We start from the raw sequence: 72,089 nt of genomic DNA on the forward strand, positions 1-72,089 counted from the left end.
CATCGCCGAGGGGTAAGTTTATTTCATACCTCAAGGCTAAGAAGATGATCCAGAAGGGTTATATCTATCATTTGGTTCGTGTGCACGATACTGCAGCAGAGATACCTACCCTTCAGTCTGTTTCGGTCGTCAGTGAGTTTCCAGATGTATTTCCTGACGAGCTTCCTGGCCTTCCGCCTGAGCGGGAGATTGATTTCACTATAGAGTTGATGCCGGATACGCAGCCTATATCTATTCCTCCGTACAGGATGGCACCGGCTGAGTTGAAGGAATTGAAGGAGCAGCTGAAAGATTTGTTGGATAAGGGTTTTATCAGACCCAGCACATCACCCTGGGGAGCGCCGGTATTGTTTGTCAGAAAGAAAGATGGGTCATTGCGGTTGTGTATCGACTACCGGCAGCTGAATAAGGTGACTATTAAGAATAAATATCCCCTCCCCCGGATTGATGATTTGTTTGACCAGCTGCAGGGTGCTAGACATTTTTCAAAGATAGATCTGCGCTCAGGTTATCATCAGGTGCGAGTACGGGAGTCAGATATCCCGAAGACTGCTTTCAGGACCCGGTACGGGCATTATGAGTTCAGAGTTATGTCTTTTGGGCTGACTAATGCTCCAGCAGTATTTATGGATCTGATGAACCGGGTATTTCGGCCTTTTCTGGATATGTTTGTTATTGTGTTTATCGATGATATTCTGATTTACTCGCGATCAGCCGAAGAGCATTCAGATCACTTAAGGACGGTACTTGGCATTCTCCGTCAGCAGAAGTTATATGCCAAATTCTCTAAATGTGAATTCTGGTTGACTTCTGTGGCATTCTTGGGCCATATTGTCGGCGCAGACGGTATTCGGGTCGACACGCAGAAGATTGAGGCTGTGCAGAATTGGCCCAGGCCTACTACACCGACAGAGGTGCGCAGTTTTCTGGAATTGGCTGGGTATTATCGCAGGTTCGTGGAGGATTTTTCTTCTATTGCAGCACCACTGACGAGGCTTACCCAGAAAGCAGCAAAATTCCAGTGGACAGATGCCTGCGAGCGCAGCTTTCAGATGCTGAAGGAGAGATTGATTACAACACCAGTTTTGGCTCTTCCAGAGGGATCTGATGGGTATGTTGTCTATTGTGACGCCTCTGGTATTGGGATAGGATGTGTATTGATGCAGCACGGTTGAGTCATAGCCTATGCTTCCCGGCAGCTCAGACCGCACGAGAAGAACTATCCCACTCATGATCTTGAGTTGGCCGCGGTGATTCATGCTTTGAAGATTTGGCGGCATTATTTATATGGGGTCCATGTTGATATCTATACGGACCATAAGAGCCTCCAGTATATTTTTAAGCAGAAGGAGCCAAATTTGCGGCAGCTGAGATGGCTTGAGCTACTAAAGGATTACGACGTTGATATTCTGTACCACCCGGGGAAAGCCAATGTGGTAGCTGATGCGCTTAGCCGCAAGTCCGTAGGCAGTCTGGCTGATGTCCCATCTGATAAGAGAGATTTGGTTCGTGATATTCATCAGCTGGCCAGCCTCGGAGTTCGTTTGGTGGATTCTGGAGATTCTGGGATTTCTGTTCGTCCAATTGCTGAGTCATCTATTATTCAGGAGGTAAAGCAGCGCCAGTTTGAGGATCCTCTTTTGATCCAGTACAGAGATGTGGCCCTTAATAAAGCAAAGACTCAGTTTGAAATCTCGCCTGAAGGAGTATTATTGTACGACGACAGATTCTGTGTACCGGACGTTGCGGGCTTACGGCGGCAGATTATGGGCGAGGCGCATAATGCACGGTATTCTGTTCATCCTGGTTCCACTAAGATGTATCGTGATCTCAGGTGTTTGTATTGGTGGGACGGCATGAAGAAAGATATTACCGAGTTTGTTAGTTAGTGCCCGAACTGCCAGCAAGTTAAGATCGAGCATCAGAAGCCCGGTGGATTGCTACAGGAGATGGAAATCCCAACCTGGAAATGGGAGATGATTAATATGGACTTCATTGTTGGGTTGCCGCGTACTCTACGCAGGTACGACTCTATTTGGGTTATTGTGGACAGGCTGACGAAATCAGCCCATTTCCTTCCGGTCCGGACTACTTATTCGGCTGAGGACTATGCCAGATTATACATCAGAGAGATAGTCAGACTTCACGGGGTCCCTGTATCTATTATTACTGACCGAGGTGCCCAGTTTACAGCTAATTTCTGGAGGTCATTTCAGGAGGGATTAGGGACTCAGGTGAGCCTCAGTACAACTTTCCATCCTCAGACCGACGGGCAGGCCGAGCGCACTATTCAGATGCTCGAGGATATGTTGCGGGCCTGCGTTATTGATTTCAGGGGCAGCTGGGATGATCACTTGCCGCTTATAGAGTTTGCTTACAATAACAGTTATCACTCCAGCATTCAGATGGCCCCGTACGAGGCCCTTTATGGGAGGAGATGCAGATCTCCTATTGGCTGGTTTGACGTGGGCGAGACTAAGTTGATTGGGCCAGACGCGATCCAGGAGGCTGTAGATAAGGTGAAGCTTATTCGGGAGCGACTATTAGCTGCTCATGGTCGACAGAAAGCTTATGCTGATAGACGACGTCGACCGTTAGAGTTCCAGATTGGTGACTGGGTATTCCTGAAGGTGTCGCCCATGAAGGGCGTTATGAGATTTGGTAAGAAGGGTAAGTTGAGTCTGCGGTACATCGGGCCATACCAGATTGTTCGGAGGATAGGCGCAGTCGCCTACGAGCTAGACTTGCCATCCGATTTGGAGTCCGTACACCCGGTGTTCCATGTGTCTATGCTGCGGAAGTGTATTGGTGATCCTTCCAGGATATTCCCAGTAGATGATCTTCAGGTGACGGAGCAGTTGTCTTATGACGAGCAGCCTGTATCTATTCTGGATCGTCAGGTGAGGAGATTCCGCACTAAGGAGGTGCCTTCTGTCAAAGTTCTGTGGCGCAACAGTAACCGGGAAGAGATGACTTGGGAGGCGGAGGATGAGATGAAGAAGAGATACCCCCATTTATTCCCTACGCCTCCGGTAATCTAGACTTTTGTATGTGTTGTACCAATGAACGGATGGACCATGTGTACTATGTATATATATAAAATGGTTTTCCCGTCATGTTTGTGAGTCTTCATAAGATTTATTTAACATTCGGGGACGAATGTTCTTAAGGGGGGGAGAATGTTATGTCCCGTGTTTTCGTATAATTGGAAATCGAGAAATAATTACGACTTGTGGGTTATAAGGACATATTTTGATTTTAGTGAATATGACTATATTGGTTATGGAATCTTTAATGTTAAGACATCGGGGAAGGCCGAGGGTAAACTTGGAATTTCGGAAATTAGTTTCGGGAATTACAAAACGGGGCATTTTGTGAATTGGGCCAAGAAAAATATAATACAAAAATTTGAAGCCCAATGTGAAGGGTAGCCGGCCATAACCATGGCCCAAACCCATTCCTTTAATGTCATGTGCAAGGCACATGACCAAGGATATGGATATATATCATGTTACACTTGCACTTATCAAGAAAATAGATCAAAATTCAAGAACACCCCTAAAAGAGGCATTCGGCCGAAGTGGAGAAAGAAAGGAAAGGAAAATTTCCAAGCCTTGTTTGTGATCCAAAAATCCTAATTTCTACATAGTTGTGAAGTACTCAAGACCCTCTTCAACGGGGTATAATTAGTTTGGCACAAGAACCTCGTTTACGACAAGTCGGAAATTTAAGAAAAGGTAAGAATTTTGCCCCTTTAATGTTATAGAATTGATGTGATTATGTTAAGGATTGTGAATAGACGAGAATTCCGTGACTTTGATGTAAATAGAAAGCCTTGGGTGTGTGTGTATATGGTGTGTTGGCCGTGAGCCATAGGGAGGAGAAAGTGAGGTGAATTGATCTTGTTTAGTTTGTGTAATGTGTTGTTGTGATCCTTGTGTCGTAAATGATTGGTTGATGAATTAAATTGACGTTGGAAAATGATTTTGGATATTATCGGAAAGCGTATACCTTAGGTATCATTATGTATATCATTGTATATTTAGGGTGCTAGAGACTTTAAATATGAATTTATAATGATGTTAATGAATTCGGAATGAAACGACGTGAGTTAGAATGTTCGTCGTGAATTTTTGATGTTTTGAAGAATTATGGAAAGTAATGGATTTTGGGGCAATTTCGTGTATGGCTTGGATTGTAGTTAGGATGTGATTGTATAAGTTTGAATGCGGAAATGAATACAAGTATGTAGATGTAGAATTGGAGTTTTGAAAGTTTGAATGAAAGTTGCCAACTTAGGTAATAAAGTAGAACTTTGAAGCTAGAATGGTTTGATTGTGGCTTGTGTTGTTTGTTGATGTGTGGGCTGTTGTGGTTGATGTATTTTGAGCCGAGCTAAGCCTCGGGGATGTTAGATTTATAGGGGAAATGCTGCCGAAATTTCGGTAGGCAAAAATGAAGTTAAAGGCATTTTAAGCCTAAGAATCTCAATCTGGTAACTTTGACCATTTGCAGATTTCAGACGAAACGGGACTGGACTTTTGGGAGAGCATACGACGTCTGTGAGGTATGTAAAGCTTCCCACTCCTTTATTTGGCATATCTTAGTATGTTAGGCGAATATGAGAACTTCCGGAGCATTTCTGCTCCTCGAAACCCGATCCACAGAAAAGTTACTATTCATTCAATTCAATTGAAGCCTAAGGGCTCTATTTTGGCTAGAATGCCACCACTCGTCCGAAACCTATCAAAATGTGGTCGGGTAACCTAGGAATGATTATGTATGACCTTGGCATATAAATGTTCGTAAAAATATGTTCGCCACCTCACCTTGACTCGAGGTGGGCCCGCTACCCCGAAACGCCCTATCTGTCCCTTTGGGCTATCTTTGTGAATAGAGTTGGATGTGCTACTTCTGATTTTTGGAACTCCCTCCTACGGGGTATGTTTTGAACATTACGATGCGCCAAGTTATGTTTTGAGCTATACGTACTATTTTGGAAACGTTTTGTGAAATGAAACCTTATATCGACTAAGTATTCGACTATTTTGTATTATGATATGACTTATGGGTTTACTCCGTTTTGAAAGACTATTTTGAAGTACGATTTGCATTGGTTTGCTCACGACTCCGCTCGTGCCTTATTATGACTTCGTTCACCGGTTCCCGGGCCGGTTTTGATTCGTGCGCCTTATGATAATTCGGCCGTATACTGTGTCATGGTTCCCGAGGCTTCGCCATAGGGCTGGGTTCCGTTTGGAGTTATGCTGTGATATGGCTCGTGATGCGATACGCTCACCTATGATTATGTTTGTGTTTGGAGATGTACGGAGATTTGAAACCTTCTGGTGTTATGCTGTGTGTGGCGCCAGCGTCGGAGTGGCGACCACGTTCCTAAGCTTTTGCATGATTTCGTTTGCATTATATATACGTATATGATTTCGATACAGATTTTGACATACCAATTTGTACTCCACTTTGACATCTGATTCGCTTTCGGTTTTGATCCATATTTCTGTACTCCGTGCTTTACATACTCAGTACATATTTCGTACTGACCCCCTCTTTTCGGGGGCTGCGTTTTATGCCCGCAGGTGCAGATATCGGTGATCCTCCGCAGTAGGCTTCACTTCTTGCTATTCCGGAGTACTCCTATTTGATCCGGAGTCCACCTTTGGTACAGACTCCTTTTGCTTTGTATATATTTGGTATATCTGACTATTTGGGTACGGCGGGGCCCTGTCTCGCCATATGTCTTTGTTTTGAATTCGTAGAGGCCTGTAGTCATATATGTGGGGCGAGGGTCCTGTATATGTTGGTTTGATTTCGTTTTCTGGTCTTGAAGCGGTCTGTTTGTTATGATGGCCCCAAATGGCCCTTACGATTATGTTTGCACTTTTGACCGGCGATGTCTGTTCCGCCGCTCAGTTTGTATTTGATATGGTATTTTGATTTGGCGCGACCGCTTAAGACATACTTTGATATAAATTATGTTTGATATGATTTCGTAAGATTCGGAAATAAGTTTGGATTTGATAATGAATGTGTGATTCGGTCTGGGTACCCAGGTAGGGTGCCAGTCGCGGCCCACGGGGCTGGGTCGTGACAGGGTATTTGGCACCTACTCAGTCTGGCGCATATTTGAATGCTAGTATACCTTCTGGTAGGCAAGGTCTGAAGAATAACAACCAAAGCAGGTTCTCCCAAGGTAGTAGTCGGTCCGCTGTATGGGAGGATCATATCTGTCATCACTGTGGTATTAGGGGGCATCTTAAGAGGGACTGCAAAAAGTGGCTACGTGAGATGGCTGCTATGAATACCCAAAAGAATGATTCGCCTACTTCTGCATCTGCTAAAAATCAACCTGCTAGTAATGCTAACAATTATAATTAGATTGCTCGTAACAACAGCAAGGGAAAGAAAGTTGCTAATACTTCTGGTGGAGGGACAACTCGACTTTATGGGCTGACTCGTAGAGAGGCAGCTGAGGCTTTTGATGCTGTGGTTACAGGTATCCTTACCATCTGTTCTCATAATGCTTACTCATTGATTGATCCGGGTTCAAATTTATCCTATGTGACCCCTTATTTTGCTCTTGATTTAGGAATGAAACCCGAACCTTTGTGTGAACCTTTTGCTATTGATACACCTTCTGGTGTTCCTATTATTGCTTCTAGAGTGTATAAAACTTGTGTTGTTATGATTAAGGGACGTGAGACCGTGGCTGATTTGTATGAACTTGAAATGGTAGATTTTGATGTAATTATAGGGATGGAGTGGTTGTCTGCGTGTTATGCTAATGTGGATTGTCGCCATAAGTTAGTTCGTTTCGCCTTTCCCGATGAGCCTGTTATTGTGTGGGAGGGTGAAATTGCTAAGCCAAAGAGTAGAATTATTTCCTATCTTAAGGCTCATAAGATGATTACTAAGGGGTGTATTTACCATTTGGTTGCTGTCAGTGATACAAAAGTCGTAGTACCCGAATTTGCATCTGTTCCCATAGTCAGTGATTATCCCAAATTATTTCCCAAAGATCTTCCTAGTATTCCTCCTGATAGAGTTATTGATTTTGGGATTGATGCTAACCCCGACACCCAACCTATTTCTATTCCACCTTATCGTATGGCTCTAGCGGAACTAAGGGAATTAAAGCATCAATTGAAGGACTTGTTGGATAAGGGTTTCATCCCACCAAGTTCCTCACCTTGGGGTGCTCCAGTCTTGTTTGTTAGGAAGAAGGATGGTTCCCTTAGAATGTGTGTTGACTATCGTCAACTTAATAAAGTGACCATTAAGAATAAGTATCCCTTGCCTAGGATAGATAATTTGTTTGACCAGTTTCAGGGTGCTAAGTTCTTTTCAAAGATTGACCTGAGGTCTGGGTATCATTAATTGAAGATAACGGAGGAGGATATCCTGAAAACTGCTTTCCATACGCGTTATGGGCACTTTGAGTTTCTAGTCATGTCCTTTGGGTTGACTAATGCGACTGTTGCATTCATGAATTTAATGAACCGTGTGTTTAAGCCGTATCTAGACCGCTTCATTATTGTGTTTATTGATGACGTTTTGGTATACTCTAAGAATCGTGAGGATCATGCTAATCATTTGAGGATAACTTTGACAACATTTGAGGAGAACGAGCTGTATGCAAAATTGTCTAAGTGTGAATTTTGGCTTGATTCTGTGGCTTTCTTGGGTTATGTGGTGACTGGTGACGACATTAAAGTAGACCCTCAGAAAATTTCAGCGGTGAAGGATTGGCCTAGACCCACTAATGCGACTGAAATTCGTAGTTTCTTGGGTTTGGTAAATTATTACCGAAAGTTTATGGAAGGCTTTTCGTCAACAGCCTCTCCACTGACTAAATTGACACAGAAGATTGCTAAGTTTCAGTGGTCCGAAGCTTGTGAAAAGAGTTTCCAGGAGCGTAAGACAAGGTTGACTTCGGCTCCTATTTTGACGTTACCTTCTGGGTCTGGTGGATATGTGGTGTATTGTGATGCTTCTAGAATTGGTTTGGGTTGTGTGTTAATGCAGAACGGTAAGGTGATTGCTTATGCTTCGCGTCAGTTGAAGAAGCATGAGAGGAATTATCCGACTCATGAATTGGAGTTGGATGATGCGGTATTTGCTTTGAAAATTTGGCGTCATTATCTGTATGGTGAGCATTGTGATGTTTTTACTGATCACAAGAGTTTGCAATATATCTTCAAGCAGCGAGAGTTGAACCTCAGGCAGAGAAGGTGGTTGGATTTGTTAAAAGACTACGACTTGAATATTCTGTATCATCCTGGTAAGGCTAATGTGGTTGCTGATGCTTTGAGTAGGAAATCTATGGGCACGTTGGCTTATTTGCATGCTCATGACAAGCCCATGGGGAAAGAGATTCGAAGTCTTGCCAGTCTTGGGGTTAGGCTTGATGAAACTGAAGATGGAGAGTTAGTGGGAATCACTCTATCACAGTCTGACATTGTAGAAAGGATTAAATCCAAGCAATATGATGTTGAACTTTTGGCAATGCTGAGAGATGGAGTGGAAAGGGGTGAGTACACTTCCTTTACTGTGGGTACTGGTGATAGTGTTCTGTGGTTGCAAGGACGATTGTGTGTTCCTGATGTTGATGGTCTTCGACAAGAATTAATGATGGAAGCTCATAGTTCCAAGTATTCGGTTAATCCGGGATCCACCAAAATGTATAAGGATTTGAAACCACACTACTGGTGGAAGAGCATGAAGGTTGATATTTCTAACTTTGTGGCTAAGTGTTTGAACTGTCAACAAGTGAAGGCTTAACACCAAAGGCCTGGAGGCTTGGCTCAAAATATTGAGATTCAGCAGTGAAAGTGGGAGGAGATCAACATGGATTTCATTGTGGGGCTACCCTGCACAAAATCCAAGTTATACTCGATTTGGGTTATCGTGGATAGACTCACAAAGTCTGCCCATTTTCTCCCAGTGAAGACGTCATATACCGCGGCGGAGTATGCCAAGTTATATCTAAAAGAGATAGTTAGATTGCATGGTGTTCTGACATTGATTATATCTGAAAGAGGTACGCAATTTACTGCTCATTTTTGGACATCCTTTCAGGAAGGGTTAGGATCTAGAGTGAAATTGAGCACTGCCTTTCATCCTCAAATTGACGGGCAGGCGGAGGGCAATATTCAGACTTTGGAAGATATGCTACGAGCCTGTACAATCAATTTTGGAGGAAGTTGGGATGAACACCTACCTTGGTGGAATTCACTTACAACAATAGCTATCAAGTGAGTATTCATATGACTCCTTATGAAGCTCTTTATGGGAGGCGTTGTCGGTCTCCAATTGGTTGGTTTAAACCCACGGAAGTAGAGTTGTTGGGCCCTGATTCAGTTTATGAGGTAATCGAGAAGGTAAATCTTATTGTGCAGCGACTGAAGACCGTACAGAGTAGACAAAAGTCTTATACGGACATGAGGCGTAGGGAATTGGAATTTGTTGTTGGTAACAAGGTTTTCTTGAAAGTGTCACCTATGAAGGGGGTAATGCGTTTTGGCAGAAAGGGCAAGCTTGGCCCTCGCTATATTGGTCCTTACAAGATTACGAAAAGGGTTGGGAAGGTAGCGTACGAGTTGGGATTACCAGCTGAGATGTCCGTGGTTCATCCGGTGTTTCACATTTCGATGCTGAGATTGTACAAACCTGATCCTACCCATGTGTTGAATCATGAACAGATTGAAATTAATGAGGCATTGTCTTATGAAGAAGAGCAGTTTAGATTTCAGATCGTCAAGTTAGAAGGTTGAGAACAAAGGATGTAGCGTCGGTTAAAGTGTTATGGAAAAATCATAACACAGAGGAAGCTACTTGGGAAGAGGAGGAGGATATGAAGAAAAGATATCCTCACTTGTTCCCTACTACAGGTATGTGTTAAACCTTTCGGATGTATTTTCCTGTAAAAGTTTAAAGTGAAGTATAAGTCTCACAATTGTGTTTAGGCTTGAATGATGCATTCGTTATATGTTTAGTCATATGTTATCTCTGAGGATGTTTCACCTTGCTAGAAGAACTCTTGAAATTCTGAAATTTGAGGTTTAGTAAAGAATCCTTGGCCATGACTTTCATTTGGGGACGAATGATCTTAAGCGGGGGATATGTAACATCCCGTAAATCCGAGTTAGGTGTGAACGTGTAAAAATCTAGTATTACGATGATATTATACCTATACGAATCCATTCTTGATGAATTCGGGTGGTAGATGGTCGTTTTGAAGTCAAACCAACAATTGAAGTTCTTAAGGGCTCTTAAATTCGCCTAAGTTTTGGTAGGTCTGTCTTCTGGGCGATTTTCATGAACATGTGTTGCGAATTTGGAAATACTTCGTTGATTAAAGTTGTAGATATTTGCAATAACTTTCCAATGGTAGGTCGCCCGGCCTGAGAAAGGTTATGTACAAAAAGTTATGTCCATTTTACTGAAGGGCACAAAAGTTGGAGATTTCGCCCAAAGTACGCCCAGAAAGTACGAGACATCATTTTGGATGTACTTCTTCCGTTCCTCACTGGTTTTTGTAGCCTAAGTACGGGCTACAGTACAGGATGTACTTGTAGGCCGTATTTTCACTGTTTCTGGCAGAAAATTTGGGTTTAAAATGGGTATGGTATTATTTTGTTCTCATTTTTTTTCATCCTTCCAAACCCTAAGCACGAAAATCATCCCTCCAAGTCTTCAAATCAAAGGTAAGAACACCCTTAATATTCATAATCTATTCTAACATCAAACCCATGATTCTTACCATGATTCTTGTGATCAAAACCTAGGGTTTGCAGCATAATTCTTCCTAAAGTGATTCAAGCTAGGGTTTGGGTGTTCTTCATTAGGAAAGTGATTTTTTAAACTTTGTTTAACATATTAAGGTATGTCTCTTTTAAAAATCATTTTTGACTATAAGGATGATTTGTATGTCTCTCTTTTTGAAAACTTAATTTGAATGAAAATCGCTTTTGAACCTATTGTTGGAAGTATAAATTTTATTCAAGATTCTTTAATGAATGAAAGGAAAAGTGATCTTTTCATGTTTCTTTAACCCTAATTCATGTCTAAATGGTGGTTAATGTGTGTGAGGGGACAAACCCACGTTAAACCTAGATTGTAACAAACCCTATATATGTATAAGATATTATGAACGTTTTCCTCTATGAGAGATGCTTAATAATGATGGTTAAGAATTGGTAATGACATTCTCATTGATGAATTGGGACATGAAAATCTTTTGTAAAGAAGTTATATGTTTTCAAAATGTTGATTGAAATGACTTATTCTTTCGATATGGCATAATGAACTTTAATGTTATTGATGATGTGGCTACCTTACAAATTCATTATGAATTGGCCTCTATGCTTATGAAAACTAGTTGTTTTGTTTTGCCTTGCTATTCTGGAGGAAGAGTAGCCACTATGGATCCTAGTGTATTAATTGCCTTGCCATTCGGGGGGAAGAGTGGCCACTTCCGGGTTCGGTACCTGGGGTGTATTAATGGCCTTGCTATTCGGGAGGAAGAGTAGCCACCGTGAATCCATATTCTGGTGTATTGCGCAGTGCTGTTGATATTGAGTTGGGCCTATATGGGAGATCGTGATATCCATCTTTATTATAGAACTGGTATTTATGCCTGATCGATTTAAAGCATAATGGAAACAGGGATTTTGAAATGGCTTGTAAACTGTTTAACAAATGATATTAAGAATCACAAGGTGGAATAACTGTTTTTATACTATCTTTTCTGGACTGATTTCTTTATGTATTATTATAATTTATTTTCATATTACTTGTTGTCCCTGAGACGCTCACTGAGTACGAAGTACTCAGGCATACAATTGTTGTTTTTGATGGTATGTTAGTGTCACAACCCAGCTAGGGGCCGTGACGGGTACCCGGGGCTGACCACCGAGCACCGCTCATTCTACTACTCATCATACTCATTAAACCTCTTTTTTTTTCGTTCATAAACTCATAATCATAAGAAAATCATTTCCATTGCAGAACATAAATACGTTTATATACATAAGCCCTTTTGCTATCAAAAGATAATGTACACATACCTACGTATATATAGTAGTGAACTTGTGAGACCATATAACCCACACATACGTATCTACGAGCCTCTACTAGAGTACTAGGCATATGGACGGGACAAGACCCCGTCGTGCCCACAATACTTATACATATATATTGTCACGACCCAACCCCGTAGGCCGCGACTAGTGTCCGTGCTGGACACCCAAACGTACCCAATAACCCAAACCAACATATTATCAAAATATATTAATATAAAGGTTAGTTGGCACTACTAAATATCACAGATGAACAGATTTTGCACGTAGAGGCCGATAAGGCCATCACCGATCATAACAACCCAAAACATATACAGAACCCACACAAGTATGTCTACAGACCTCTACAGAACATAACATAATCATAAGATAGGACAGGGCCCCGTCGTACCCCTGAATAGCGTACATATATACAATAGTAGAAGATTGTACCAAAATATAGGCTCCGGATAAAGGAGCGCTCCAAAATAGCAGAATAAAGTCCTAAGCGGGCGGATCAGCAAACCTGTCGTCTGTACCTGCGCGGCATGAAAACGCAGCCCCCGAAGAAAGGGGGTCAGTACGAAATATGTACTGAATATGTAAAGCCTGAATCACAGAATCAAAATCGTAACCGGTACAGAACGTACAGAAAAGTGAGTGTAAAATCCAAAGTATCAAATGCATATTTTCAAAACATACAGAGTGTATACAAAAACATATGCCATATCATATCCGGCCCCTGCCAAGGGACTCGGCAGACAAAACGTGGCCACCCTCCCGACGCTGGTGCCACAATACAGAAGGATCAGAATAGGGGTATAACCCCGTAATGTAGCATATCATATCAGATGGCCATAACAGATCATATCATATCATATCAGAATATGTGTACATGGCACAGCATACTCCACAACCCATGTACATGTATACCTGCCCCCTCACATCGAGGCACGGCGAACAATGCAGAGGAATACGCTTGACAACATATCCTGGCCCGGGCTCAGTGTGGGAAACATTGAGGCATCCACGAATGGAGTAGTGAGAAACTAAATGCAATAAAAATACCATATATATTTCCAGAGACTCAATGAAGCATATCGAATGACAGATCAAATCAATGAAATCGAACGGAGTCATAGTAAGTGAAATTTGAATGTCAAAATGGGTTACGGAAGCATAATCTTTCTGAGATCGTTCCCAAGTTTCAAAACAATTCATAAGGCTTAATGAAATATTAAAACAATTTTTATTTAGTAGTTAAAAGAGTAGTTAGAATATTTCTTAAAAAAAAATGCTCGAAGACAAGTCATAAACACAAAAGGGTAAAATCCGAAATAGTGGGCCCACCTCGGGACAAACGAAGCGGTGGGCTCAAATTACGTATTTTAAGCTTATAAAGTCACCTACGGAGGTTCTAGGGACATTCCATAACTTTCTAGACAATTTGCGGAAGTTTGCACAATTCTTTCAATAAAGCATACTTATAGGGTTCAATTCAATTGAATGAAAAAGGGGTATTTTCAAATGCAGATTCTGATGAGCAGAATACTTTCCGAGGCTCAAATCCGATCCTAGTACACCTAGGACATGCCAAAAGAAGAATCGGGATAGCCTTACATACCTTATATGCTCTTTACGCCTTTCCAAATTCAATTCCCGTTTCGCCCAAAATCTGCAATTGGTCACATTTACCAATTCTCAATTTCCAATCTTTAAGTATTCAATCTTTATTCATAATTGCCTACAGAAATTTGGGCAGCATCTCCCCTATACATATAGCATCCCCGAGAATTTAACTCGGCCAAAACAATCAACAATCAACAACAACCCAACAACAACATCAACAACAACAACAATCACTATAAACACAATATAACTTAACTAGCTATCTTTCCAACATAATGTCATAACCTTCATTTCAACTTCAATTTCCAAACTAATCTCAATGGTTTCACATTCATCATTAATCTAGATCATCACAATATAATTTGGAAATATTTCATATCATTTCTACGAAATATTCACAAGATATACAAAATATACAAACTTTTCACCAAAACATAATTCACCCAAAACTTCAAATCTTCAACCTACATATTCATAACATATTTCCATCTTCCAATTTCATCAACCATAATCATAATTCACATCTTAACAACTTCATTTCCATAATATCACAAAATCATTCTAAAGTGACATAATCTTCTACATTCCAACTTCAACCAAAATTCATTCAACTTTCATTCCCAATATAATTTTCACCATAACCACAACTAGAATACAACATAAAATTCAACTCATATATGTATACAACATATATACACTCATGGCTACATATATATATACATACCCACTTTGCAAACTTCCTTATTTCCATAATTTCTACTCATTTCCACATACCACAACATAAACAAACCTTCATAACATAAGAAAAAGGAATTGATTCTTACCTTTTCCTACAACTCCTTCACTTGAACAAGTTGTCAACTTGAAGAAATAAGTGCTCCTTCTTCCAAAACAATTACACCAAGTTGTAAAGGACCCTTAAATTAGTAGGAATACCACAAGAAAATAATTTTTGGAGGAAGATTTGGAGGGGTGAATTTTCTATGGCCAAACCCGAAATGGCCCTTTTTTTTGCTCTTGTTTTGTTTGTTCTTTCTCCTTCTAAGTTTCTTGAATCATCTAAGGGATAATGATCCCTTTATAATTAATTTGCCACATGGAAATTAATTAATTTGGTGGGCTTGGACCAGGTATGGCCGGCCACCCTCTCACCTTGGGCCTAAATTTTTCTTTTCATTTTTTTTGGGCCAACTCGGTTGGTCCCGAGTTGGGCCTAGCCCACTGACCTTTCGACCTTAAAACGTCCATATCTCCTTGTACCGACGTCACCTGGGAACCCACGACCTATGGATGGAAAGCTAATTCAATTATCTACAACTTCTATTTCTTGGTAGTTTTCCAAATTCGAAACTTATAATACAGTTTTTTCCCCCCAAAGTTAGGTCACCCGAAAACGTTTTCTTAAAACTATTCGTTTGGAGGACTTCCACTTTGATTTGGCCCAAGGGTCCTTCTTGAGTTGTGTTTAACTTCACATATGTGATTTATATAATTTGTCACATGTCCCAAAAAAAATCTTGACGTGTGGGCCCCACCTCAACTTACAATTAACCCGACGTTCAAAAATACGGGATGTAACATATATATACACAAAAGTATAACCCGATTAGCACCTCCAGAATAATGGTGTGCTTCTGCAAATCTGCTGGTAGCTCCTGAAGGTCTGCGCCGTCCCCCTGTCTACCTGTGGGCATGAACACAACGTCCAAAGATAACGGACGTCAATACGAATATTGTATTGAGTATATAAGGCATGAATGAAACAAACATAACAGTGAAATCATACGTCATGAGGTGAAGGAAAAACCTGCGCGACCTTTGAGGGTGAATACATTTCATACATATATTGCATATACATGATCGTCGTACATGAACCATCATAGCATATACATCATCATGTCATATAATACATCATCGTAGTGCGGTAGCTTCTCATACACATAAAACATTATCCGTATTCGGCCACGTAGGGCTCGACAATATCCGTATTCGGCCACCTGGTGGCTCGATAGTATCCGTATTCGGCCACGTAGTGGCTCGACAGTATCACATACGTATCTTCCATATTCGGCCACATAGTGGCTCGACCATGTCACATGCATCACACAAGGATCATTATATGTCATCATCATCATTGTCATCGTATACATCTCGTAAGCTTATCGTAACCTTTCATTAATGCACTCATTAAATTCAAAGACAATTTATGAAAGTCACATCGTATTCGTAGCATGAATTTCATATAATTATCGTATGATAGTCTTTATAATCTTTAGGCTTAAGCAAAACATTACCACTATCGTTTATATAGCATATCTCTTACCTTTATCTCATATGAAATCCTCTATGAACATAGACTCATAACTTTGCGGAACATTGGTCAGAGGACATGCATTAAGGCTTATGGACAATCTATAACAATGTCGGGGTGACAAAAGGTCGAGAACCCCCGAGTCCATTATGGAGCATTCATAAGCATTATGCCTCACCTTGAAGGAATTAGCATATAAGGTGAGTGTAGTCGATGGAAAATATCAATGGAGCATAATATGGATCATTAGCCTTGTAGAACTATGATATTGTAGGCCTTAGTATCTTTAGACTTAGACTCATCCTCGTCATTACAGCATTCGTAACATGCCTCTTATCTTATCCCATATGGCTATTTATGAACATAGGCTCTTAGTTTTCCGGAAAGTAGGAATGTCCTGGAGAGGTAAGAACAAATACTATCATAGGAATCATATAAGGATCATTAACTTCGTAGGAATATCATATCATGAGCTTTATGACTTCTAGACTTCGATTCATTATCAACATCGTCATACTTGTAACGTGTCTCTTTTCTTTATCTTGTGATGCTCTTTATAATCGTAGACTCATAGTTTCTGATACGTAGGGAAAATCATGAAGAAGGAAGGAATATCATATCATGGGATTCATGCCTTAGAAAGAATGGACTAGCCTTACATACCTTTTTCGTTTAAGCAATCTAGCGTTCGCTTTTTCCCTTTCGATGTCACGCCTCTACCTTCAAAAGAGGATCCGTACTAACATTAGTCAATCAACCATAAGAACGCACTACTATTTCTAGAGAAAATTGGGTAGCACTTCCTTTGTTTATACTACTTTTTCCCGTATTCCATATCAACTCCCAACACTCACAATATAGCAATCAACAATTATTATTCGTATACAATGACCATGATCCACCATTTCTCTATGTTTTCCCACATTTATGGTTTTGGGTTCGCTATCGTATTTTCCCATGTATCACACTTATCTCATGGTCTACATGTCATTTACAATGTATTCATACTCACAACACACTAACATTCATGATTCAATTCAACTACCATTCAATCATGACACTATTCACTCTTGAATGACCCATTTGCTATGCTTTTTCTACAATTCGGGTATCTTAACCTTCCGCTACCTTAAAAAACATGAAATAGCCATGAAACTTATCTTGGATTATGGTTGAACAAGTCTTGAATGAAGTTTCTCTTCTTAGCACCAAAACCCTATCTCACCTCCTTTGGTTTTCTTGAGGAAGATGAACTTTTCTTGAGTTTCATACACTTTGATTCATGGATTATGTGTTTTTGATCTTGATCTCCCTTAAATTCTTGTGGATGACATGTTTGGAATGTTCTAGAGTTCTCCTGAGTTGTGTAGATGAGAAATGAAATAAAATGAGCTTAGGGTCCCTTTTTAATAACTCAAAATCTGATTTTTAATGAACAACAGTCGGGGTGTACAGTGGTCGTAAATCACAGTTTACGGACCGTATACTAGTTTACGGGCCGTATAACGTGGTCGTATTTAAGCATATCAAAAACAGAAAGGTTTGCTAGAGGTCATGATGGTTTACGGCCACAGTTTACGGGCCGTATTTCAGTTTACGGTCCGTAAACTGGGTCGTATTTTACCACTTAAACTTTGGACAGAAAGTTGAAATTTTTGGAACGTTGGAGGACGATGGCAGTATACGGTCCGTAAATCACTTTACGGGACGTATTCTGTTTTACGACCACTGGCTGAATTGAAATTCTACAACTTTATTATTTCCAAAAATTCATGAATCGACATTCCCTACTTAGTAAAACATCGTACACTCATACTCTTCGTTGGTCTATTCATTGTACGTTCACGGAGAAATTTCCGAGGTGTAACATTCTTCCCCCTTTTTGAACATTCGTCCTCGAATGTTAAACTATTCAGGATTCTACGAAATTTCGCCATATATTTTCCTTTGACTCGGAGTATCATAACCACACTATTCTTGCTTACCTCTTATTCCTCTTTTTGAGTACTCACTTGGTTTCATCGGCGACGCATAAGCACTTGCAAGTCGTATAATCGTTCTTGCGTGATTCGTGTACATACATTTCTATACGTATACGAGTATCCACATCCGTATTTGTATTCGTAATCGTACTCATTTACCCATCATTAGACTTATTTCTGCACAACTCTCACTCTTTGTTTTAGAGTCTATATCTGTCACATCTTAGAGTCCATCATTTCAATGTCTACACTTATATTATCTTTACTCGCTTCCCCCCTTTTAGGGTTTTACTTGTACCATTCTCAAATCCGTTGCCTCACCTTCAAATCTTTAATTCATATATCCCTTACTATACTATATCTCATTTATGATGTTTCCCATAATTTACAACTACGATAATTCATGTGGGAGGTCTTAACATACACATCTTGCAGTTTTGTAATCGAGTGATACAATCGGCATAGCAATCCGAACAAGAAGGTATTTACTTAGCTCATTTGGTAGTTATAAGTCAGTGTGTAAATCCGCTCCAATTCACAACCTTTTGGACCCTTTACTTCATGCACTTTTACTCTTTCTAACTTGGTATAGCATATTCGTAGGAGGTGCATCTTCCTTTAACCATAACACAACTACTTCTTAAGCATGCGTATTTCGTATATTTCCTGTTCTCTCTATTCTCATTATTATTCCTTTACATACCTTCCTCCTCAATTTATCTCACCAATGTATTCACATTCACTATAACCCTTCATATTCGTATCTCTGTCTCCGGGTGCTCTTACTTTATTGTGCTAATAAACTTATCGTATCTTTCTCATGCCTATCCCTCCAATCAATACTTCCATATCACACTCTATGGGAGTTACCCTTCCTCTTCTATGTCACGTTTTAGTGCTACCAACCTCCTTATTTTATTCTAGCATCTCTCTTTACCGCATCAATGTCGCTCTTATAACTGCCATTACTTTCAATTCAATAGTATCTAACTCAACTCTAGTAGTTGTTAACGATACTCCTAACTTAATCGCATTATGCCATTACTCTTTTGCACAACATACTTTTCCAGTTAGGACATATTGCAAGCTTATATCTTATCTCCTTTAGATTCTAGAAAAATTTCGGCAGAGTTTCCTCTATATTTCTTACTATCTCAAAACCTGCACGCAGCAAATACCAACAATGCCTCACAGGGCCAATATATATATAAATATACGACATATCTCAGCCACACAGGGCTTCCAATTTCAAGTAAAAGCAAAAAGATGTCGAAACTTACCTCATATATCGTACTTCGAGATGTACCTGATCCTGTAGCCATCTGCCCTGTTACCTCTTCCTATTTACTTTCTCTTTCATCCTTCAGCTTTACATTTCAATCATATCTCAACATTCTTACTTTATTCGACGCATATCTTTGTTCTGGTTTATTCAATTTGCTTAGTTCACAACTTATAACTGAACTTATCATCAAGAGGCACATTTAATCAATTTCTCTATCATATGAACACTGACTCACTTTCTGACAATCAATTCATCATCATAATATTACATATTTCGATAACGTAGCCTCGACGAAGGGGCTTACCTCCGTAACCTTCATTGTCATCAATCATTTTCCTCTATCATTACCATTCTCCTGCTGCAATCTGGGGTTAATATAAGGAATCTCATTTCCTACGGCTTAGCTCTATCGCACGATCTTAGAGATGAAAGAAAAGTAACCATCCTAAATTCCTTGTAGCCTCCTGTTTATAGATGTGGCGCACAACAAATCATAAACAAGACTCTACTAGACACGGCTCGTAGACACTTCCTAGGACTGAACTGCTCTGATACCACTTTTGTCACGACCCAGCTAGGGTCCGTGACGGGTACCCGGGGCTGACCACCGAGCACCGCTCGTTCTACTACTCATCATACTCATTAAACCTCTTTCTTTTTCGTTCATAAACTCATAATCATAGGAAAATCATTTCCATTGCAGAACATAAATACGTTTATATACATAAGCCCTTTTGCTATCAAAAGATAATGTACACATACCTACATATATATAGTAGTGACCTTGTGAGACCATCTACTAGAGTACTAGACATATGGACGGGACAAGACCCCGTCGTGCCCACAATACCTATACATATATATACACATAAAAGTATAACCCGATTAGCACCTCCGGAATAATGGAGTGCTTCTGCAAATCTGCTGGTAGCTCCTAAAGGTTTGCGCCGTCCCCCTGTCTACCTGTGGGTATGAACACAGCGTCCAAAGAAAACAGACGTCAGTACGAATATTGTACTGAGTATGTAAGGCATGAATGAAACAAACATAATAGAGAAATCATAAGTCATGAGGTGAAGGCAAAACCTGCATGACCTTTGAGGGTGAATACATTTCATTCATATATCGCATATACATAATCGTCGTACATGAACCATCATAGCGTATACATCATCATGTCATATAATACATCATCGTAGTGCGGTAGCTTCTCATACACATAAAACATTATCCGTATTCGGCCACGTAGGGCTCGACAATATCCGTATTCGGCCACATGGTGGCTCAACAGTATCCGTATTTGGCCACGTAGTGGCTCGATAATATCACATACGTATCTTTCATATTCGGCCACATAGTGGCTCGACCATGTCACATGCATCACACAAGGATCATTAAATCTCATCGTCATCATTGTCATCGTATACATCTCGTAAGCTTTTCGTAACCTTTCATTAAGGCACACATTAAATTCAAAGACAATTTATGAAAGTCACATCGTATTCGTAGTATGAATTTCATATAATTATCGTATGATAGTATTTATAATATTTAGGCTTAAGCAAAACATTACCACTATCGTTTATATAGCATATCTCTTACCTTTATATCATATGAAATCCTCTATGAACATAGACTCATAACTTTGCGGAACATTGGTCATAGGACATGCATTAAGGCTTATGGACAATCTATAACAATGTCGGGGTGACATAAGGTCGAGAACCCCCGAGTCCATTATGGAGCATTCATAAGCATTATGCCTCACCTTGAAAGAATTAGCATATAAGGTGAGTGTAGTCGATGGACAATATCAATGGAGCGTAATATGGATCATTAGCCTTGTAGAACTATGATATTGTAGGCCTTAGTATCTTTAGACTTAGACTCATCATCGTCATTACCGCATTCGTAACATGCCTCTTATCTTATCCCATATGGCTATTCATGAACATAAGCTCTTAGTTTTCCGGAAAGTAGGAAAGTCATAGAGAAGTAAGAAAAATACTATCATAGGAATCATATAAGGATCATTAACTTCGTAGGAATATCATATCATGAGCTTTATGACTTCTATACTTAGATTCATTATCAACATCGTCATACTTGTAACGTGTCTCTTTTGTTTATCTTGTGATGCTCTTTATAATCGTAGACTCATAGTTTCTGATACGTAGGGAAAATCATGAAGAAGGAAGGAATATCATATCATGGGATTCATGCCTTAGAAAGAAGGGACTAGCCTTACATACCTTTTTCGTTTAAGCAATCTAGCGTTCGCTTTTTCCCCTTCGATATCACGCCTCTACCTTCAAAAGAGGATCCGCACTAACATTAGTCAATCAACCATAAGAACGCACTACTATTTCTAGAGAAAATTGGGCAGCACTTCCTTTGTTTATAATACTTTTTCCCGTATTCCATATCAACTCCCAACACTCACAATATAGCAATCAACAATTATTATTCGTATACAATGACCATGATCCACCATTTCTCTATGTTTTCCCACATTTATGGTTTTGGGTTCGCTATCGTATTTTCCCATGTATCACACTTATCTCATGGTCTACATGTCATTTACAACGTATTCATACTCACAACACACTAACATTCATGATTCAATTCAACTACCATTCAATCATGACACTATTCACTATTGAATGACCCATTTGCTATGCTTTTTCTACAATTCGGGTATCTTAACCTTCCAATACCTTAAACAACATAAAATGGCCACAAAACTTACCTTGGATGATGTTTGAACAAGTCTTGAATGAAGTTTCTCTTCTTAGCACCAAAACCCTATCTCACCTCCTTTGGTTTTCTTGAGGAAGATGAACTTTTCTTGAGTTTCATACACTTTGATTCATGGATTATGTGTTTTTGATCTTGATCTCCCTTAAATTCTTGTGGATGAAATGTTTGGAATGTTCTAGAGTTCTCCTGAGTTGTGTAGATGAGAAATTAAATAAAATGAGCTTAGGGTCCCTTTTTAATAACTCAAAATCTGATTTTTAATGAACAACAGTCGGGGTGTACAGTGGTCGTAAACCACAGTTTACGGACCGTATACTAGTTTACGGGCCGTATAACGTGGTCGTATTTAAGCATATCAAAAACAGAAAGGTTTGCTAGAGGTCATGATGGTTTACGGGTCGTATTTCAGTTTACGGTCCGTAAACTGGGTCGTATTTTACCACTTAAACTTTGGACAGAAAGTTGAAATTTTTGGAACGTTGGAGGACGATGGCAGTATACGGTCCGTAAATCACTTTACGGGTCGTATTCTATTTTACGACCACTGGCTGAATTAAAATTCTACAACTTTATTATTTCCAAAAATTCATGAATCGTCATTCCCTACTTAGTAAAACATCGTACACTCATACTCTTCGTTGGTCTATTCATTGTATGTTCACGGAGAAATTAGCTCATTTGGTATTTATAAGTCAATGTATAAATCCGCTCCAATTCACAACCTTTTGGACCCTTTACTTCATGCACTTTTACTCTTTCTAACTTGGTATAGGATATTCGTAGGAGGTGCATCTTCCTTTAACCATAACACAACTACTTCTTAAGCATGCGTATTTCGTATATTTCCTGTTCTCTCTATTCTCATTCTTATTCCTTTACCTACCTTCCTCCTCAATTTATCTCACCAATGTATTCACATTCACTATAACCCTTCCTATTCGTATCTCTGTCTCCGGGTGCTGTTACTTTATTGTGCTAATAAACTTATCGTATCTTTCTCATGCCTATCCCTCCAATCAATACTTCCGTATCACACTCTATGGGAGTTACCCTTCCTCTTCTATATCATGTTTTAGTGCTACCAACCTCCTTATTTTATTCTAGCATCTCTCTTTACCGCATCAATGTCGCTCTTATAACTGCCATTACTTTCAATTCAATAGTATCTAACTCAACTCTAGTAGTTGTTAACGATACTCCTAACTTAATCGCATTATGCCATTACTCTTTTGCACAACATACTTTTCCTGTTAGGACATATTGCAAGCTTATATCTTATCTCCTTTAGATTCTAGAAACATATCGGCAGAGTTTCCTCTATATTTCTTACTATCTCAAAACCTGCACGCAGCAAATACCAACAATGCCTCACAGGGCCAATATATATATATATATAAATATACGACATATCTCAGCCACACAGGGCTCCCAATTTCAAGTAAAAGCAAAAGGATGTCGAAACTTACCTCATATATCGTACTTCAAGATGTACCTGGTCCTGTAGCCATCTGCCCTGTAACCTCTTCCTATTTACTTTCTCTTTCATCCTTCAGCTTTACATTTCAATCATATCTCAACATTCTTACTTTATTCGACGCATATCTTTGTTCTGGTTTATTCAATTTTCTTAGTTCACAACTTATAACTGAACTTATCATCAAGAGGCACATTTAATCAATTTCTCTATCATATGAACACTGACTCACTTTCTGACAATCAATTCATCATCATAGTATTACATATTTCGATAACGTAGCCTCGACGAAGGGGCTTACCTCCGTAACCTTCATTGTCATCAATCACTTTCCTCTATCATTACCATTCTCCTGCTGCAATCTGGGGTTAATATAAGGAATCTCATTTCCTACGGCTTAGCTCTATCGCACGATCTTATAGATGAAAGAAAAGTAACCATCCTAAATGCCTTGTAGCCTCCTGTTTATAGATGTGGCGCGCAACACATCATAAATAAGACTCTACTAGACACGCTTCGTAGACACTTCCTAGGACTGAACTGCTCTGATACCACTTCTGTCACGACCCAGCTAGGGGTCGTGACGGGTACCCGGGGCTGACCACCGAGCACCGCTCGTTCTACTACTCATTATACTCATTAAACCTCTTTCTTTTTCGTTCATAAACTCATAATCATAAGAAAATCATTTCCATTGCAGAACATAAATACGTTTATATACATAAGCCCTTTTGCTATCAAAAGATAATGTACACATACCTACGTATATATAGTAGTGACCTTGTGAGACCATATAACCCACACATACGTATCTACGAGCCTCTACTAGAGTACTAGACATATGGACGGGACAAGACCCCGTCGTGCGCACAATACTTATACATATATATACACACAAAAGTATAACCCGAATAGCACCTCCGGAATAATGGAGTGCTTCTGCAAATCTGCTGGTAGCTCCTAAAGGTCTGCGCCGTCCCCCTGTCTACCTGTGGGCATGAACACAGCGTCCAAAGAAAACGGACGTCAGTACGAATATTATACTGAGTATGTAAGGCATGAATGAAACAAACATAATAGAGAAATCATAAGTCATGAGGTGAAGGCAAAACCTGCGCGACCTTTGAGGGTGAATACATTTCATTCATATATCGCATATACATAATCATCGTACATGAACCATCATAGCGTATACATCATCATGTCATATAATACATCATAGCAGTGCGGGAGCTTCTCATACACATAAAACATTATCCGTATTCGGCCACGTAGGGCTCGACAATATCCGTATTCGGCCACATGGAGGCTCGACAGTATCCGTATTCAGCCACGTAGTGGCTCGACAATATCACATACGTATCTTCCATATTCGGCCACATAGTGGCTCGACCATGTCACATGCATCACACAACGATCATTATATGTCATCATCATCATTGTCATCGTATACATCTCGTAAGCTTTTCGTAACCTTTCATTAATGCACACATTAAATTCAAAAACAATTTATGAAAGTCACATCTTATTCGTAGTATGAATTTCATATAATTATCGTATGATAGTATTTATAATATTAAGGCTTAAGAAAAACATTACCACTATCGTTTATATTGCATATCTCTTACCTTTATCTCATATGAAATCCTCTATGAACATAGACTCATAACTTTGCGGAACATTGGTCATAGGACATGCATTAAGGCTTATGGATAATCTATAACAATGTCGGGGTGACATAAGGTCGAGAACCCCCGAGTCCATTATGGAGCATTCATAAGCATTATGCCTCACCTTGAAGGAATTAGCATATAAGGTGAGTGTAGTCGATGGACAATATCAATGGAGCGTAATATGGATCATTAGCCTTGTAGAACTATGATATTGTAGGCCTTAGTATCTTTAGACTTAGACTGATCATCGTCATTACCGCATTTGTAACATGCTTCTTATCTTATCCTATATGGCTATTCATGAACATAGGCTCTTAGTTTTCCGGAAAGTAGGAAAGTCATGGAAAAGTAAGAAAACTACTATCATAGGAATCATATAAGGATCATTAACTTCGTAGGAATATCATATCATGAGGTTTATGACTTCTATACTTAGATTCATTATCAACATCGTCATATTTGTAACGTGTCTCTTTTGTTTATCTTGTGATGCTCTTTATAATCGTAGACTCATAGTTTCTGATACGTAGGGAAAATCATGAAGAAGGAAGGAATATCATATCATGGGATTCATGCCTTAGAAAGAAGGGACTAGCCTTACATACCTTTTTCATTTAAGCAACCTAGCGTTCGCTTTTTCCCCTTCGATATCACGCCTCTACCTTCAAAAGAGGATCCGCACTAACATTAGTCAATCAACCATAAGAACGCACTACTATTTCTAGAGAAAATTGGGCAGCACTTCCTTTGTTTATAATACTTTTTCCCGTATTCCATATCAACTCCCAACACTCACAATATAGCAATCAACAATTATTATTCGTATACAATGACCATGATCCACCATTTCTCTATGTTTTCCCACATTTATGGTTTTGGGTTCGCTATCGTATTTTCCTATGTATCACACTTATCTCATGGTCTACATGTCATTTACAACATATTCATACTCACAACACACTAACATTCATGATTCAATTCAACTACCATTCAATCATGACACTATTCACTCTTGAATGACCCATTTGCTATGCTTTTTCTACAATTCGGGTATCTTAACCTTCCAACACCTTAAACAACATGAAATGGCCATGAAAATTACCTTGGATGATGGTTGAACAAGTCTTGAATGAAGTTTCTCTTCTTAGCACCAAAACCCTATCTCACCTCCTTTGGTTTTCTTGAGGAAGATGAACTTTTCTTGAGTTTCATACACTTTGATTCATGGATTATGTGTTGTTGGTCTTGATCTCCCTTAAATTCTTGTGGATGAAATGTTTGGAATGTTCTAGAGTTCTCCTGAGTTGTGTAGATGAGAAATGAAATAAAATGAGCTTAGGGTCCCTTTTTAATAACTCAAAATCTGATTTTTAAAGAATAACAGTCGGGGTGCACAGTGGTTGTAAACCACAATTTACAGACCGTATACTAGTTTACGGGCCGTATGACGTGGTCGTATTTAAGCATATAAAAAACAGAAAGGTTTGCTAGAGGTCATGATGGTTTACGGCCACAGTTTACGGGCCGTATTTCAGTTTACAGTCCGTAAACTGGGTTGTATTTTACCATTTAAACTTTGGACAGAAAGTTGAAATTTTTGGAACGTTGGAGGACGATGGCAGTATACGGTCCGTAAATCACTTTACGGGTCGTATTAAGTTTTACGACCACTGGCTGAATTGAAATTCTACAACTTTCTTATTTCCAAAAATTCATGAATCGTCATTCCCTATTTAGTAAAACATCGTACACTCATACTCTTCGTTGGTCTATTCATTGTACGTTCACGGAGAAATTTTCGAGGTGTAACAGTTAGGTAATGGAGAAGAGAAGGTTCTTGATACTTCAGGCGCTTAGGAAGGACTTGCTGTTGCTGCTGATTTGGTGAGTCCACACGTTCATTCGTGGGACACCCTATTTTGTCGTTCATATATTATTAGTTTTTGGGCTGCGTCCCGACGAGTCAAACTATTATCTCTTTATCCTAGGAGCTCCATATTATACATTCTTGTGGGTAGTTGTTGAGTTATTGATTAACTCTCAGGCACGTTGTTATGTTTGATAAATATTGATTACTAAAGACTTCCGCTGAATTAATTCATATATGCCTGATTTGTTTACCTGTATATTATAAACTGTTGGAGGCGAAGGTTGAACCTGGCGGGTTCAATTATTATTATTGTGTTGTTTAGGTTCTTCAGATATTGTTCATGACGTCGGATGTCGGTCACGTCTAGGGTGGGTTTTGGGGCGTGACACATAATGACATCAAAATCGATCATGTCTAACTCAATCAAGTCTGCTATGGTGTGACGATTACACACTATAATTGCACAACCCCGATATACTCGCCTAACTATGACTGGGTCACCAACAGGCGTAGACACCTCAAAAGGTTTAATAGACTCAGGCTCTATCCCGAATTTACTAGCAACAAATGGAGTAATATAAGTAAAGTAGATCCGGAGTCAATCAATGCGTATACATCATAGGAGGAAACTAATATTATACCTGTAACAACGTCAGGAGACGCCACGATCCTGTCTACCAGCTAGTACATAAATGCGGTTCTGAGGACTGCTCGAGCTAGATGCTCCACCTCTTCCTCTACCTCGTCCTACTAGTGCCTTAGAGCTATGCCCTGGAGGGCGTACAATTGAAGAGGAACTAGCTACGGACCCTGTACGCTGAGTAATACCTACACCACTTCTTGACGGATACTCACTCATCACGTGGCCAGGCCGGCCACAGGCGTAACAGGCATCCAACCCAAATTGACACTGCCTTGAGTGTGGTCTACCAAACTGGGCACACTGTAGAAAAGGTGGCCTCATCTGGTCTGACTCTGGTCTATACTGAGAACCTGATGCCCTGGAACTCTGGCCCACTCCAGAATAAGAAGAGCGATCAAACCCCTGAGCTGAAAACTGCGGAGGTGCACTTCCTGCTAAATGAAAGGGATACCAGGAATGCTGCTGTCTCTGTCTTCCCCTGGACTCACCAGCCATATCTAAAGATCTAGTCCTCTTATTACATCCCCGATCATGCTCACGCCTCATTCTTCACTGGCGCTTAGGGTCCTCTAAATTCTGCGCATATGCCTGTATGCGGGAAATATCCATGCCCCGCTGTAATGCAGCTGTCGTGCATTGATCAATTAGATGTGGCCCTAGACTAGCCATAAAATGATGGACTCTATTCTCCATATCAGCCACCATGGCCGGGTATACCTAGCCAATGAATCGAAGTGCACACAATACTCCTTGACACTCATACTGACCTGTTCAATACGCAAACATCTATCTGGTCAGGCTTGTCGATATTTTAGTGATAAATAATGGCGAATAAAGGTGTCTGAAAACTCCTACCACACGGCGGGAGGGGCATTCTCTCCCCTAGATAGCTCTCATGTCCGATACCACTGCACTGCGATGTTACGTAGCCTGTAAAAAGCCAACTCCACTGACTCAACCTCATCAGCGTGCATAACCCTCAAGGTCCTCTGCATGCCATCAATAAAGTCCTGAGGGTCCATATTTTGCTTCAACACTGAGAACTCTGGAGGGAGTAAATCGAGGAAAGTCTTAGCCCTAGCACTGCCAGCTCGATCTTCCTAGTCAACGCTAACTCCCTGCCGCTGAGCCTGGGTGGCTACCAATCTGGTCAATAGCTGTACAACATCCTGCACATCCTGGCTCGGGGCATCTGGTTGAGGAATTGGGGGCACTGGGGCAGGTGCTGGAGGCGAAGTATGTGTAGTCCGGGATGGAATTTGACTCTGGGACTCACCCTGAGCCCTAGTAGCTTGCTGAACACGGCTAGTGGCTTCACCAGCCACTCTCTTGCCCTTTTGGGTGGCTATAGCTTTCTTGCGGGGCATCGGTGAAATCAGAACAAATCATTAGAAAGGAGCTTCTTATCTCACAGCTCTATCGCACGATCTAAGATAGAAAGAATGGAAACATCCTAAATGTCCTGTAGCCTCCTTCTTATAAGTGTGGTGCACGACACACCCATAAATAAGACTCTACTAGACACGCTTTGTAGACAACCCTAGGAAGGAACTGCTCTGATACCACTTTTGTCACGACCCATCCGCTGAGTCGTGACGAGTGCCTGGCCACTACTGACCAAACACCCATACTCTCGTACCTGTACCTTACTAGACAAGTAGGTGGCCCATAAGACTCATAGCTGAACCATGCTAATTGAAATTAGGATAACTTTAAGAACCATCAATTATCTGTGCATATAAGCATATAACAGTGCAAGCCGACATGGCTGCTACATACTATACAACAAAAGAGTGGAAGCTGACAAGGCTACATCAAGTCTAACTGTACTCGACTGTCTACAGGTCTCTACTGGAGTATCAACTGTATAAAGGATGGGACGGGACCTTGCCGTACCCACATACATATACATCAAACATAACATACCAAAATAGATAGCTGCTCTGGAACAAGTGGAGTGCACCAAAATAGCTGAGAAGAGGCTCTACTGATCCCGGAACCTTTAGACGCTTTCTTAATACTTGTAAAGAGTATTCATTAACCTTATAAGGGTTTCATGACCACTCCGAGCTTACTTTAGCTTACTCACAACGCACATGACGTGAAAAGTTTCTAGGTGTAGCAGAAAGGATAGCCATGGATTTCGTGGTGGGACTTCCGAAGATGCTAGGGAAGTTTGACTCTATCTCGGTTATTGTTGATAGGTTGACTAAAGTCTGCCCACTTTATTCCGATGAAGATAACTTATGATGCGGAGAAATTGGCTAAAGTCTACCTTCGTGAGGTGCTTGGACTTCACAGGGTTTCTATCTTTATCGTGTCCGACAGGGGAACCACGTTCACATCCAGGTTTTAGGAGTGTTTGCATGAGGAGTTAGGCATGACGTTAGATCTTAGCACAGCCTTCCACCCTCAGACTGACGGGCAGTCTGAGCGGACTATTCAGGTTCTTGAGGATATACTTCGTACATGCGTGATAGATTTTGGTGGGCATTGGGATCAATTCTTTCCTTTGGCCGAGTTTGCCTACAATAATAGCTATCACTCGAGTATTGATATGGAAGGAGGTGTAGGTCTCTTATTGGATAGTTTGATGCGTTCGAGGTGACGCCGTGGGGTACCGACCTTCTGAGAGTCCCTAGAGAAGGTAAAGGTGATTCAAGCCAAGCTTCTGGCAGCGCAGAGTAGGAAAAAGGAGCATGAGGACCGCTAAGTCTGAAATCTTGAGTTTGAGGAAGGAGAGCAAGTGTTTTTGAAGGTCTCACCCATGAAGGGTGTGATGAGGTTTGGGAAGAAGGGTAAGTTTAGCTCGAGGTATATTAGGCCATTAGAGATCCTTAAACATGTGGGAGAAGTGGCTTATAAGTTATCTTTACCTCCAGGTCTATCAGGCATTCATCTGGTGTTCCATGTGTCGATTTTGAAAAGGTACCACGGTGATGGTTCCTATATAATCCGTTGGGATTAGATTTTGCTAGATGAGAATTTATCGTATGAGGAAGAGCCCGTTGCTATCTTAGATAGAGATGTTCGCAAGTTGAGGTCCAAGGAAATAGCCTCTATGAAAGTTCAGTGGAAGAATCGTCCGGTGGAAGAAGCTACTTGGGTAACAGAATCTGACATACGTAGCAAGTACCCTCAACTTTTCGCTGAGACAGGTAACTCCTCCCTAGATTTCTCATCTTTGTCCGTTCGGGGACGAACGGAGTTTTAAATTATAGCTGGTGTAACGACTCTTCCGGTTATTATGGGAAATGTAGGATCACCCCACCAAATATAACCTTTCTAAGGGGAGAACGAACCAGTAGAAACTCAATCGTGTGAGCTTATGAGCTGAAACTTGACTTGTTTGTGGTTGTTACTTGATTTCCTTGAGTCCGTCGGGGGGTGATGTAGAAAATTAGAACTCCATTGGGAATTCCGAGGCACGGATTCGTAGGGAGTCTTTATGTTTATGTACAAGTTTGTTTTGTGTTTTTGAGGCCTCAAATGAAATGTTAGGTGATAGGGGGAAAAACTGGAAAAAAGTCGAGCTCACTTCCTAAAATGGACCGCTGCGGTCGTGGAAGTACCGATGCCAGCGACCATCCATGTCCTCAGTGGCCACTGTGGCGGGCAGTGGACTGCTATGGCGGCATCGCTCTAGCGATGGAAAGACCGACATATCGATCAAGCGAATTCCCTTAGGTCCGCTATAGCGATCAGGACCGTTGTAGCAGCGTTATGACCGCTACAGCAGTCGACGGAAAACAGTGGCCTGAATTTTTTATACTTAGTCTCATATTCTCTATTCACAAAACACCAACACACTTCCTAACAAGCACCTAGGGTGAAATTCCAAGCTAGGGCAAGAAACTCTTGATAGGTAAGTTCTGTCTATTCCATTCTATCATTCCATTCTCCCTCATGATTGTTATCCCTTTCGTGGGTCTTTAATGGTGAAAGTGAAACAGAAACCCTAGAATATTAATAAACCTTCTAAACTTGATGGGTTATGGTTATTATCACTTAGTTATCATCTAAAGGCTTGGGTTAGTTTCTCTTAATCATGAATTGAACACTTTGAGTCATAAACTAAGTGAATGGAGACCTAGAGTTCGATGAAAATGGTGTCTTGACCATGAAAACTGCTTGTAATGGGAGTATTGATAGAATGTTGTTGTAAATTGGTGATTAATGATTAATAAGGTCCTTTATAGGTTGCTTAACACCTAGAAAATCATCCGCCCCTTGGAATGGGGTAAAGGGAAGGGTATTCTTGCATTGGTACTTGTTACACCTCAGAAATTTGGGTTGTCGTACTGTGAGTAGACTAGAGTAAGCATAAGGTGAGCATGGACCATAAGAAGGATATTTGGTAGCTTTCAAGTGTATGCAATAATAATTTAGAGTCATAAGAATTGGTGAGATTAAGTTCGTCAGAGGAAAGTGAAGTATAAGTTGTGTTTGGGAAATGTTCTATAATTATCGAGCCAACGACTATTTAGGAAGGTCTTGAGGATGAGTCATAAGGTTCCTTGAATTGTTAATGAAGTGTTAGACAAGTGTTAAGAAGGTTCCATAAGGATCGGATATCAAACGAATCGATGAGAGCATTTTCGGAAAAAGGGTGAGTTATACGACCAACTATATGGTCCGTATAACTTTATACGATCCGTATAATAGTCACAGATTGGACCAGTCTTTGATGGACTTATACGGACCGCATAAAAATATACGGACCGTATAAGTGTCCGTATAAAACCATGTCGGGTCAGATTTTTGCAATATATATATATATATATGTATATATATATATATACATATTAGACCCACTACTGGAAAATAGTCTTATGGCAACGCCGAGAAAACCGTTGCTATAGATATCAGAACCGTTGCAAGATATTTATAGCAACGGTTTAAGGTGCGTTCCATCTGCTCGCGTGCCCATATATCTATGGCAACAGTTTCAGCAACGGTTGGTAAAACACGTTGCTATAGCCATATCTACAGCAACGGTTGCTCCTCTTTCTGATGCAACGAGTTTTGTGTGTTAGTTGGAACGGTTTCCAACTGTCCCCATAATAGACCTTTAAGCAACGACTTTTGAAGCTATTGCAACGGTTTCGTAGAGGTTATTGCAACATGCTTTTTCCTTTATTGCAACGGTTCTCATGACCTATTGCAACGGTTTATCTGAAATAGTGGCCCTGGTTATATATATATATACACGCATTACAAATTCAATAAATCAGAAAGCACAATTTTTCATAATCCAAAATATCCAACATTCATCATAATCCAAAATGTCCAACATTAATTCATAGTCCAAAATATATACCCAACATTCCTAATCCAACATACCCGTAAAAGCAAAATGTTCAACCCAAAATGCATAGTTAAGTTTTACATTTCAAGATTTAGGATAAGTTTCAACATGTTCGATAGCAAAAAGATTCTTAGAACATGTACAAGCTTCATAAAAGATCTTCTCAAGTAAGATCAACGTGTTCATTGTCTCCTTCCCTTTCTTCATTTTCGACACCTACAAAAGAGAATGAATAATGTCACTACCCTTCAAACGCACATGCACATAATACAAAGATACAACTTATTATAAACGGATACCAATTTTATACTACAATTTAAATACAGAAAAAATCAATATCAACCAAAACGGAGAAAGAGAGACAAGTCGTACAATATGCTTAAAATTACACAAACAACTCGAGGAATTAAAAAATTATACGAAGACCTTCACTGATACATTTTGAAAATAATCAGGCTAACTGGTCTAGTTTTTCACATCAGAAATGCAGTGAGTTGATGATGACTACAGTATGTGATGACACCTGCATCATGTTTTTGAGGGAATTCTGGTGGATGTTGTTTTCTAATAATGAAGGGATGGAGCAAATTTTGATGCTGGTTATTGGTATAAAGGAAGTGAGTAGATGGAAAAATAAGGAAATCAGAAATATTGGTGATTCAGGTATGGTACAGGCAGGGACATGGTTTGGGTCTGCAGTGACTAACTTGTATACTCATGATCCTAGTCTAATGGGATATGAAGAGGTACATCATAGTATGCTACTTAATTAGTTGCACAAAGGCTGGACAGCTTGTGCAAATAAGGTGGTTGTTGATGGATGGCTGCTGTGATGGTATCAGAAGCGTGTATAACTTTGTATTATTGCTATTGCACCGCAAGAGGTCCGGACAAAAATGCAAGATATACCAGAGACAACATACAAGGACACAAGACAAGGCCATGCATGCAAGACTCTTACTGGTTTTTTCAAAGAAAAGACTGCAGCAACCGGTAGCAGTTCAGCACTATTGCTGGTTTTTTGCATTGCTGCATATTTGTGCACCAAAGGGACCAGACTTGGGACACATACAAAATTTCAGCAGGTGCAGCAAATTAACAGCAAAATTGCACTTCAAAGAAACAATTTTCTTAGCAAGATTGGTCAAAAACTGGTTTATTATTCAGAATAGTAGGCTGGACAGCTTGTGCAAATAAGGTGGTTGTTGGTGGATGGCTGTTGTGATGGTATCAGAAGCATGTATAACTTTGTATTATTGGTATTGCACCTCAACAGGTCCGGACAACAATGCAAGATATACCAGAGACAACATACAAGGACACAAGACAAGGCCATACATTCAAGATTCCTGCTAGTTTTTCCAAAGAAAGACTGCAGCAACTGGTAGCAGTTCAGCCCTATTGCTGGTTTTTTGCATTGCTGCCAATTTGTGCACCAAAGGGACCAGACTTGGGACACATACAAAATTTCAGCTGGTCCAGCACATTAACAGAAAAATTGCACTTCAAAGAAACAATTTTATTAGCAAGATTGGTCAAAAACTAGCTTATTATTTAGAACAGTTGATGTAATTCTATTTCCACCACCTACTGGAATGTATGGATTTCTGTAGTTATACAAGTTCACTTTATCATTCTAATTAGGCTAGATCTGTTTCCTCCAGTAATTTAGCATTTTTGACAGAAAAGATCTGTTATTTTTTTCCTTTTTTTTTTTCAATATAACCCTTAAGCCCCAGGTTTTAAATATTTGTATGGAAAAGTGGAATTTTGAACCCAAGACCTTAATGACTTTGATAAAATGGAGCAAATAGCTTATCTAAGCTAAGTTTGCATCATAAACTAAGGTGGTAAAGTGAAGCCTATGCTAGAAATTAGCCAACCTTAATCAAGTCATAAGACTGTCATCTTATTCTAGAAATGTTCGGCAAATAAGATGAACTAGGATTTATCACCAGAAAAGATGTTTCTATTAAACCAAGCATGATAGATTTACCATGTCCACTTAAAAAAAGAGGTTCTGTTGGTTGAGATGTGATGTTATAAAAGCTAGAATAAATTAGTTTAATTCAAGTTAAAATATGGCAAACAAGTTGCAGCAAGTTAAAGACTAGTAATGTTCTTTGCAGGATTATCCCCAGCTTTTAGCTTTAAGAATTTGCTACCCTATACTCTATAAGGCACAAATACAACATGCTAAGGGGTGACTTACCAAGGGTTTGGTGGACGAAAATGACCTGCAGCAATGCTGGTTATCCTAGATGGGTATTTGTGCTCTATCTCATAATCCAAGGCAAGCTTTATACTAGTGATAGATTGCTAAAGTGAGGCATGATCAATGACCAAACATGTCTAATGTGTGAAGCTACTGAGGAATCCATTCAACATTTTTTTTTTAATGTCCTATATCTTCTTATATCTGGTGCAAAATTCTTAAATTGCAAGGTTATACTAGACATGCAATGAGATGGCATGATGAACTACAATGTGCTGTGAACTTTGCTACAAACAAAAGCTCTAAGGCAAAGATATATAGGATGGCAATGGCTGCCACTGTCCCCTACATATGGGAAAACAGAAACAACAAAGTCTTTTAGAATTCTTGGTGACCAAGTTGTGAGGATAATTATCTAGGATGTTTTATGTCGAGTAAATACCTTTCCTAGGCTGGCTAGAATGATGGTCACTCTCAATTTTTATCCTTAGCTTCCTACACAGTATAGGTGTTATATGTTGGTAATGTTTGATTCGAAAGGTAGTAGTTGTTTGCTCGTGTTTACTTGAGGCTAAAACTGGGGCTGTCCAGTTCTAGAGGGTCTAGTTTGTTTGTAAATATTATCCATGGTAATAAAATGTTTTACTTACCCCCCCAAAAAAAAAAGACTTGCTACCCTTTTTCAGTTTGCCTTTCAACAGTCCAAACACATACAAACTCATGAATTGAACAAGAAAAAACTTAACAGTAAAAGACATATAGAGAAATACAAATAATCATCCAAGCAAACTTTGATTCCTTTTTCTTTTCAGGAAAAAGTCTACTTTTCAGTAATGTCAGCAAGAAAAAATCAGCTAGCATAAGAAAATCAAAAAAACAAGCAAGCATAAGATTTCACTAAGTTTAGGCAAGAAAGAGATCAGAATAAGTCTGACCTTGATTGTTACCAGGTGTAGAGGAAGCTTCTCCGGGTGAGCGAACACTGAACCTTAACATATTAGGATCAAGTCGGAATTCTGGATTTAGCTGCTGAATTTTTGCAATGACTTTCATTGTAATATCTTGTTCCATGGTATCCTTTTGCGCGTTGAATTTTTCCTGCATTCTTTGTTGCATCCTCTCTTCTATCTCCTCCATTTTTTTCTCCATTTCATCAGTAACATTTGAAGAGAGTCCAGTATCCGCCGCTTTCTATTTCAAGAGAGTCTTGGTAACCCCACGTCCATACAATCTTACTTGACCTGGATGATCAGGTCCCATTACTGATAGATATGCGTCAACTGATTGACTGCCATCTTCACTTTCTTGAGTTTCTATTCTCTCCATTTCATCCTACAAATCAGATTGAAGAGAAGGGGGCTCAAGTAAATAAAACTAATCCAATATTTAAGAACAAGCAAATGATATCGATAAACCTTTAACTAGAGAATTTCGTACTATTTTGCTAGCCGTATCTTCATATGAGTCCTTGTATACTCGGCCTGGTTTCCTTCTTCTAGTAGCCACAAAAAACTCCTTACTAGACAAAGCTTCAGGATTTTCCTTCTTTTTTTTCTAGTTAGATAAAAGATAGCATAAAAATCTTCCCAAGTAAAGTCAACAAGTTCATAGTAAATGAACAATCCAAGAAAACACCAAACCTCGCGGGTTATAGCAAAACTTGTTTTGCCAACAGTGTGTGGATACCTCAACTTTTTTCGATTCTCTGTATTTTTTCTGGACATGTCCTGCAAAAATATGAGTTAGTGAAATAATAGAAGCCAAAAGTTATATAGATGAAGGGCATAAATTGAATATCTGAAGGTTGCTACTGGTTGCTAGTTACTGCGAAGACATGTTGTTTGTACCATCGAATGTATATAGGAGATGATAAGGGATTTTCAGCTACTGTGATCCAGTACTCGTCTCATTCAAGATTGTTGCCTAATGTATCACTTTCTAGTTTCTAAAGACTTCAGGAGTAGGTGAAAATACGTCGAATCACGAAAAAAGGGAACGTTAAAGCAGCAGATTATGAGTGCCTTACATTTAGACGACCAAAATAAAAGTAAGGCATGAAAAGGAAAGACAAGGTGGAAGGAGTTTGTCACCAATACTTAAATATGAAACAAAATAAACAAATAAAGAACCAAAAAGAGAAATATAGATGATGTTATCATTTAGCTTATGTGGCCATTACAACCAAAATCACAAAAATTCCCCATGAAACAGCAATGTAATTCCCATTTTCAACAAATCAACAAACTGCTATAACCCCATATATCTAATGAGAATTAATACACTAAGATGGCATACTCAATACTTTTTTCAAGGAGACACCTGCTACTCTCAACAACTTATCGAAACAGCTGAAAGTTGTCATAACATATCTTCACATCATCCACAAGCTATGCGCGATTCCTTTTGTGTATAACTTTACATAATTATATCAACGGTAAGATCTATAGATGATGTTATCATTTAGCTTATGTGGCCATTACAACAAAAATCACAAAAAAAAAAATCAGATATCTTTTGCTTTTGAATAAGGCACTAATTTAAAGAAAAGAAAGTTGTCTATGATTTATATCTTACTTGAGCCGCATCGGAGTTCCAATATTCGAGGAGAGCCTTAAATTGAGATTCTGAAACTTCTTTAGGCCTTTTTGCCATTCGAATTTCGTCATTGGCATAGCGATAGTAGTGTTTCTTCTTCAACCCATTCTTAGACTTTCTCCAAGCAAGTTGAATTGTTCGCAAAGCCCATTCTTTCGCAACTTTAGGAATGTCATATTTCTCCTACAATTTGGTGCAATTGGGTTAGTGCAAAAAATCTGAAATATTTTCAAGTAAAAATTGGAATATTGAGAAATTCAAACCATGGTATAGTTCCACATATCATCATGTGTCTTCAATTTCTTCCATTTAAACACATTCAGAGGACATAAGGTCCCATTCCTTGCCAATGTGCCGAGGAAGCTACCCAACTCTTTCACAATTGCTTCAGTAGGACCAATGGGTTGGTGCAACTCATTTAGCACGATCAGTTTGCGCTCACTCCGTCCATGTACACTTTGCATTTGTGTTCCACCTCTTTTTATTTTTTTGAGTGGAAGGGCCTGTAATAATATGAACCAAACAGTTTATAGTTATGCAGACAATTGGTCCGGACCTATTTCAAATTTAGTAATTTTAGAACATGAGCCTACTTGCTTATGAACTATTTTTAGTAAGATAAAAATTAATTCTAAAACTAAATCAAGACAATACAACTATCAGATTTTATAAGATAAAGACTAATTCTAATTTCAAGTGCATGTAGTTTAAATCTGTAAAATCTTGCCTCCTTCGCCAGATTGGTCATTTGCTTCAAGATTAGTAGAATCATGTGGATCTTGTTGGATTTGTTCATTAACTGCTTGTAATGCAGGAATGCTGGAAAGTTGTAAGGTTTGTTGCACTTGTTCTTGTGCTTCTCGTGATTCAGGAGTGGTGGAATCCAACAAGACTTGCTCATGTACTGTTTGTGCTGCAAGACAAGTAGAATCGGGACACACTTGCTGCACTTGTTCCACTTCAGATCCAGCTGGAATGTAGTTTGAGTTCTGCTTGTGCTTGTAATGCTTATCATTTAACTTATTAACATAAGGTTCTGGAATGTATTTTGAGTTTTGCTTGTGCTTGTGATTCAAAACTCTTTGGCTTAGCAAAGATGCAACTGATCCAGGTGGAATGAAGTTTGAGTTCTTAACTCTCTTGCTTTTTCTTAAACTCCCGTCTTGATTCATGATTACTCAAGTCTCTGCAAGTTTTAGAATATGAAATATAAAATTGGTTAGCAGAATATCAGTGCTGTAAACGAAATCAATCAGAATGGCAGTAGGATTATATTATCTAGTACTATTGTGACACAAACTAGGACTATGAACTCGAGTTCTACTATAAGTAGGCAGGGCATTAATCTAAGTAGAAATAGATAAAAGTTCACACAAAATAGGCAAATTAACAGTCAAACAGAAATATGATTTGCCTGCATTAAGAAGGGATATTCTTGTAGAAATTCAAGAAAAGATCATAAAATATGTATGAAAAAAAGGCATTTATCAGACGCTCAAAATAAAAAATGAAACAATGATGAGCATATATAAAAAGAGTTCAGAACTTTATTGTCTAATCATTTTCCTCCATGGAATCCCAATCAGCATCATCGAACTCATCCTCCTCTTCCGATGTTTCCATAATTGTTTCTTCTGAATGTTGTGCATTAGATGGAATATCAATGACATCAGCGGGCACATCTTCTCTTGACCATCTAACGTCACCTTCATCTAATCTAGTTGAGGGACCAGTGTCATCATTAGGCTCCCTCCAAAATGTGTCTCCTATATTAGGACAATTCTCTTTCTCTAGATCATACAAATCAACAGGGACTTTATTCCTTGCATAATAAACATCTTTCTCAACTGGATCCGCCACATAAAAAACTTGATGAACTTGTGATGCCAACACAAAAGGATCATCTTTACTGCATAACTTATTGAAGTATACCCGAGTTAACCCATATTCATCTACTTCATTATGAAACCAATCACATCTAAACAGTACAACACTAAAATGGCCATAATAATCAATCTCAATGATATCTTGAATAACTCTATAATAAATAACCTCTCCATCTATGGGATTTTGGTCCCTAGAACTAGCAAAACTATCTGTTGTTGCTGCTAGCGTCACTCCACTATTTTGAGTCTTTCGTGGGGCATCCCGACTTTTTGTATGAAATCGGTATCCATTAATGAAATATGCAGTGTATCTCTTTCCCACCACATTAGGCATTCTAGATAGCCATATTAGATAATCGAGTACTTCAACATTTTTAACTTTCTCTTCAAACCAACTGCTGAATTCCCGACTATGATTCCTTGCTCTTGCCCATGCGTTTGATCTAGTATGATTACTGATTACATTCTTATGTTCCCTGCAATCATGAATATTTGAAATTTAATATTTAGGACTTTATAAATTGAGCTTAACAGGCGTTATCATAACAAAATGAATGAAGTTTAAAATATAAGTAATTGTTATGTATTTGATCTTACTCGATAAACTTTTCAACTTGTTCATCTCCAGTGTTGAATAAGGCATATCGATGTGCCTCATAACGTAACTGTGGATCCATTATAAAAGTCGAATCCTTTTTCTTCTCAATTCCAATTGGATGACCTATCTTATGGAATATAGGTGACAAATTCTGAGCACATTCATCATCCTCAGTCTCGTACCTACTGAATCTTGTCTTCACACCATCGCGTAGGTATCTTGAACAAAAGGTCAAGCACTCTTCAGCCAAAAAACCCTCTGCTATTGATGCTTCTGCACAAGATCGATTACGAACGAACGTCTTCAACTTACATATGTGCCTCTCATTGGGATACATCCAGCGAAGATGAGTCGGATCCGCAAGCTTAATTTCATTCACTAAATGAATAGGTAAATGTGGCATTATATCAAAAAATGCTGGATGAAAAATCCTTTCCAGGTCACATATTATTTCAACAATTTCAGAATCCAATTTCTCAAGATCTCTTCTACTTATAACCTTACTACATATAGCTCTAAAGAAATTGCCCAATCTAATCAAGGTTAATGAAACAATCTTGGGCAGCACTTTTCTAACGGCAACCTGGAGCAGGTAATGCATTATAAAATGAGCATCATGACTCTTGTACCCTGATATTTTCATCTCCTTCACTTGCACACGATGTGATATATTAGAAGCACACCCTTTTGGTAATTTGGCATTTTTCAAGACGGTGCAAAACAACCTTTTCTGTTCGGGCTTCATGGAGAAACAAGCTTGAGCCAAACTTACATTTCTATCATTATCTTCTATTGGTTGTAGCTCCTTTCGTATCCCCATTTCTTGTAAGTCATAGCGAGAATTTACATGATCCTTTGACTTTCCATCTATCTCCAGTAAAGTCCCAAGCAAACTGTCACATATATTCTTTTCTATGTGCATCACATCAAGATTGTGCCTCAATTTGTTATGTGCCCAATATGGCAATTCAAAAAAAATAGATCTTTTTTTCCACGGACCCTTATTATCTCGAGGCCTTTTTTTTTGCCCTTTCCAAACACATTGTTGAATTCATGTAGCTCTTCAAGCACTTCTATACCCGACAAAGGTGTAGGTGCAGGTCTATGCTCCTTCTTACCATCAAACGACTTCTTATCTTTTCGCAATGGATGATCAGAAGGCAAAAATCTACGATGCCCCAAGTAACACATCTTACGACTATGTTTGAGATATTGAGAGCATGTGTCATAATTACAAGTGGGGCATGCCAATTTTCCCTTGGTGCTCCATCCTGAAAGCATTGCTAATGCTGGAAAATCACTAACTGTCCACAATAAGGCTGCACGCATTCAGAATGTTTGGTCGGTTTCAGCATCATATGTTTCTATCCCAGGTTCCCATAGTTCCTTCAATTCTGCAATTAGTGGTTGTAGATACACATCTATATCATTTCCTGGAGATGATGGACCTGGAATGATCATTGACAACATAATATACTCCGACTTCATGCAAATCCATGGTGATAAATTATAGTTCATCAACATAACAGGCCACGAGCTATGAGAAATACTCATGGTTCTAAATGGGTTGAAACCATCACTTGAAAGACCCAATCTAACATTACGAGGATCTCGAGAGAAGTCTGGGTACAAACGATCAAAATCCTTCCATGCTTCCCCATCAGCAGGATGCCTTAAATTTCCATCATTGGGTCGTTCATTAGCGTGCCATCTCATTGCAACAGTTGTTTCAGAACACATGAATATCCTCTGTAGCCTAGGCTTTAAGGGGAAGTACCTTAAAACCTTCGCAGGAATTTTAGAGCGTGAATTAGTCGAGGCATCACCAACACTCTTCCATCTAGAAGTTCCACAGACAGAGCAGTTATCTGCTTTCTCATTGTCCTTCCAAAATAACATGCAGTCGTTAGGGCATGCATGTATTTTTTCGTAATGAAGACCCAAACATTTAATCACTTGTCTAGCCTTATTGAAAGACTCTAGTATCTGAGCAAAGGGAAATGCCTCTATTATCAAATCTAACAAGTCTGAGAATGCTACATTACTCAAACCATGTAATGATTTAAATAAGTACAACCGAATGGTGAAACTCAATTTATTAAAATTTTCACAACCCCGATATAACTCTTGTTTCCCTTCCTTCAATAATTTAAAAAATTTCTTTGCATCTGCAGATAAACCGTGTCGCACTACTTCTTCATGCCCTGACTCACCCTCTACATTTCTAAATGTATCATGAAGTAGTCCATCAATGTCATCACGCAAGTTAGAACCTTCATCGTCATTTATTGGATGCGGTGTATTTCTCGATGAAACCCCTTCTCCATGAAAAACCCATTTGGTATAATTATCAACAAAACCATGAACAACCAAGTGATCCTCCACCACATTTCTGTAATGCCAATAGCGATTCATGCACTTCTTGCAAGGACATAATATCTCATTTCCTTGAGAAGCTCGTTCAAATGCCTTATCAAGAAAATAATTCACTCCATCAACATACTCTTCTGTCCATCTTAGGTGACTCATCCAACTTTTATCTCCATTATCCATTTAATCCTACATATCACAAGCAAATCACCAAAATTAAGATTCATGCTAAACTTAGAAACTGAAGTCAAGATCACCAGATCCCTTTAGCAACAAGTAATAAAAAATAAAGATAAAATTCTAGACATGTTCAGTGAAGTCAGGATTTAGGTAAAGCAAAGCTTTGAACATAGATGCACTTAAATCAAGTCCAGGAAATTGGGGTGGTACAGATCTAAAAAGGTCCAGTTCTGTAGTATAAATTAAACTTCCTAACTAGGTGTTCCTTGTTCACAATCTTTCTCCACAGAAGTACAAAATCTGAGTTTTTTTATGTGGAAGAGTATTTCTTTTTACTCACTGGAAATGACACTTTTTGATAAAGTGATACCATTTAATCTCGCAAGTTTTACGCGGGTTGGCTACCACCACCCTCCTCCTTTATTCGGGTTATTTACTAGCACAATATAAGCAAGCTCACACTGACATAACCATTATAGCTAACCATTTTGTTATAGTAACACTCAAGCCTTAAAAAAAGAAACAGTAAATAGCTAAATGAACTTATTATTCTTGTTGCAACTCTAATATAACAACATTTTAGCCTACCAGTCCACTAGTTAACTTCACAAAGTCCAGCTCAAATAAGCAACTTCTTATATAAAAGTAATGATACTTACAAGTTCCTATCGACCACACAAAATCTTGAGTTTAGCAGTTTATAAAATTACAGTAAAAAAAACTGAAACAGATAAGCAAAAAATTAAACCTTAAATTGGTCTTAATTGGAAATCATGCAGATGGGAAATTCAGAGGATTGAAACACTTGGATGCTGCACTATGCTACTTAATCTGGCTAAATGAGTTGCTGCTATTTGCAGCAGCTTATGATGAAAAGATACAGTGGAATGCAGTGATCCATTGCTATCTCCATACTCAAATTCTTTGGGAGGAGAGTAGGAGGGTAGCTGTTATTTTTAAGGTGGTTTTCTTCTTTGCATGTGAAGTATTGATTGAAGGAAAAAAATTTGCAAGAATTTACACAGATTCAGGAAATGATATAGAGTACAGAGTTGGCACAAAAATAAACAACTGTAGTCTGCAAATTAACAGTGTGACTGGTTTTACTGGTTTTTTAATTTGCAGATATGCAGGTTCATAAAAAATGCAGCTAGTGTTGGTTTGTATTGGTATTGATAGAAAAATGCAGAGCTCACAGAAGCTGCAAGTGTTGTTGGTAATACAAGTCACAAAACACCAACTTTGGTTTGCACAGTCTGAAGTGGGGTTGCTGTTACTAGTTAGATAGACAGTATGGTCATACAGGATCTATGTATTGACTCTTCTTCAGTGTGTGGTATTAGCATTATATGCTCATCCTGCTGAAGAATTGACTATATGTGGAAATGGTATTGGCTTTAGGGAGTATGCAGTAGTTGAAAATTTGCACTGGTGCTAGTTTCCTCCAGAAATTTCATTGAAGCAAAAGAGCTACATTATAGTTAAGTTGTGCAGGATTCAAATGGTTGCTGTTTTTCATGTGGAATATGGATACATGACTTTTGCATGGAAACAACAAAGAAATTATGCAGAGTCACACAATGAGAGGCAATCCTGGGAGTGTAGCAAGTTGCAGCTTCTAACAGTCTCCTCGTATTGTTGCTGGTTTATTACAACACATCAGTCAAGCAAAAGAATTACACTAAGATACTGAGTAATTTCTTGAGAGGATAGTTGGTCAAGTTGTGCATCAAGGGGCCAAGCTTGGGAAACAATTTGATTGACACAAGTACTGATGGAATGCAGTGCAATAGCAGTATGAGTTACTGCAGTTTTACACCTGGTGTGACCAATAAGATGAGCAGCAGGACACAACCTTGCATGCAGAATTCTATCATTAACTCATTTTATCAAGTTTTCATTTTTTTACCACATACATAGTTTAGGCTTTTGTAGCACCAACTCAAGACATCATCAAGTCCTAAATTGGAACACTCCAACCTTAGACATAGCATTAACTTCAGGAAATTAGTAATAACCATGATTTAGCTATTCGAAAATAGTAAAGCTCACACATTTCACTAGATATTTACTAAATTGAAGTAGTTCCATCCATTTCTTATCTACTTTAAATGATATAATAGGAAAATAAGCAACCAGATATTGTAAAAATATTGAGACAAAAACTCAATAATTTGAACAAACCAAAATCACAATTTTAATGAAAACGAAGAAAAAGATGAAGGGACATGAAGAAATCAAAAGCCCTTACCTCACACTAGCGATTCACGGGCTCTGCGATGTCGAACTAGTCGTCTACGAAGTGACCAAAGTGTCGTAGAAGAAGACTTGGGATTCTGGGAGAACAATCAACACCCTTAAAGAAAAAACTGTGCTCTGCGATGTCGAACCAGTCGTTTACGACGTGATAAAGTGTCGTTGAAGAACACTTGGGATTCTGGGAGAACAATCAAAATCCATAAAGAAAAAACTTTCTTTTTCCTGTTAGCCAAGACCATTGAATTCTTTTCACATCATCAACAACAAACCAATAGGTCAAGCAATTATATGACAATATGTAGGCTTATTTGCATGTGGCAGGTGGCTTATTTCAAATTTTAGGATCTAGAATAGCAATAAAATACACTATATGAACCTTTTTTATTTGGACCAGAACACAATATTGCATAAACGTTTCTCCTTTGTCTTCCACTTCCCTGTACCTAAAGAGATTTCTTCATTTACTATTTGACTTAATGCCTTCTCATTTGATTTTAATCACATGAATATTGTTCCAAAAATACATTATTCTACTAACTGAAACCAATAAAAGTTTCCTCTGTAACTACATTTACGAAGCAGAGCAGCAATAATCTGGCTTTTTAACTGTATCTTTTTAGCCATTCAAAAACACCATGTCGAGAAAAAGATAAACATTCTATACTTTATAGCCACTTCCATGGTAATTTTTAGTCACTCAAGATATGGTCGATTAAAGTTATACAAAAAATTACAAGAAGAAACAAGTTTAGATCCAACATCAGGTCCAGAGAAAACAATTTCACCACACTATATGAAATCGCCACTATAAAATGCACCCAACAAGAGTGAAATTGCAGAGAAAGTAAAAGGAAAAAAGGCAAATCTCAGCTTTTTCTTTTGACAAAAAAAATAGGGAAGAAAAGTGATATTGTAGAACCAAGCAAAGCAAAGACCCAACCAAAAGGCTTAAAATTATTTCAAACCCACTTCGACAAAGGACCCAAATTAATTGTTTGCTGAATATCACAAAAGGGGTTCTATTTTTTAGCTTATATACGAGTTTCCTGAACTTAGCTTATATCAAATACACTACCCACACCGCACAGATTAAAGAAAAAATAAGAGATTAAAGAAGAAATTCAAAAATAATCAGCAAAGAACTTACAATTTCTTCAGCTAATGATGTCTCAAATATGTCTTCTTAGATTTCTCAAACAACCACTTCTTCTAACCATTTAGCAGCTTCAACCCTAGAAATTAACTACACTAATATTTTGAAAATTCAGTTGAAAATGACCAAACAACAATATACAGAGAAGATGAAATGAGGAGTTCTGATGGAGAATCGTTAATGGAGAGGATTTTTTTGTTTGATACGTTCATCAGATGAAAGAGAAGACATATTAGTTTTGATTTAGCAAATAAATGTAAAAAGAAAAGAAAATAAATGATTTTGGCAGGTTAAGCAAAAAATAGAGCGGGGAAATTAAAGGGTGGAGGGAATTAAAACCGTTCCAATAGATAAAATATTTCATTTAATAGCTGTCACAAATAACATTAACAGCAACGGTTAAAAAATGTGTTGCTATAGGTAAACCTATAGCGACGGTTTTGTACAGTGGCAACGGTTTAATTATTAACCTGTACCCGTGTCCCCAAAACCGTTTGGCAACGGTTTTAACCGTTGCAATATAACATCTACAACAACAGTTTAAGAACCGTGGCTAAACAATCTGTTGCCATAGGCTTAATTTCTGGTAGTGACCCAAGTTCTTATTTTTCATTTCTCTCACTTCCTCCACACATCTTGAGAGTTCTAGAATATTCTATACACCCTACTAACACCAACCCAAGGGAAATCAAGCATTAATTAACAAGAATTAAGAGAATCATGTGTGGAGAGGCTCTCTAGGGTTTGTAGAGTTCAAGATTTCCTTTGGTATTAAGGTTGGGGTTTCTCTCAAGTGAAGCATATGCATCCAAAGTTCATTGCTACATTATAAAAGGTGAGTTTTACATCTATTTCATATTAGTAAGAGTATTTGGTTGTGGATTAACTTGAATGAAGGAAGGAAGAAGAATATGAAGCTCGAACATGGATTTAATGATATTCTTGAATACTAACTTGACTTGAGTCATAATGCTTGATTTGCCGTGAGTATACTCTTGTTGTAAATGACATTAATAATTTTGAGGAAGTATAATATGAAAAGGGATATGATATGTGTTGTAGCTATGATTATGGATGATTTTGAGAGGGAATCTTGAGAATAAAACAAAGCTTAATTTGAAGAAATCTATTGATTATGATATTTTGGGTGTTGTTATCGATGTTTGGAGTTATTTAGTAGATGGAAAAGGTTGACGAAACAAAGGAAATGCTGCCCAATTTTCGTTAGCTCTTAATCTCTTTAGTTTAGACCTAAACATGTTTTAAATGATCTAATTTAGTACGAAATCCCTGGAACGTAGAGTTGCGAGCTTGGAAGGAGAACATTTAGTCGTCAAGAAGACGTAAAGGTATGTTAAGCCTAGTCCTCTCTCTTTCAAAGGCATGACTCCTATATTATGATTTTCCCTCTATATTTCCATGACCTTTTTACATTCCAAAGTTGAAAGTCTAAGATTATTAAGAGTCCCTCATGAGCTAGAGGCAAGATATGTTTTGTGATAACGAGATGATGCTATTATGAGTTAACAATCTTATTTCATGAATTCATTGATATTATTTCTTGTTGTTGTCGCACTTTATAATATTAGCTCCTTCAAGGTGAGACATATTGATGATGAATGTTCCAAAATACAGTCAGAGGTCATCGCCCTTACGTCACTCCGATATGATTGTAGCTTTGATTGTGCTCACATGCATGCTTATTCTTATATATGATTATACCGGGCCTAGTTGGCCGGGCAGACACCACTACGCTAGGCGTAAGTGAGCGACTTATGGATGATGATAGTTACATCGGGCCTAATTGGTCGGGCAGACACCACTAGTGGGCGGCGTGAGACGACTATCCCGGACGCGGGCTAGTAATGATATATGAATCAGACAACCTAGTTATATATACATAACATATGTTATGATGTGGTTTTAAAAGTAAAAGTTAGCATGCATGGTATCCGCCTTAAGAGGCAATCATATGTGCAGGTTATCTCTTTATCTCATGTTCTTTATCTTTTTATTATGTCATTCTTCATGTTTTACATACTCAGTACATTATTCGTACTGACGTCCTTTCTTTTGTGGACGTTGCATTTATGCCCGCAGGTAGACAGAGAGACGGTCCAGATCCCTAGGAGCATTTTTAGCGGATAAACAGGAGCACTCTACTTCTCCGGAGTTTCCGTTTATTGGTGTATTCTTTTGTGCACATATTTGGGGCATGGCGGGGTCCTGTCCCGTCCTTATGATTTTAGTACTCCTGTTAGAGGCTCGTAGATACATATGTGGGTAGTACACATCTTATGATTTCTCTAGTGTACGTTTGGTATATTATCTTGTAGCTTTGTGGGCTTATACATATACGTATATTTTGAGGAGTAATTGAGGATCATTTCATGGTAAGCTTGTTTGATCTACGTTAAATATGATGATGAGTATGATGAGTGGTGCTCAGTAGGCTAGCTCCGGGTACCGGTCATGGCCCTCTGGTTGGGTTGTGACAAAAGTGGTATCAGAGCAGTTCGTCCTAGAGTGTGTGTACGAGCCATGTCCGGTAGAGTCTTGTTTATGGGTGTGAAGCGCACCACATTTATAAACAGGAGGCTGCAGGGCATTTAGGAATGAATGACCTTCCTTCTTATCATAGATCGTGCGATAGAGCCATGATATGAGAATTCCCTTTTTCCTTAATCGTGCGCTATGTTTTCAGTAAAGTCTACGAAAGGAAAAGCGACAGCATCCCAAAAGGGCGATACAGTGACAGAAAGAAGGACTGAATGAGAGCCACCTATAGATAGATAGGAGGGCGAGTCCCAGAGTAAGGCCGTATTTCGGTTCTCTAATACTTCACCCACTCTGGAGGAGCAAAGAGAAGCCTCAATTTTAGCTCCAGCACCCGTAGTTCCTCCACCAGATGCCTTAGGCCAGGAGATGAGATAGGCCATTCTTTTGCTGACCAAGTTAGTATCGCTCAAGCTCAGCAGCAGGGTGCGGGCCATGGTGACAGAGGTTGGAGAAAGAGGGTCAAGTCTTCAGGGTTTGACCGTGAGTTCTGAGGTTCCTCGAGGCAGCAACTCTCTAGGCACTCAACTCGTTCAATAGCTAGTACGCCTCTATAGTTTCCTAGACCCAGGGTTGACAGATCCGCTTGTTTGGGGCCAGTTCAGAGTTCTAGAGCTTCCAGCTCCCAGACCAGGGGTGACTCAAGCCTGATGAGATTAGCTATACCACGATGTACCCAGTGTGGTAAGCAACATTCTGGACCGTGCCGCTTGGGTACGGATATTTGTTATGCCTGTGCTCGGCCAGGCCATTTCAGGCGCGATTGTCCATCGCTACGTGGTAGAAATAAGGTTCGGCCTACAGGATTACCAGTTGGCTCTTTATTACCAGTACGCCCTCTAAGGAAAAAGCTTGCATACACCAGCAGGTCGTGGCAGAGGTAGAGGAGGAGCATCTGGTTCGAGTGGTCCTCAGCACCGCCTGTATTCACTAGCGGGACCATAGGATCTTGAGTCTTTCCCTAATGCTATCACAGGCATATTATTGGTGTCCTCTTATGACACATATGCATCGATTGATTCGGAGTTTACTTCATTACATATATTGCTTCCGATGTTGCCGACCGTATTGGGGTGAAACTTGAGCTAATCAAACATTCTAAGGTGTCTATACTGGTCGGTGATTCAGTGATAGCTAGAAGTATGAGTTATGAGTAAGTAGACCTCCGTGAAAGGAGTTGATTGACATAATGCTTAAAAAAAGGAAGTTCTGGAAAGGGTGTCCAGGTACAACTTATGAGACAAGCCTTATTATTTTACCTTCTTTTATAGTAATCAGCCTTATGCGATTAAGTTATATATCATATGTGTTTCTATATGTGGCCTCCTAAGGCATGAGATGCGTTTTCTGAGATGTGTGCAGGTTTGGGATTATTATGTTTATAAAGGAAACTCTGCCAGAATTCTTCCAGGAATTTATAAGAAATTGTGGGAACTGTAGGCAGGATTGTTGTAAGAAGAAGGAAAAGTGCATAGCAATGAGTGATTAAGGACGGAGTTAGTAGTTAAATGCGGGATAACCATAGTAAGTACGTATTAAGCTAAGGGAATGATGAATGGGTTAGGATGGGATAAGGAACATGAGGAGGGCAGGTGAAGTGCTTGGGATTGAAAGAAGTTTTATACACTAAGAAAAATTAAAGGGATAATCACTCTAGAAGAAGTTGCAAGTTAGAACAATTTAGCTAGCCCTCATAGTTTTGGGGAACATTAAGTTGTGAAATGAATTTGATATATATGTATAAGCCGATGTATGAGACACTGAATCTGATTATTATGTTAGGCTCTACCTGATGATTATAGTGGGAGAAAACTTTCGTGCCACTATAAGCTGGCCTAATTGACCTCGGTGAGACCTCGAGGAAAGATATTAAAAGAGATGTGTTCATAAAAGCTCCTTGCCTGGCAATTGGTCGATAGTATGACTGCAGTTGTATTCTGTGTTGTAGTTCAGGCTATTTATCCAGGAATTTACTCGAACGGTTACATGACAGAAGTTTGTTATTACTGATATGATGGGAAGTTAAACCAAAATAAGGTTGATCAACGAAACAAAAGAACTATAAATGACTAATGACCGGTATATGTGATGTGTGTATAGTAGGAAAAAAAAGAGAAGAGAAGAAAGAGAGACATGTTGGAAACAGAGAAGGAAGGGCAAAAGTGAGGCAAATAGAAGAAAGGTCTACTAGAGCAGAAACCCGATAAACAGAGGGTGGAAGAGGATCAAACCCTGTGGATATCCTAACATTAAGTAGGAATCGTAATAGGTGTCATGGAATGATTTAAATTTTGAATCTTACTGTAAGAACGGTGTGGCTGATTGAATGATGACAAGGACTGTAAAACCATTTGTGGGGTAAGATATTTTATGCATGAAGGGCGACTTTATACAATATCTCTCCAAAGAATTTTAAAAGGACCAGGTGTTACCCTATTATTAAAATGTTGAGATGGCAGGGGACAATACCCCTATGGTAGTGTGAACTGATCAGAGAAGAGTATGAAAGGATTGACGTTGAACCTTAAGTTGCAGTTCAAAAAAAAAGGGGAGGGGTAGTCAATAGTATTATGAAATATGCTTAGAACGATTGTCCTGTGGATGAAATCATTTGAGAAAAGGATGAGAGGTAAGACGGAAGAAGAAACAAGGTTTGATTGTGAACGATCAATGGGCTGACTTTATATGTATCTCCAGACAGCAACAAATGGTTGCATCCCTGCTGAGTTATACGGTAAAGGTCCCAGGGAGTGATTATTGGGGAAAGGTGAGCTAAGAGAGGTCGGGTTTGTGGATGATACGGTATAGGGAGTATAGAGCAATTATGAGCTGCATCGATGAAATGATTAATACGCAAGACGATCTATGGGTCTTGATAGAATTGAGGAGAGCAGCATAGGGCTAAAGGCAATTCCCTCATGGTTTGATGGTCGTGGCAACGAAATGGTAACCAAAAGAGACCATCAAAGAAGTAGTCTTCAATTTTCCGAGGCAACGTGGCCGTCGGAGGCGTAAGAATGAGATAATACAAGATATGGACCATAGAATGGAAGACGGGCGGAGAACCCAACATGGCAGTCGTACAACAATAAGTTAGATTACGAGGTAGAGTTAAAGGATGGGCATATAACGGAAGAGCAGTATTAATCCCACGAAGATACATCACATGGGTATTGTGGCTTTGGTTCAAGCATAAGGTAGACAAGAATAAAACGGTATTTCCATGCAATAAGGGCTCATGCGAATGATTTTATATTTAGGAGATATAGGTGATGAGAGCAAGACTTGGATTAAGAGGAGAAGTGAATGATGGGCTGAGAGAGGAAGTCAAGTGAAATAGCCACCGCAAGCAAGTTACATGGATGCGAAGTTCCAATGTCGCATAACAATTTAGGAAGAATTGTACAGGGAAAGCCTTGAAGGCAGAGTGCTTGACTCAGAATTTTGTAATGCCTTTGCTAACGGAAAGATGCAGAGCTAACAATATGAGAGCATTGAAATGGATATGAACTAATCAGAAGCATGTGAATACTTAATGGTAGCGACCTACAATGAAAAGGAACAAATGTGTATGATCGTTTAGAAGAGGGAATGTATGGGTGATACAAGAATTTCAAGCTTAGAATACTCAAAGATGAAGAAATTAAGGCTGCATTGCGGAGTAAATGCAGTAGCATAGATTTAGGTGAGAAACTGGAAGCGACCAGTGTGGATAAAGAAGGAAATAAGGAGTAAACTTGTGTAAGACAATTTTGTGGTACTAATCAAGAATGATGATGAATCTAGAGCTGAAATAGGTGTTGCAATTGTGAGGAATCATATGAGCTATCTATGAAAATTTGTCAAATGCTTGGTTCTCTACCAGTGCCTGAAGATCGATACATTTCAAGAGATTTGGGAAAGATAGGTCATCCTAGTAAACCTCTATTTTGGAATAAATAAGCAGATAGAGCTCGTTTTTGAACTTCCCAAGGTATGTTAAGAACATGTACGTTAGGCCTTTAAGAATGATGAAAAGACCTGTTAAGATGGCTTGGAATTGATATATACCAGTGGTCGCATAAAGCTTGCAAGAATGAGACGGTATTAAATCATTGGAGTGCGGAAATTTCATTTTGAAAAGATTTGGGAAGATTATTAAAATATTTTATGAGAATTTCTTACTGCCCTCTCAAATGGTTTTGAAGTAGTGAAGGAAGAACTAAAAATATAAGCTTGATGAAGGTATTATGAAGGGACGAGGAAGCAAAGAGGTGCATTGGGAAGCGTAAAGAGATATGAAGTCCAATACTAGTACTTATCTCCACCCCCCCCCCCAGCAGAATTGCAAGATGAGACGCCATTGTCCCCATGTGTAATGTAATGTTTCTTTCAATGGTTTTGGGTCGTGTGTGGCCATGTCTTCTTGCTATTATTGTTGTAGCCCTATGAGTCATGTTATTTTGGCTTGTTGTGATAGGATGGAAGTGCCGTGTTATAGGGGAGACTCTGGCGAAATTTCTACACAATTCCCGACAACTTAACATTCGAGGACGAATGTTTTTTTTTTGTGGGAGAGTGTTACACCTCGAAAATTTGGGTTGTCATACTGTGAGTGGACTAGAGTAAGCATAAGGTGAGCATGGAGTTCTTATGACCATAAGAAGGATATTGGTAACTTTCAAGTGTATGCAATAAGAATTTGGAGTTATAATAATTGGTGGGATTAAGTTCGTCAAAGGAAAGTGAAGTATAAGTTGTGTTTGGGAAAGGTTCTGTAATTATCAAGCAAACGATTATTTAGTAAGGTCTTGAGGATGAGTCATAAGGTTCCCTGAATTGTTAATGAAGTATTAGGCAAATGTTAAGAAGGTTCCATAAGGATCGGAGATCAAACGAATCGACGAGACCATTTTCGGAAAAAGGGTGAGTTATACGACCAACTATACAGTCAATATAACTTTATACGGTTTGCATAGTGGTCCATCTAAAAGTCACAGATTGGATCAATCTCTGATGGACTTATACGGTCAGTTATAGAATATTCGATACACCCTACTAACACAAACCCAAGGGAAATCAAGCATTAATTACCAAGAATTAAGCGAATCATGTGTGGAGAGGCTATCTATGGTTTGTAGAGTTCAAGATTTCTTTTGGTATTAAAGTTGGGGTTTCTCTCAAGTGAAGCATATGCATCCAAAGTTCATCCCTACACAATAAAAGGTGAGTTTTACATCTATTTCATATTAGTAAGAGTATTTGGTTGTGGGGTAACTTGAATGAAGGAAGGAAGAAGAATATGAAGCTCAAACATGGTTTTAATGATATTCTTGAATAGTAACTTGACTTGAGTCATAATTCTTGATATGTCGTGATTATACTCTTGTTGTAAATGACATTAATGATGTTGAGGAAGTATTATATGAAAAGGGGATATGATGTGTGTTATAGCTATGATTATGGATGATTTTGGGAGGGAGTCTTGAGAATTAAACAAAGCTTAATTTGAAAAAATCTATTGATTATGATATTTTGGCTGTTGTTGTCGATGTTTGGGAGTTGTTTAGTGTATGGAAAAGGTTGACGAAACAAAGGAAATGCTGCCCAATTTTCGTTAGCTCTTAGTCGCTTTAGTTTATACTTAAACATGTTTTAAATGATCTAATTTAGTACGAATTCTCTTGAACGTATAGTTGCGAGCTTGGAAGGAGAACGTTTAGTCATCAAGAAGACGTAAAGGTATGTTAAGGCTAGTCCTCTCTCTTTCAAAGGCATGACTCCTATATTATGATTTCCGCTCTATATTTCCATGACCTTTTTACATTCTAAAGTTGAAAGTCTAAGATTATTAAGAGTCCCTCATGAGCTAGAGGCAAGATATGTTCTATGATAATGAGATGATGCTATTATGAGTTAACAATCTTATTTGATAAATTCATTGATATTATTTCTTGTTGTTGTTGCACTTTATAATTTAGATCCTTCAAGGTGAGATATAGTGATGATGAATGTTCCATAATACAGTCAGAGGTCACCGCCCTTACGTCACTCCGATATGATTGTAGCTTTGATTGGGCTCACATGCATGCTTATTCTTATATATGATAATACCGGGCCTAGTTGGTCGGGTCGGGCAGACACCACTACGCTAGGCGTAAGTGGGCGGCTTATGGATGATGATAGTTACATCGGGCCTAATTGGCCGGGCAGACACCACTAGTGGGCTGCGTGAGACGACTATCCCGGACGCGGGCTAGTAATGAAATATGACTCAGATAGCTTACTTATATATACATATACATATGTTATGATGTGGTTTTAAAAGGAAAAATTAATATGCATGGTATCCACCTTAAGAGGCAATCATATGTTTAGGTTATCTCTTTATCTCATGTTCCTTATCTCTTTATTATGTCATTCTTCATGCCTTACAAACTCAGTATATTATTCGTACTGACGTCCTTTCTTTTGTGAATGCCGAGTTCATGCCCGCAGGTAGATAGGGAGACAGTCCAGATCCCTAGGAGCTTTTTCAGCGGATAAACAGGAGCACTCCATTTCTCCGGAGTTGCCGTTTATTGGTATATTCTTTTGTGCACATATTTGGGGCATGGCGGGGTCCTGTCCCATCCTTATGATTTTATTACTCCTGTTAGAGGCTCGTAGATACATATGTGGGTAGTAGACATCTTATGATTTCTCTAGTTTACGTTTGGTATATTATCTTGTAGCCTTGTGGGCTTGTACATATACGTATATTTTGAGGAGTAATTGAGGATCGTTTCATGGTAAGCTTGTTTGAGAATTGTGTTGATCTACGTTGAATATGATGATGAGTATGATGAGTGTTGCTCGGTAGGCTAGCTCTGGGTACCCGTCATGGCCCTCTGGTTGGGTCGTGACAGTACTTGTGATTTGAGTAATTATGACTCGTTGGGCCTTCTATTTCTAGACTTTGAGCGTTCTGGGGCTTTAAGGAAAGGAAAGGCTGTAGCGAAGTGACTTGCATTATCCCAGCTCTACATTGAGGTAGATTACAGACTACTTGAGTTAGACTTTGGTTAGTTGATTGTATGTTTGTGAATTCTTTAGGAGAAAGCCTGTCTAGTTTTCATGCATGATATTGTGTGGCTAAATTCGTATGTGATTGTGATTGAGTGATTATGTAGGCTTCGTGCCACTATTCCTGTATGCTGATTCTGCAGTGGATGTATTGTGATGAGAAGCTAATATGATCTTCTCGAGGGTATTATGACATGGAATGATAATTTAAGTATTGATATTGAGAAGGTAAGAAACACTGTTCTATAAAGAGGTATGGAAAGGCACATATATGACCTAGATTATGGGATCGTGGTCCGAGGTTAGTTCCGAAAATGAGAGGTACGTTAATACGTCCAGCGTCCGAGGTTCGTTCTGGAGCGAAGGGTTGTGCTCGGGTCCGAGAAGTATTCCGGAACGAGTGGTACATAGACACCATGGGTCCCCTGCAGGTCATGACTACTGAGCAATGACATCAGTTAGCATGTGTGTACAGTGAGTGTGGTTATTGTGGTAAACGTATTTCCGTTGTGGCTTACGTGATTGTGATTCTTGACATTCTTGGTGATTTGATTTTGATTATCCTTTGTTGACTTGCTGTGGTTTATTGATATTCATGTCTATTGACTGGCTTGTTTATTCTATTGATTTTATGAAATATACATGATACTAATCTTAGTGGGCCTATGATACGTACCGGTACATAGTGTTGGTACTGATACTACCTTGATGCATTCTTCTGAGTACAGATTTTGACACGGAGACTGCTATCCTCCCTCACATCTAGCGTGGAGGACGTTTGCTGATAGATTTAGGGTGAGCTTCTTCCTATGCTAGGACGCCCGAAGATCTTCTTCTTATGATGTCTTTTCTTATTCTGGACATTATGAATTTATTTGTCAGATTTCATTCCTTAGACATGTTTTAGATTAGAGTCCTGTATGATGACTTTCGAATTTTGGGGATTTTGTAATAGTTAGGACTTCCGCACTTATTTCAGTATTTTATGGCATGACTTATTTTGTTCATTTGATGTTTGAATGAGTAATAACTGATTAGCTTGGTTAATATAAAACCGGATTTGAAGGGATAGATGTCTTGTGTGTTGGTTCGCCCACTAGGATTTAGTTGGGTGCCAGTCATGGCGGGTTGGGTCGTGACAAACATATAACATATTTACATAAATCATACACTATTCATATAGTTGACACACTTATAGTCATGCGGTGTGATAATTCCTTGTTATCCTCATAAGCTTCATTGTACATGTTAGTAAGATCTGTGAATGTATTTCTCCTTTGTTCACTGTGTTTTTCATTCCAAGTTTCAAGGAATTGTCTCATGTAATCCATTAATTTATAGACTGGAAATTCTCTAGCTTTGGCAATACTCCCGTTTATAGATTTAGCAATGTTAGAAGTCAACATCCATGTCCTCTTCACTGTTGTATATATCCGAGACCATTTATGATATCCACTAAGTACTCACCCAACTTCTTATCTATTGTGTCCAGTCTTCCCATGAGTTCACTAAATTCATGAAGAGTGTATGCCTTAGCTAAGCAAAGTATAGTTTCCTGACATGTTCTTGATTTCCCCTGCATTTCTTAAGTAAATTATTCTACAAATGCCAAATACATGCATAATGAGTCAACCCGAGATATACCAATGCAAAAGCTTTCCATATACTATCATGTCTGTTTGACACAATGCACATATTCTCCCTTTCACAAAAGCATTCCTAATCTCTCAAAGAACCATGTCCAAGATGCATCATTCTCAGAATCAACTATTGCATATGCTAGTGGCAGTATACTACCTGTTTACATGTAAAAATTATACGCAAACAATATGATCATTTATAATTGTAATTTAACCACAAAAAAAAAAACATACAAACCTCCTGGATCCAGTGTGCTTGCTATTAGCATAGTTCCTTCATAAGTTTATTTTAGATGGGTGCCGTCAACAACTACTATAGGCCTATAATACTCCCATCCCCTGATACAACCTTCCAATGCTACAAATTCATACAAGAAACGGTCTTCCGCTGTTTTTTCCAAACTAACAACTGACCCGGATATGTCTTTTTCCAGAATGTAAAAGTAGCTGGGCAACTTATTGTATGATTCAGTTGGATCCCCTCACAACATGTTTAATGCCTTTTACTTGGCTCTATAAGCTTGCATGTAGGTCATTGTTAAACCATGTTATTTCCTCATATCCGATGATGTATCCTTCGGGGTGTATACTCTTTTTGGATCTTCATACTTATCCATTATCATAATTCCAACAACCCCTGTAGTTGCTTGACGTCTTGAATAAATCCTATCCTTTAATGAGCATGAATGTTGTTCACAAAATGATCTAATTTTGAAAAGCACTGAATCATTAAGACTTGACGATTTAAAACACCAAGAGCAATCGTCCGCAGGGCATTCAAGACAATAGCTATTGTTGGAAGAAAGAAAAAAAAAATCAGAAACAGAGTTTATATATAGTTTTCATACATATATCATACAACAATCCTACACTTATTAAAACATTGAAAATATTGTTTAAAAATGTATCTTACGTATTTTATTCAACATGTATTGAAATAACAGTAATTTTTCATACCTTTTAGAACTAGATCTTCTAACTCAAAATTGGAATTGCTTCAAAAAAGTGTGGTTCTTCATAACCGCAACAACTGTTTCCTAGTCCTTATAAATCTGTTTTTCCTCGACAAATTCATATCGACTGTCGCTTATTATTCCATTTCCTTCACATTCCAATGCCTCAAAATCAACACTTGGAACCATGGCATTCAACCAAAGTGTTTTTCCATTGTGTGAAGGTACGAATTGTATAGAATGTGAACTGCTTCCTCCATCCTGATGGATTTTAATTAAATCCAAAGCTACATTTCTCAATGTAATACATAAAGGATACTTATTGAAGAAGTTTTTGTTTTCCTTTTTCTGGTCTAAATATACATGGACACCCATACCGTTGTGTATGGTCATTGGTGGGCATCTGTCACTAACAATGTATTTAATCTCCAATCCTTTAATTGTTGTATCTATCACTAGTTGAGCAGCAATCACAGTGACCAAACCACTAAACTTTGAGTTGGAATCGTATAATATTCCTTCAACTTCAAAACATACGTATCTACCTGTTAAAAAGTAAACGAAATACACATTATATGAACGATTATGATACAAATATAATACAAAGTACTTCCATAGTATCGACATATTACATAATCAATATATATATATATATATATATATATTAGATTCAGCATTCATACATATTTTATACACATCTACACATATCATATGGTTTTAAATTGCAAAAATACATAAAAAAAAAACTCGACATTAACATAAAAACACCTGATGCGTCCCATCTTCCATTGTGTTGTACCGTTATTGAATGAATTGTTCCATCTGCCATTGAAAGCATACGAAATTTTTTATCTGGAACTTTTGATATTGAATGTTTATGAATATTGAAATTTCAACTACAGTTAACTGAATTTGAAGCCTCTTCAATCGTGATAGGGAGAATATGGTTTCTTTTTTAAAACTGTCGTGGATTATGTTGAAATTGGGGAGAGAAAATAGTAAAGAGAGATTATGGGGAGAAAGATATTGTTACACCTCGAAAAATTTCATGTCGTTGTGCGGTGCATAGACTAACGTAAGTTAAGGTGTATATGATGTCCCTACAAGTAAGAAGGGATACCTAATGATTCTAATTAAGATTCCAAAGATATTTGAGGAGAGAGAAGAAAGATTGTTGGATAAAGTAAGGTAGAGAGTGTCTTAACCCGCGTACAAATGTATCAGCAGGTATTCCTGGTGATTTACGGGGTTGGAAGTTGAACAAATCGAGACGACGCAATCTGAACGGATTCAGGAAATTCTGCAGACACCAGTTAATGCCGACGGGCCGTCGACACTGTGCACCATTAACATGTTTCTCCAGATTGAGACCTACAGGGGCTAGTTGACGGACCAAGTTGACGGACCGTCAACGTGCCGACGGGATCGTCGACCCAACCGTCAACACGTTTCTACAATCAGGGAATTACAGGTGTAAGTCGACGAAACAAATCGACTGACCGTCGACACGTCGACGGGTCATCGACCCGGCCGCCGAACTGCCTCTCTGGAATTTTCTAGTTCCAGCTATAAATAGACGACCCTTGTCCAAAATTTTCAGATTTCACCTTCTCTCTAAGTCTTGAAAGCTCTAGAATATTCCCCACATCATATTGTCACAAATCCTAGAGGAGTCAAAGATCAAACACCAATAATCAAGGGAATCAAGTGTTTGGATGTTCATTAGGGTTGCTAGAAGCCAAGCATCTCTTTGGGATTGAAGTTAGGTTTCTCCCCAAGTAAAGTATTTCCATCCAAAGCTCATTCCTACATCATAAAAGGTGAGTTTTATGTTCATTCCATGCCATTAAGAATATTGAGTGGTTAAAAGACTTGGATTATGGAGGAAAGTAGAGTATGGAGTTTAAATATGGAAATATTTGTATTCTTGAACAATAACTTGACTTGAATCATAGTTTTTGATATGTAATGAGTATAATATTGCTATGAATAGTATTAAAGATGTTGTAGGAGCATTGTATGAGAATGGATACGGTATTGTGCCAAAGTTAGGGTTATGAATGATTTTGATAAGAAATGTTGAGAATTGAATAATGTCTAGCTTGATGAAGTTATTGATTAAGATATTGTGGGTGTTGTTATTGATGTTTGGGAGTTGTTTATTATGGGGAGGAATTCATTGAAACATAGGAGATGCTGCCCAATTTTTGTTAGCTCTTAGATTGATAATTGATTGTTACATCCTGCATTTTCATAAGTTAGAAAGTGTACGAGTTCAATGACATTAGTAACAGAATAAGTTTGATGAATTTTGAAACTGTCATTTATGGTCATGGTATGGTATTTTCTTTTAAGTAAACCCTTTTTAATAAATATTTGAAAAGTATGATTTTCTATAGCTATTACTGTTACTACTTCTCGAATATGTTTTAAATTATATGTGCTGCGTGAGGACATTTATAAATGAGATTTTATTTGTTATGAGAATATAAACTATTTTCTCTTATGAAAAGTTTTTTTTTTTTTCATTATGAGAATTGACAGTACAAAAATTTGTACTCTTGATATTAGGTTGAGAAAAGATTATAATTTGACAAACATAATTTCTAGATGTATTAGTTTTTGTGAAATACGTGTATGTCTTAATTTTATATGATATTTCAATAACAAAAGTTTTGGAAGTTTATGTATTTGGAAAAAAAATATTAAAATATTGGTGTATGGGATTATTTTCCATAGATAAGAACTTGCAAACTATATCTTATGACTTTATATTTTTTATGTTAAAATAATTGGAGGGGCTGCATGTCATCCACGTTACCACATGGATTTTGAACGTGTATTAGACATCATTGCTACCTATTCATTCTTCATAATTAAGAAATTGGCTAGCAAGAATCTTATCTGATAAGTTTCCACCCAACTCCATAACATCCCTTTCCACATAAATATGAAGTTTACATTTGATACTATAAAAGAAAAAGGTGCTGCCAAGTAGGAGTATAATATTAATTGCTCCATTACAAAGGTTAAGATGACTAAGTTGAAGGGGAAAAACGTACCAGCACCCTCTTCTTCATTTTCAATCTCATTTCATCCATGTAAACAATTTCAATTTAAGGGAAATTATATAGGAGAAGAAGAGAAATGTTGCCAGCAATATTGATCAATTTATGGATTCTTTGAAGACCCAAAACGTTGGCAGCAATTTGGGAATTAATTTGGAGGAACCAATCTTGTTAAGGTAAGATTTAATTCTCTTATACATGTTTTGGAGGTGGTTTAGACTTGTATAATTTGGTAGATGTGAATTGGGTATAAGGAATTATGTATGTTGATGATTGAAACCGCGTAGGGGCTGTTTTAGTGGGAATTAGTGAATTAATTTTAAGTAGCATTTTGGTTGTTCTTGTTGAGTTGGAAAATTAATTATAGTTAAGATTATACGTTGTGTTGTTATGTTGGTGGGGCTGTTATAAGGTCGTTTCAATGAAAATATTATGACTATGGCTCATTAAAAATGGCTTGAATATGTCATAGTCGTATGTGGGTTACTATCGAATGTTGTAATATGTGGGCTGACTTGAAAATGTTGTGCGGGCTGTCTCGGGACATTCTTGGACCCTGTCTTAGTTAGTCTCAATATAGTACCTGAACGTGTGGTTGTTGGTATTGACTTGGTTATTGTGTAGTTGGTTGAATATAAAGGAAACGCCGTCTAATTTTCTAGAAGTGAACTACTAACGTTGGGACACGTTTTGAACCTTTCCGTAGCTTAACCATAATTCTTGACGTCTTAATATAGGTTGAGACACTTCGATCAGCGTATACGTGTCGTGTCACGAATAAGCGCTAAAGGTATGTAAAGCCTATCCTTTCTTTATTTTGGCATGTCCTAGGCGTAAGTGATAAATGACACGAGCTTTGGGGTAATTCCATTCATAATTTTGAGTGACATTTATGATTCTTATTCACTTCTTGATATTACCATTTTCAAGTGATTGAACCTCCCTCTTCAGTTTTCTATACATCGTATAATAGTCGATATATACACGTTCCAATGCTTGGGAATTTTATGATAACTAATACTTGGACTTCCATAAGATGTTTCAATTTTTATTGACCTATGACTATGATTTCTAAGTCCTTTTGATATACTTCATGATGACATTCGAGAGTTATTTGATATGTTCCGAGTGACATTCGAAAGGTATTTAATATGACTATTGTCCAGATTTTTAAATGATAGCTCGTGTTGATTATTCCTTGGAGTCTTTGAAAATGTTTTAATTTGCATATGGTTGCTCACTACTCCACTCGTGCATGTCTTAATATGTCTTTCACTGAGTCCCGGGCCAGGATATGTTTTCGTGCACAGCTTCACTGCATTGTTCACCGAGTCCCTCACTAGAGGGCCGGGACACGTTATATGTATATGTATATGATGATATGATGACATGATGATATGATGATACGGTGATGGCGGCCAGGATGGCACATGATGACTTTATCCACCGAGTCCCTCACTAGAGGGCCGGGACACGTTATATATATACATATGCATGATGATGATATGATTTTATTTACCGAGTCCCTCACTATAGGGCCGGGGCACGTTATATATACATATGTACAGGATGATTATCTAATTATGTTACTACGCCCCATAACGGGTTGAGTATGATATATAATATGGATATGCGTGATTTATGTTTCAAAGGCAAGCATTTTGGTATTCTGGATATTGTACTCGTGTTCTGTACTCCTCATTTCAGATATGATCCTGTTTACTGTATTTCAGGCTTTACATGCTCAGTACATATTTCGTACTGACCCCCTTTCTTCGGGGGGCTGCGTTTCATGCCCGCAGGTACAGATACTCGATTTGGTGATCCGCCAGCTTAGAGTCCCCTTTCTGCTGTCTTGGAGAGCTCCGTCGTTCCGGAGCCTAGATTTTGGTACAGACTTCCTGATATGCACATATATGTTTTGTCCATGGGTACGACGGGGCCCTGTCCCGTCATATGTTACTGTTGATTCTCCTAGAGGTCTGTAGACATGTATGTGGGTTGTGTTCAGATGTGGTCAGTTGTGCCTATATGGTTATTATGGATGGTCTAGCGCTGTAGCAGCCTTGCCGGCTTGCATATATTATCGTTTTGTTGAAGCAGCCTCGTCGGCTCGCGTATGTTATTACGTTGTGATTGATTGAGGACCTATAGTATTAGTCCGATTATGTATGACAGGTACATATGGGTATCCAGCTCGGGCACTAGTCATGGCCCACGGGGCTGGGTCGTGACATTGATATCAAAAGCATGTTTTCGGTTATCTAATCTTAGTACGAATTCTCTTGAAGGTAGAGTTGTAAGTATTAGAGGGGAGCACTTAGTCGGTAAAGCTAGAGCGACATAAAGGTATGTATGGCTAGTCGCCTTCTTTCAAAGGCATGACTTCTAAACTATGGTTTCTTTCCTACATTTCCATGACATTCTTACATCCCAAAATATGAAAGCTGAAGATTATTAAAAGCTTCTTATGAGATCGAAATGAGATATGTTCTACGATACTAATGACGATAATGATGAGCTTGATATTCTTATCCTTATGAATCCATCGATGTCATTTCTTGTTGATACCTCACATCATAATACTAGTCCTTTAAGGTGAGATATAGCGATGAGGATCACTCCATAAGGTAATCGGAGGCTCCCGACCTTATGTCACTCCGATAGAGATATAACTTTTACTTGAGCTCTCATGCATGCTTTAGATTATGTATATGTAAGACAACACCGTGCCTAGTTGGGTAGGCAGACACCACTAGGCGTAGTGGGCAGCTATGACGATGATTGCATCGTGCCTATACGGCCGAGAAGACACCACTAGTGGGCGGCATGAGATGCTTACCCCGGACGCGGGAGGCCCGGATGCGGGCTAATGATGATCACACCGTACCTAAATGGTCGGGCAGTTATATATATACTTATATGATATGTTTGTTATATCCTGTGTTTTCACACATTTGGAAAGACTTGAATTATATTGGATTTTTGAGATATAAGGTCAAATTTGATATTTTGTTGAACATAGGAGTTATGCATGAAAGAATAGAGTCATGAAAGTGTGGGACAAGGCTAAGGGCAATTTTGGAATTTTGGAAATTAGTTTCGGGAATTACAAAACGTGGACTATAAGTCATTAGGCCAAAAATAATGGAATGGAGTTTAAGGCCCAATGCATATGAAGTGGACGGCCATGGTGTGGCCCAAGCCCACAATTTTTATTAAATTTCCATGTGATTAATTAACATAAGGAATTATATTATATATAGTTATCTCTATCCATTAGAAGACTAAAGATAAGAAGTCAAGAACAAGAGCCAAACAAAGGGGGGGGGGGGGGGGGGGGGGGGGGGGGGTTTCGGGTGAAGCTAGGGGAAATTCACCCCCAAAAATATTGCTCCAAAAATTTATTTCTTGTTGATTTCCTACTAAGTCAAGGTTCCTTTGTAACTTGGTATAGTTGGTTTGGATTGGGAAGCATTAAAATCACCAAAGTGATTACATCTCCAAGTGAAGAAGACTTGAGGAAAAGGTAAGAATTTCTACCTTTTTATTGTGTTATGAAGTTTTGATTGTGTTGTAGTATGTAGAAATGTGTTGATTGTATGGAAAAATGGAAGTTTGCAAAGTGGGTTTGGAATATGGCTTGGAGCCGTGGGTGTGTGTGTGTTGTGTGGTGACAATGTGTTGAATTCAAGTTGTATTCTAGTTGTGATTGTGATGGAATTTATGTTGAGAATGAAAGAGGAATAAATTTGATTGAATTGATGAAAATAGCATTTGGCCGTGTGGTATGGAGTGGTTTGGAATGGAATGGATTAAGTTTGTTTAGTGTGTTAGTTGTGTTGTTGTGATGTTTATTGTGTAAATGAAGTTGGAATGATATAAGTTTGTATTGAATTGGAATGTAGAAACTTATGTCGTTTTAGTATGGTTTTCCGACATTAAGGAAATGAAGTCGTTTGGTTGTTAATTGTGATGATCATTGATGAATTTGGAAGTTGGAAACATGTTATGAAATTGTATGCCAAAGATTTGATGTTTTGCATAAGTTATGACTTTGGCGGAAAGTTGTATATTAAGTATATCGAGTGTATATCTTAAGAAAAATGATATGAAATGTCTCTAAATCTATATGGTGATGATCTTGATTGTTAATGAATGTGAAATTATTGATGTTAGTTTGAAAGTTCGGGTTAGAATGAAGGTTATGTCAACTTGTGAGAAAGATGACTAGTTGAAGGATATTTGTGTTTTTAATGTTCTTTGTTGATGTTGATGTTGTTGTTTGGGTTGTTGTTGATGATTTCTAGCCGAGTTGAATTCTCGGGGGTGCTATATGTATAGGGGAAGTGCTGCCGAAATTTCGGTAGACAAATATGCATTAAGTTGAAACTTTGGTATTCATAGCTTACAATTGGTAAACTTGACCAATTGCAGTTTTTCGACGAAACGGGAAGTGAGTTTGGAAAGGCGTAGGGAGCGTGAAAGGTATGTAAAGCAACCCCATTTCTTCCCTTGGCATGCCCTTAGTGTGTTAGGGTCGGATCCGGGCCTCGAAGGACCTCTTGGCCCTCGGAATCCGCAAGAGAAAATTTCAGTTTTTCCTTCAGTAGAATTGAACCATTTTGATGCGCTATTTCTTGGAATTATGAAATTTTGCTTTAAATCACTTGAAAATTGATGGAATATCTGTAGAACCTTTTTAGGTGACACCATAAGCTTAGAGGGCATAATTTGAGCCCGCCGCCTTATTTGTCCCGAGGCGGGCTCACTATTCCCGGTTTTGCCCTTAATGTACTAAAGCTTCCTTTTTAGGCGATTTTTGAAAGAAATGTTTTGACTATCATACTAATCGCCTAATAAACATTGTTTTAAATATTCTATTAAATCTTATAAATTATTTTGACACCCGGAATGACTTCGGGAAAGATATACTTCTGTAATTTATTATGATATCCGAAATGCATTTATTATGATCCCGTCCGACTCCATTGGATCTGTTTGGCTTTGATACGCTTCATCGAGTCTTTGAAAACATTTATGATATTTTTAAATTGCATTAGTTTCTCACTACTCCATTCGTGGATGTCCCAATGTTTCCCACACTGAGCCCGGGCCAGGATATGTTGTCAAGCGTGATTCTATGCATTGTTTGCCGCGTCCCGATGTGAGGGGGCAGGTATACGCGTACATGGGTCTGTGGAGTATGATGTGCCATGTCCGCCTATTCTGATCTGATCTGTTATGGCCATTTTGATATGACATTTTATGATACGGGGTCACGCCCCTTTTTCCGATTCCTCTGTATTGTGGCACCAGCGTCGGGAGGGTGGCCACGTTCTGTCTGCTGAATCCCGTGGCAGGGACCGGATATGATATGACATATGTTTCTGTACACATTCTGTCTATTTTGGAAATATGCATATGACACTCTGGATTTTGTACTCATTTTCTGAAATCATTATGATTTGACTTCTGTGATTCCGCTTTACATATTCAGTACATATTTCAGACTGACCCCCTTTCTTCGGGGGATGCATTTTCATGCCGCGCAGGTACAGACGACAGGTTCGCTGATCCACACATTTAGGATCCCATTTCTGCTATTTTGGGGCGCTCTCTTCTTCAGAGCCCATCTTTTGGTACAGTCTGTCACTGCTACCTGGATATATACATTGTTCTGGGTATGACGGGGCCCTGTCCCGTCTTATGATTATGTTATGTTCTGTAGAGGTCTGTGGATATATCTGTGTGGGTTCTGTACATATGTTTGGGATACTTTGTTCTATGATGGCCTTATCGGCCTATGTGTGCCAAGTCTGCTTTTTATGCTAGATTTTGTAGCGTCCACTAATATTATTATTATATTATTTTGTTAATATGCTAATTTGGGTATCGGGTACGTATAGGTGCCCAGCTAGGGCACTAGTCGCGGCCCACGGGGTTGGGTCGTGACAAAAGTGGTATCAGAGCGGTTCGTCCTCGGATTGTCCACAGACCGTGTCTAGTAGAGTCTTGTTTATCGGTGTGTTGTGCACCACACCTATAAACAGGAGGCTACAGGGCATTTAGGATACTACCCTTCTTTCTGTCTTAGATCGTGCGATAGAGCTGTGTTATCAGGATGACCCCTCCCTAACGAGTGGCTATATTTGCAGATATGCCTCCAAAAAAGGCAACAGCGGCCCAAAAGGCCAAGTCAGCAGCCTTGGGAGAGACTAGCCGGGTCCAGAGGATTACCAGGGCCCAGACACATATTGCTCTGGAGACTTTGCCCCACACAGAGGGTTCTTCTATACCGCCACTCGTGGAGGAGATAGGGGCAGCCGTAGCTGCAGATCGGGGGGCGGCTCCACCGCCAGCTCCCGCAATTCCAGTACCTCAGCCTCCAGCTCCACGGCCAGGCACTGAGGATCAGTCTATGAGGGAGGCAGTCCAGTTGCTGACGAGACTTGTGGCAGGGCAGGTTCAGGGGCATGGACTGGGAGGTGACCGGGCAGTCTGGCGTGATAGTTCGAGAGCCCGTGAGTTTTTGACTAGTAGTCCTCCAGAGTTCTTCGGGACAAAGCCCGAGGAGGATCCTGAGGAGTTTATCAGGAAGATGCGGCGCACTCTAGATTTGATTAATGCTTCCGAGACAGTGTCAGTCGCGTTAGCTTCGTACCGGTTATATGATGTGGCGGCAAACTGGTACGAGTCATGGGGGCTATCCAGAGGGGACGGCGCTCCCCCAACAGTTTGGGGCGATTTTTCACAGGCATTTCTTGGACATTTTCTGCCCCCAGAGTTACGACGAGCCAGAGCTGATAGATTCTTATTATTGAGGCAGAAGGGCCGCAGTTGTTATAACCCGTGTTTTCACTCGTTTGGAAAGACTTGAATTATATTGGATCCTTGAGATATAAGGTCAAATTTGATATTTTGTTGAACATAGGAGTTATGCATGAAAGAATAGAGTCATGAAAGTGTGGGACAAGGCTAAGGGTAATTTTGGAATTTTGGAAATTAGTTTCGGGAATTACAAAACGTGGACTATAAGTCATTGGGCCAAAAATGATGGAATAGAATTTAAGGCCCAATGCACTTGGAGTGGCCGGCCATGGTATGGCCCAAGCCCAAATGTGTATTAAATTTTCATGGGATTAATTAACTTGAGGCCTTGATCCAAGCCCAATTAATTAGTCATGTGCATGGTCATGTGGCAATTAATATAAGATGCCTAAAGTCTTCATTATATGCATTAGAACATTCAAGAAAACTAAGCAAGAAAGAAGTCAAGAACAAGAGAAAAACCAAGGAGGGTTTCGGGTTTGGCTAGGAAAAATAGCCACCAAAAATATTGCTCCAAAAATTTATTTCTTGTTGATTCCCTACTAAGTCAAGGCCCCTTTGTAACTTGGTGTAGTTGGATTGGAGTGGGGAGCATTAGAATCACCAAAGTAATCATACCTCCAAGGGAAGAAGACTTGAAGAAAAGGTAAGAATTTCTACCTTTTTATTGTGTTATGAAGTTTTGATTGTGTTGTAGTATATAGAAATGTGTTGATTGTATGGAAAAATGGAAGTTTACAAAGTGGGTATGTAGTATATATGTATGGCCGTGTATATGCATGCCTTATATGCTAATGAAGAATTGAAATTATGTTGTATTCTAGTTGTAAGTATGGTGGAATTCATATTGAGAATGAAAGTTGAATAAAATTGGATGAATTGATGAAAATAGCATTTGGCCGTGTGGTATGGAGTGGTATGGATTAAGTTTGTTTAATGTGTTAGAGTGTTGTTGTGATGTTTGTAATGTAAATGAAGTTAGAATGATATAAGTTTGTATTGAATTGGAATGTAGAAACTTATGTCGTTTTAGTATGATTTTCCGACATTAAGGAAATGAAGTTGTTTGGTTGTTGGTTGTGATGATCATTGATGAATTTGGAAGTTGGAAACATGTTATGAAGTTGTATGCCAAAGATTTGATGTTTTGCATAAGTTATGACTTTGGCGGAAAATTGTATATTATGTATATCGAGTGTATAACTTGAGGAAAACGATATGAAATGTTTCAGAACTATATGGTGATGATCTTGATTGTTGATGAATGTGAAATTATTGATATTAGTGAAAGTTTGGGTTGAATTGAAGATTATGTCAACTTGTGAGAAAAATGACTAGTTGAAGGATATTTGTGTTTTTAATGTTCATTGTTAATATTGATGTTGTCGTTTGGGTTGTTGTTGATGATTTCTAGCCGAGTTGAATTCTCGGGGTGCCATATGTATAGGGGAAGTGCTGCCGAAATTTCGGTAGCCAAATATGCTTAAAGTTGTAATAATGGCATTAATAACTCACAATTGGTAAACTTGACCAATTGCAGTTTTTCAACGAAACGGGAAATGAGTTTGGAAAGGCTTAAGGAGCGTGAAAGGTATGTAAAGCAAACCCAATTCTTCCCTTGGCATGCCCTTAGTGTATTAGGGTCGGATCCGGGCCTCGAAGGACCTCTTGGCCCTCGGAATCCGCAAGACAAAATTTCAGTTTTTCCTTCAGTAGAATTGAACCATTTTGATACGCTTTTTCTGAAATTATGCAATTGTGCTCTAAATTACTCAGAAAGTCATAGAATGTCTGTATAACCTTCGTAGATGATATTATATGTTTAGAGGGCACAATTTGAGCCCGCCGCCTTATTTGTTCTGAGGCGGGCCCACTATTTACGTTTTTGCCCCTAATGTGTTAAAGCTTCCTTTTTAAGCGATTTTTGAAAGAAATGTTTTAATTACCCTACTAATCGCTTAACGAATATTATTTTAAATATTCTGTTAAATATTATAAATTATCTTGACACTCGGAATGACTTCGGGAAAGTTATACTTCTGTAATTTATTATGATATCCGAAATACATTTATTATGATTCCGTCCGACCCCATTGGATTTGTTTGTCTTTGATACGCTTCATCGAGTCTTTGAAAACATTTATTATATTTTTAAATTGCATTAGTCTCTCACTACTCCATTCGTGGATGTCCCAATGTTTCCCACACTGAGCCCGGGCCAGGATATGTTGTCAAGCGTAATTCTCTGCATTCTTCGCCGCGCCCCGATGTGAGGGGGCAGGTATACGCGTACATAGGTCTGTGGAGTATGATGTGCCATGTCCGCCTATTCTGATCTGATCTGTTATGGCCATTCTGATATGACATTTTATGATACGGGGCTACGCCCCCTTCTCTGATTCCTCTATATTGTGGCACCAGTGTCGGGAGGGTGACCACGTTCTGTCTGCCGAGTCCCGTGGCAGGGATCGGATATGATATGACATATGTTTCTGTACACATTCTGTCTGATTTGGAAATATGCATTTGACACTCTGGATTTTGTACCCATTTTCTGTAATCATTATGATTTGACTTCTGTGATTCCGCTTTACATATTCAGTACATATTTCGTACTGACCCCCTTTCTTCGGGGGCTGCGTTTTCATGCCGCGCAGGTACGGACGACAGGTTTGCTGATCCGCACGTTTAGGATCCCATTTCTGCTATTTTGGGGCGCTCTCTTCTACAGAGCCCATCTTTTGGTACAGTCTGTCACTGCTATCTGGATATGTACTTTGTTCAGGGTATGACGGGGCCCTGTCCCGTCTTATGATTATGATATGTTCTGTATAGGTCTGTGGATACATCTGTGTGGGTTCTGTACATATGTTTGGGATACTTTGTTCTATGATGGCCTTATCGGCCTATGTGTGCCAAGTCTGCTTTTTCTGATAAATTCTGTAGCATCCACTAATATTATTATATTATTATTCTGATAATATGCTAATTTGGGTATCGGGTATGTATAGGTGCCCAGCTAGGGCACTGGTCGCGGCCCACGGGGTTGGGTCGTGACAAAAGTGGTATCAAAGCAGTTCGTCCTCGGAATGTCCACAGACCGTGTCTAGTAGAGTCTTGTTTATCGGTGTGTTGTGCACCACGCCTATAAACAGGAGGCTACAGGGCATTTAGGATACTACCCTTCTTTCTGTCTTGGATCGTGCGATAGAGCTGTGTTATCAGGATGACCCCTCCCTAACGAGTGGCTATGTTTGCAGATATGCCTCCAAAAAAAGCAACAGCGGCCCAAAAGGGCAAGTCAGCAGCCTTGGGAGAGACTAGCCGGGTCCAGAGGATTACCAGGGCCCAGGCACATATTGCTCCGGGGACTTTGCCCCAGACAGAGGGTTCGTCTACACCGCCACTCGTGGAGGAGATTGGGGCGGCCGCAGCCGCAGATCGGGGGGCAGCTCCACCGCCAGCTCCCGCAGTTCCAGTACCTGAGCCTCCAGCTCCACGGCCAGGCACTGAGGATCAGTCTATGAGGGAGGCAGTCCAGTTGCTGACGAGACTTGTGGCAGGGCAGGTTCAGGGGCATGGACTGGGAGGTGACCGGGCAGTCAGGCGTGATAGTTCGAGAGCCCGTGAGTTTTTGACTTGTAACCCTCCAGAGTTCTTCGGGACAAAGCCCGAGGAGGATCCTGAGGAGTTTATCAGGAAGATGCGACGCACTCTAGATTTGATTAATGC

General features: G+C 39.1%; 2 protein-coding genes across 2 annotated transcripts; both read right to left on the reverse strand.

Moving 5' to 3' along the window:
- Window positions 1-39,373: 39,373 nt before the first annotated feature.
- On the reverse strand, window positions 39,374-41,632 carry LOC132619889 (uncharacterized). The gene is made up of 3 exons (XM_060334650.1): window positions 41,332-41,632; window positions 40,303-41,215; window positions 39,374-40,181 (listed from the first exon to the last, which is right to left on the reverse strand). The coding sequence occupies exons 1-3, from the start codon at window positions 41,630-41,632 to the stop codon at window positions 39,374-39,376; spliced, it is 2,022 nt and encodes a 673-aa protein (XP_060190633.1).
- On the reverse strand, window positions 41,633-42,856 carry LOC132619890 (uncharacterized). Its single transcript, XM_060334651.1, has one exon. The coding sequence runs from the start codon at window positions 42,854-42,856 to the stop codon at window positions 41,633-41,635; it is 1,224 nt and encodes a 407-aa protein (XP_060190634.1).
- Window positions 42,857-72,089: the final 29,233 nt, after the last annotated feature.

The sequence above is a fragment of the Lycium barbarum genome, chromosome 11 (assembly GCF_019175385.1).
Source record: "Lycium barbarum isolate Lr01 chromosome 11, ASM1917538v2, whole genome shotgun sequence".
NCBI classification, from domain to species: domain Eukaryota; kingdom Viridiplantae; phylum Streptophyta; class Magnoliopsida; order Solanales; family Solanaceae; genus Lycium; species Lycium barbarum.

Bases quoted from the DNA above. Each gene is read 5' to 3' on its own strand.
- LOC132619890 (XM_060334651.1), bottom strand. From the start codon at position 42,856: ATGGATAATGGAGATAAAAGTTGGATGAGTCACCTAAGATGGACAGAA.
- LOC132619889 (XM_060334650.1), bottom strand. From the start codon at position 41,632: ATGCGTGCAGCCTTATTGTGGACAGTTAGTGATTTTCCAGCATTAGCA. The intron at 41,216-41,331 runs GCAAAAAAAAAG...TGATGCACATAG, and splicing joins CAACAATGTGTTTGGAAAGG to AAAAGAATATATGTGACAGT. The intron at 40,182-40,302 runs GTAAGATCAAAT...TCATGATTGCAG, and splicing joins CAAGTTGAAAAGTTTATCGA to GGAACATAAGAATGTAATCA.